The sequence below is a fragment of the Schistocerca gregaria genome, chromosome X (genome assembly GCF_023897955.1).
Source record: "Schistocerca gregaria isolate iqSchGreg1 chromosome X, iqSchGreg1.2, whole genome shotgun sequence".
NCBI classification, from domain to species: Eukaryota; Metazoa; Arthropoda; class Insecta; order Orthoptera; family Acrididae; genus Schistocerca; species Schistocerca gregaria.
In genome coordinates this window covers 735,859,733-735,931,821 of record NC_064931.1, presented here as the reverse complement: position 1 = coordinate 735,931,821, position 72,089 = coordinate 735,859,733, and the positions used below count along the sequence as shown (strand labels likewise).

At 41.2% G+C, this 72,089-nt stretch overlaps 1 protein-coding gene across 1 annotated transcript; it reads left to right on the top strand.

Annotated features, from left to right (window-relative positions):
- The first annotated feature begins 23,292 nt into the window (after positions 1 to 23,292).
- On the top strand, positions 23,293 to 71,746 carry LOC126299161 (uncharacterized). Its single transcript, XM_049990924.1, has 3 exons — positions 23,293 to 23,391; positions 33,504 to 33,676; positions 70,507 to 71,746. The coding sequence occupies exons 1-3, from the start codon at positions 23,325 to 23,327 to the stop codon at positions 71,290 to 71,292; spliced, it is 1,026 nt and encodes a 341-aa protein (XP_049846881.1). The 5' UTR covers positions 23,293 to 23,324; the 3' UTR covers positions 71,293 to 71,746.
- Positions 71,747 to 72,089: the final 343 nt, after the last annotated feature.

Sequence of the window (72,089 nt, the reverse complement as noted above, 5' to 3'; positions counted from 1 at the left end):
AGGTGAGTAAACATGAAAGAATTTCCAGTCATTGTAACTGCTCATTATTTTGGAAGATTACAGGTTCCCCCCCCCCCCCCCCCCCCCATGATTTTAGTTTAGTACCATTTGTTTATAAGACAGATCTGTTTTTATTAGCTCGAATTTTTGTCAGTCTTTATGTACTAGTATAAATGATAGTGCATTTGAATGTGACGTCGCTGCAGACGGTAACTGCAACCATGACTCAGAAATGACACTGCAGAACTAATTACTCCATCAAGGTGTCAAATCAAGCACAGGATGAGGGAATGGTACTGACTCACAACTGTCGCTCATGATAAAATTCCTTGAATAAATATTAAGTTCTGTGTCTACATTTCCCATCAGACTTTCTCCTTTCAGCGCTTCATCTCCTGTATCTCCCCTAGCCTCCCTTTTCTTTCCCAATCTCCATTCCTTCTTTTCTAATTACCTATTCTCTATACCTCCTTTCATATTTCTCTCTCCTTCCTTCTCCTCCCTCGTAATAATTAAAAAATCAAATCAATCAGTCACCCTTGGTCACCACTATTTCACTTCTTACAAAAATGACATTTTTAATTGTCAGCTGCATAAATGTTAAAGCTGAAATGTTTTCTGAATTACCGAAAATACTGACACATGGGATATAATATTATGCATGGGTTTGCCTCACGGTATATGGATATGCATATCTTTTGTAGTAAATACTTCATTTTTGTAACTCATGGACCTTCCGTGTTCGTAGTTCTGTAATCAATTATATTCTTTGTTTCCTATGTTATTCGTCTGAATTATCTTCCAAATTAAAGTTCACAAATGAGAAAGAAATTTTTTAATCCGAAGACGCAGCTGCTGGTTCCAGGAAAGACTATGTGCGTCTGTGTCATTGTACTACAAAATCGGCTTCCATTTGCAGCCGACTGAAATACGCTACTGCGCACTTCAAATCCCCTACTGTGAACGCAGTTCGTACCACACATCAGATTCTACGCGTGCTTCTTCCACATCATTCCGAAATTCTACCGGATATTCTATACACCCGTAAAGGCATCTATAAACTGAAGCTAAAAATCCCATAATTCAATGTTGAGGTTAATTTTCTATAGCATACGGAAGACCAGTTAGACATGAAACCAGTATCATGTGTTGTGAGTGCGGAGTCTAAAAGTAGAACATATAAACTGAGAGGATATAAAGCAGAAGGTTCATCATAGATGTAAATTGGATACCGCTCTAAACACTGTTTTCTTTAATTCTCGCTTAAGGAGACAAATCGTTGTCTTGCGGCTTTCCTTTCTCTTTTGCAAATCAAATACTTTGTGTTAGATAGAACACGCGCAGAATATGCTCATCGTCTCTTCTCAGCTGAGAGACAGGCTATGTTCTCGACCAAGTTTTGGGACGAACTGTAATTTCGGATAACATTATTCAGTTTTATGATTATTAAAAGAAAACGTCATCAGTGGAGTATCATTACGTTTATGAATCGCGTTTTATCTTCAGTAATAGCTGCCGAAATTTCTTGCAACACCAAGAATACTGTCTGTACTTCCCCACAGTTAAAGAAATTGCTTTTGTAAATTGAAAAATTTCGTAACAACAAAGGACAGAGCAGATCGACAGAATAATTTATAGTAAATCACACTTGTCTTAGTAATGGCTCTTTACTCAAAATTTTTCTGGATGTAGTTTGCGGGAAGACCGTTAAATGAAACTGAAATAACTTCACTGATACCACCCATGCCCGTATCGATTAAGCATCTAATTTTACAGAATGATTCATTACAAAAAATAAACTTCCTTACATTCCCTAAATACGAAATAGTCAAGAAAGTACAGTACCTAATTATTACATTCTATAAATCTGTATAATTTCCGACGGCCGATGTGCCCGAGCGGTTCTAGGCGCCTCAGTCTGGAACCTGGCGATCGCTAAGGTTGCAGGTTCGAATCCTGCCTCGGGCATGGATGCGTGTGATGAACTTAGGTTACTTAGGATAAAGTAGTTCTGAGTTCTAAGGGGACTGATGACCTCAGATGTTAAGTCCCAAGGTGCTCAGAGCCATTTTTTTTGCATAATTTCAGAACCTGAATTATTAGTTATTAGACAAGGGCTTCGAAGCAGCATCACGACCAAAACGGGTAGACATTGGTCTCCAGGGATATTACTCATCGTTTCACTAACTATAGTGCCGATTGAACATAAAATCAGGCAGAACTACAAACAAATGTTAAAAGAATTTTCATCCATTTATACCTATCTTGTTGAATGACATTTTTTACTATGCCTGTAGCTGAAAGTAATCTAGATTTAATAAAACCAGAAGTATTTTTAAAATTGTGATGAGGTACAGCAACAAGAATCAGATAAGTAGTTTTCATTCAGCAAGAAAAGCACAACACAGTTTCGTAACATTATTATCATGTCTTGAAAAACAGCTGTCTGTCAGAATGTGAAGCAATCAATACACGTGAATTCGGCAGTGCAAACCGTGCCTTTCTCTTTTAGTACCCGGTAATATACTCACACAGAGATCTCTGTAGATGATATGGCTATCTATTCGATATCGAATCGTCCGTTTCTTGTGCTTCATACTTCGTTCTAAGCCCCAAATTACGAAAAGTAATGCTTTAGATTTCAATTTACTAAGAAAAACATATTTTCTGTGGCAGCAAGAACGTCCAATAGACATTTTATAGCTGTCACGCAGGAAACTCTAGATATGTAACTCATTGACACGAACCCTATAAAAGTCTAAGATGTTTGCACACATAGTGCTAAACGCAGAATAATAAGCTGTGAAAGAATTCAGCGTTTTCAAGAACTGGCTCCACAATAAACAAAAGTTAAACATCCATTTATTCATAAGTGTTAATTATACCCGTTGTAGACTCTAACTATTTGGAAGCTTAAAACTCGCTAATGTTAACGGTCCTAGTGTTTCTTTCGTGCGACAATACTCTTTCTCATTTTGTGCCAGACGAGAAACATTTCCTCGGAGGCTGTGAAGTTGCGGAGATTACGCTGCAACTCCATTCTCCAAGCCGGGTACCAGAAAGTACTGCTCTCCGGGGAAACGTATCTCAAGCTGCTGAAGACAACTAAGGAAAAAGTGGCAATGCCAACTGCACTTTCACTTAGAGTACTTAGGTAGTCCTCGTAGAAAATATTTCCAAGAAAACATTAACTTCATCAGAGTCAGTGTATTAGAGTGAACTGGAATCAAACGTAACTATTATCTATAATTATTAGGCTAATACTAGTGTTAGCACTTTCTACAGTTTTAGAATAAATTTAGCAAAACCCCTTATAGTTCTTATTGTTAATACTGTATTGCCATGTATTTCCTGTAATTAATATTTCACAGTACAGATGTTTGTTAGTATGCCAATGGTCATCTAGTATGAAACAACTGACAGGATATCATTTTGTAACTACTGCCATTGATAACTCTATTACAAGACGTTGTGGGGTAACGGAAGGGCCATCAATGTATCGAAAAATTTTAGAATTTAATCCACCCCGCAGAACTGCACCTTAGGTGGAGTAAGTATGTTGTAGCGTAAAAGTTTAAATAATACGGGAGACGGAGCTTGTTAGCGGCGTCGTTTCGACGCGCCACACATTTCCCCAGACATCGACGCAATAATTATCAGTGTTTAATATGCATGCGCTGAGACACATCCAATCAATCAAGCTTCATCACAGCCCTGCATTATGCCGAATAACGAAGCTTGAGTAAATTAAAAATAAGCAAATTATCCTAAAAACTTCGTGCGTCTTATAATGCTCAAGGTGGAGCGTAAGGTTTGCCTAAGCTAGTAATTTATAACTAGACTTCGAGCTATGTGTTTATATGCTATCAAATGCATAAAATGGTTTAATGGATGAACAGATCTACGTCCCCGGGGCAGCAATTATAATCTTAGGAACGTGCAGGAACGGGTTGGGTTGTTTGGTTTTACAGGCGATCTCTCACGACCCTGGGAAGTGTTTCATCATACATCCCGATCAGGTAAATTTCGATGCAAATTTATTTCATCGGTATAATCAAAGTAGGAAGACCTTAAAATGAATATAATTTCGAAGTTTTCCTAAATCTTAAGCACACTACAAAGCTATTATCGGAATGACGTCAATTTCTGAAGTAATGTAGCTATGTGGCTACGACACCAGCCCTTAGATCACACTATTTTTGGGAAAATACAAGAAGAGAAATGCAGGTCTGGTGCCTTTTAGTCTAGGTATTGTATGAAGAAAGGAACACTCATTTTCAGATGTTCAGTCGTTGCTTATAACATGTGATGTTCTCTGCACTGTCACATGGGTGTCTGCATTACACACACACACACACACACACACACACTCACTCACTCATAGACGGACGGAATTACTAGGGATGCTTTACCCTTGTTTCCATTTTATGCTTACATTGCCTACTGAACCAAAAATCGTGAATGATGACTGTGTAGCATCTCCATTTTTCTTGTTTCTTTCTATTTCTATTTTCGAAAATACGCATTGGCTTTATGTCTGTTAAGAACTAACTAAATTATTACGACAAATTTTCGAGCGTTAAAAAGCTTAAAAAAGCAGAAAATTAAAAAATATCTGCAGCTTTTTGAAGGAGTTACAATTCAACATCTCTGTTTTGATAACCATACTAACGATGCATATGCGGAAGCACAGTAAATTATTAAAGCAACTGCTGTAAGGAAGAAGTTATAAAAGTAACATACCTCTTCACGTTATTACATTCTGAAGTAACCCTTGTTATGCCAAATTGTTTTGAGCACTGTATGTACGTATTCCTGTTTTCTCTACGCAATCATCCGTACATTATAGGTTTTAGTGACATATTTCATTCTGTTGAACCCGTGACAGGGCGTATATTTTACTGCGCCGTTAAATTACATTCTTTGATAAAATAGGTCACCAATTTTTCGTGTAAAACTACATGTGCACTTACAATAACGGCAAGAGATTGCTTATCACCAGATAATTTGAAACTTTCAAATTAACTCTTTAATATACAAAACCACTTTACAGAGAATAATGTTGCAATAAGAATCCACTGATTATGTGTGCCAGGTGCACTTGAAAAAAATCCCGCCTTGGGAAGAAGACATTGCTCCTGAACGGATAGAACTGTTTACAGAGAAATGAATTATGTGGCGGTAGAGATTCCCGCGCCTTTCTAACACCTCTTTAGTCAGCAACATTCTACACGCACTCATCGTAGTCAGGTACGGTGTAAGCTACGTTTGCGACAATATTTCTGCCTCGACAGGTGAGAAGGCCAAGTGCACTACTGGCCATTAAAATTGGTACACCAAAAAGAAATGCAGATGACAAACGGTTATTCATTGGACAAATATATTATACTAGAACTGACATGTGATTACATTTTCACGGAATTTGGGTGCATAGATCTTAAGAAATCAGTACTCAGAACAACCACCTCTGGCCGTAATAACAAACTTCATACGCCTGTCAACTCGACTGCTAGTGTTTCGAGGCCGTTGGGATCCAGCACGGCGTCCCGTATTTCCATCCTGAACCCACCTATTCCATATTCTGCTAACAGTCATTGGAACTCGACCAACGCGAGCAGCAATGTCGCGATACGATAAACCACAATCGCGATAGACTACATTCCGACCTTTATCAAAGTGTTAAACGTGATGGTACGCATTTCTCCTCCTTACACGAGGCATCACAACAACGTTTCACCAGGGAGCGCCGGTCAACTTCTGTTTGTGTATGAGAAATCGGTTGGAAACTTTCCTCATGTAAGCACGTTGTAAGTGTCGCCACCGGCGCCAGCCTTGTGTGAATGCTCTGAAAAGCTAATCCTTTGGATATAACAGCATCTTCTTCCTGTAGGTTATATTTCGCGTCTGTAGCACGTCGTCTTTGTGTTATAGCCATTTTAATGGTCACTAGTGTACATTGGCGAAGAGAGTCATGACAATAAAGCTGCAGGTCGGTGTTCTCCTGCATACAGGCCTCAACAAAGTATATGCGCATTAAAAATGCAATACGGCGAAGAATAGAAAATAATGTGTTTTTACGCATTGTGGGCCGGCCGGTGTTTATTAAAAACGCCTTGCACTGTCAAATTAACATTAATTTACCTCGGAGGTATGCTTTTCCCTGTTACAAGGAAGGAAAGCTTCGTCAGCGAAATTAAACTCTCAGTGAAAATTGTCCTTTTACCCTACTTTACCCAAATTATTTGGTAGCTCAGTTGTTATAGCACTAGAGCGTCGAATTTTATACGTGTTGTTCATACAACGCTGGCTCGAATCCACCTTGAAAGCATACTTTAACTTATATGTGAGAACCAAATCACAATTACAAAACTTCACAATGGCCCCCAACAGAATATTATTGTGCTTTCCTTGTTGTTTACATGTGCTTATATTTGCAATCACTGTTCACACGTCACGTTCATAAAGATATTTTCTAGTTAATGTCACCACACACTTTTTATTAGAAACAATGATTTTTCTTAAACCTTTGTTCTGTCCAGCTAGGATCCTTATCGTTTAAAATTTTGAAGTTTCATCATATAACATAAAGATGAAGTAACTCTGCTTCAGACACTGACATAATTTACACTCGCAAACATCATAGCCCTTACGGTTGTGTTACCCACATGCTGCGCATGCTTTATATTTCTCCGTATAAAAAATCCTCGTTGTACTGCGGGCCTATGGTAATATCTTCACCACTAGCAATGATTCCCAATAAAGTAAACTGTTGGTTGGCAAATTAAATAGATTTATCCTCTAATGTTCATTTCTCAGACTAAGATTAATACGAAGCTATATATAAAACATCCCACAACCCGCCGTGTAGCCGAGAGCGCTAAAGCGCTGCCCCTGGACTCAGGTAAGCGCGTCGGCACCGATTCGAATCCGCCTGGCGGTGTGACAATGAGAGTCGGTGTGCAAACCAGTCTGGATGTGGTTTTTAGGCGGTTTTCCCCATCCCATTAGGTGAATACCGGGCAGGTCCCCACTTTCCGCTTCAGTTACACAGCTCGCAAACATCTGAACACATTCACACTATTTCATGGATTCCATAGACATAGACAGTTGGGCTACACTAATTCTGTTCGGGGGGGGGGAGGGGGGGTGTATGGGGTGGCGGCATGAAGGGCACCCAGCCACCCCTTAAACTTAACATGCCAAATAATCCGATTAATCATGGCCGACCCTGCGTAACTGCGGGACAAGGCGCAAGCGATAGATAGATATATGACATCCCACCATCAAAACAACTGTTACCAAGAGTTCTTGATAACGATGTTTTCGTATTTCGTGTAAAACTTCTAAAAAACATATTACGCTTCGAACATGTGACCTCTTCATCCGGAGTAAGTTGCATTATCCGTTTCGCCGTCGACCGATTGCTCATATGTACATTTCTACTGAGTGTGTTCTACACTGGAAATACGCACGAAGGTTTGCCAAGAATAATTTTTGATAGCTGACGCTCCACTAATAATATACAGATCAATTTGCAAAAATTCTGTAGTTCCATATTTTCGAGCGAATTTAATGATATTTCACGAAGCAGGGAAAAGAATGTCCCTTGTAGCACACATCGGCGATCTAAATGAGTGGAGCATAAACGCATCAACTTTCGCAAAATTTCCGCTGCCAGTGTTCACAAAAATCCTTTTTATTGTTAGTTAAAAGTTATAATTGTGTTTTCCGTCACTAAATAGCTAAACTATTTGCAGAAAAAGTACATAAAAAGTCGTGACTTCGTCAGACATTCCTATAATACACCTACAGCTTCGTCTTACTCCTAGTTTGTGACGTCACCAGGGCTTCACCAAATAACAGAGCTTTTTCTATATCGTGACCAAATCTTGATTTTAATGATTTTTACATTTTACTTACATAAAAATAACAGATATTTTGTGAGCATATTGATCGAAATGCTATTTGAATGCTGTAATCAGTCAGAACAACAACAATCCGAACCATATTTTTAACTTAGGAAAGTAGCCCACTCACGGAGGTCCAGCGTGGACTATAGTTATCGTACAGCAGAGAAACTTCGTAGATATGCTAATGCGTTAACGGGGAACTGGTTTACGATGGGAAAAAGTTAGTTCCAATTTTGGTCACCAGGTGCAGATTAGTCGCTGTACAGCATCTCGACGACCTCGCCTGTGCTCACATTGAACAAATTGTGTAAGCATCCATTAATAATAAAATCAACATTACATCTTTCTCACTTGTTTGATGTTTTCTGCCCACATCCCGTTCCTAACGCATTACATAGTACGGGAACATTTCTACACGTCTTTCTTGCATTCACAGCATCATTTTTGCACCTGGTGGCCAAATGTAGAACTAAATTTTTCCCAGCGTAAATGAGTTCCGCATTAGCGCATTTGAATATCTACCAAGTTTCGCTGCCAGACTAACAGCCCACACTTGACTTTAAAGTATATTAATTTATTCGAAACCTTGGACCGGCCAGTGTGGCCGAGCGGTTCTAGGCGCTTCAGTCCGGAACCGCGCTGGTGCTACGGTCGCACGTTCAAATACTGCCTCAGGCATGGATGTGTGTGATGTCCTGTTAGGGTTCAAGTAATTCTAGGTTCTAGTCGCATCGTGCTCAGAGCCATTTGAACCATTAAAGGGATGTTATTGTCATATAAGCACTCCGTCACAGGCCGTGCATTATAACCAGGTGTTCGATTGTGTTAAAAGATGCAATCGCCATCCCCAAATTGCTCTTCAACAGTGAGAATCAAGAAGGAGCTTAAAACATCAATGTAGGACTGTGCTGTGATAGCGCCAAGCAAAACAGCAAGGGGGGCATACCCTGTCCATGAAAAATCACACTCCGCTGCAGAGTGAAAATCTCATTCTGGAAACATCCCCCAGGCTGTGGCTAAGCCGTGTCTCCGCAATATCCTTTCTTTCCGAAGTGCTACTTCTGCAGGTTCGCAGGAGAGCTTGTGTAAAGTTTGGAAGGTAGGAGACGAGGTACTGGCAGAAGTAAAGCTGTGAGGATGAAGCGTGAGTCGTGGTTCGGTAGCTCAGTTGGTAGAGCACTTGCCCGCCACAAGCAAAGGTCCCGAGTTCGAGTCTCGGTCGGGCACACAGTTTTAATCTGCCAGCAAGTTTCATATCAGCGCACAGTCCGCTGCAGAGTGAAAATCTCATTCTCAGTGAGACTTAATTCTTTTTCAGTTGGTCTTATCTCAGCAATGCGCTAGGAACAAGAACACCACCGATTTCGTAAACCTGGGAACATTCCACCTCAAACAGAACCTGCCCTATCCGAAGTCATATAAAACACATCTGCAGGTATTTTAAAAATTTAATCGAGGCTCTTTCGAGAAGCAAATGTTTGCCTACAGCTCACTCTCAATTTTCGTTTGCTCGAAATACGTAACCACTTCTATTGCGAGCCGTTGACGGTACATGTGTCGACATCTTATGTACACACCACCACGACATATTTTTAAATTGGACATGTTCTAAGAAAGCAGTAAATATTTCCGCTGGTTCATTAAACCCTCTTCCAGGTACTTTATTGTGAATAAGAGAGTAATCACGTAGATGTAGATGTAAAAAGAATATACAGCCTATTAATGACTACAAGTACGAAATACTGCTTCAGTGCCTGTAGAAACATATATATACTAAAAACTGAAATACCCAATACTTATGTTCCACATTATCGTTTATTCACCAGCAAATCAGGTTCCCGAAATTCATCCTGATGAACGGAGTGAGGATTCCTAATTATCCTTCGAAAATCCTCATTGCGCTCTTGTGGACCCAGTTGAGATTAATTACATCTTTTATATGTTTTCACCAACTAACATAGCGTTAAGTACTGACAGACAGACCTCCATATGTATACATTTCCTGTTTCTGACGTTTGATCTTTATTTCCCTTTCGTGTTGTACGTGCAACGCTTGGTGTTCTGTCTCAACGTATACAATGCAGAAGCACATTACGAGGAAAAGCTAAGTTGTAACACATATTTCTCAAGCAACAGTGCTATCAGACAAGTACCTAGTTCACTGTATAGAAATTTATTTTATTTTTTCTGCTGCTTCTTTTTCTTCTGCTTTTTCTTGTGCCTCTGGCATCTGTATTTACAAAGATGTCTACGTAATTCTGCAAAACTTTCACTGGACCGGTAACGAATGGGATCACTGAACTTAAAGCCGTTTCGTTACAGAAACATACTAGCTCCCACATCAGTCTAAATAAAAATTAAACAAGCGTTACCAACACAAACATATTACTAGCAGTTAAGGTATAATCGTTTTCTGGGAACTTCATTTCGATAAGTATAGCTAGAAACTTTTAGGAAATATTCAGTGGGTCGAAATCAGGTGGTTCACACAGCACTACTTCTGATTTTTAACCCTCCTTTAAATACGAGAGAATAATATTTCATTAAGTCAGACAATTCCACAATCAGTTTGCCTCACGTGAAAGTGTTTTATAATACATGATGAAATTAAAAAATGTACTAATTATTATCGCCGGCCGGTGTGGCCATGCGGTTTTAGGCGCTTCAGTCTGGAACCGGGTGACCGCTAAAGGTCGCAGGTTCGAATCCTGCCTCGGGCATGGATGTGTGTGATGTCCTTAGGTTAGTTAGGTTTAAGCAGTTCGAAGTTATAGGGGACTGATGACCTCAGATGTTAAGTCCCATAGTGCTCAGCGCCATTTGAACCAGCCAAGTAAGGAAAGTACAGCCCTACAAAACCTCGTAACCAACAACCCATGCGGGGTGCTGGAGATTTTCATAATCCTTTGCTATTATTAGTCCTAGAGCAAAAAATGAATAGGAAATTTTTATAAGAAAATCGATGTAGTTAATTTTTGTTCTGGGATTTGATTTCATAAGAGACCGCAGTTTCCGTGTTATTCAAGAGAAAAGGACAAAAGTGGCTCTCAGACACACCTCTAACAACTGCATGTAAGTGAAGAATTGGTGTTTAGGACCGACTAGCTCAGTATCTGAAGCTGTTAGAATTTTTCTCAGTCACATAATGTAAACGGAAAACAGTCATTTCTAGAACTAATGAATTTCTGTTGTATGTTCATAGCACGTAAATCAAATTTTGTACATACTTTGCCGAAGGTGCTGTGAACAGGAACCACAAATGATACATTGACAGAAATGATGTAAAAAAGCGATGCAGTAGCCTTGTACTGGGACCGCCAATGGCGAAATAGAGCGGCTCCAACACAGCCAGAGGTCTTCACCTGCCCAGGGACTTCCCACACGTCTGGCCTACACCAACTGGCAGAGATTCCCCTGTTGCGGGACCGGTTCTGCCAACAGGCGTGTGGTTTCTGCGCCAAGTGAGGGCGATCCATCAACGTACTGATCCCTGTGCTAGATACCGGAGTGCACCGATGAGACCGGCTAGCAAAGGAAGTGTTACATCTCGCCAGGATATGTGAACGTCCAAAGACAGTAAAAGTGTAAAGTAGAGGAAAAATCGTTATCCTAGGGTTTTTATTTGTTTTGTGTACTTCTTTTCCGTAGTGTTTTGTAAGTGGAACCCAAAAAGATTTGAATGGAGTCCATAGTAGCAGATCAGTCCCCAACGAAGGAACAGACGATGACGAAACAATCACAACACATTACCGATTTAGAGACATTGTCTGTCTGAACAACGAATTATTAAACAAGAGCCAGATTGGAAAGTTTAAGAACTTTGGAAAGGGCCAGACCCAGTCACGGAAGGGTTATAGCTATCCATCCTTAAGCTCTAATGGCATGTTTGGAAGGTTCTAATACCTGTCAGTGCTGTAATTCGTTTCAGGGGTGTAAAGTCACCTCGAGATATTCTTCGTGTAACTGCGCAAGAAGAAAACAAATGCTGACCGAGGACCAGACCACATGTACCTAAATCTAGCAACAGATAAACGCGAAGTCACCTTGTAGACTTAGACAAGAAGTAACCAACTTCAAGCCAACCTCTTATACCCCTACAGCTACCGCAGACTTTGGAATAATTTCGATGGCGAGACAACTGGAAGCCGGAGCACAGCCGCGGATTGGGAATGATAGGAAGTGAAACTGGCAGTGTCCTTCTCAAATCATCTCAGTAATTCCAAAGCGATTTTGAGAAACATTGAAAAAAATCGGGCCCTATGGCCGCACGAAGATTTGATCCACGGTCCTTCCAAATACGAGCCTACCAGAATTTCAATTGGGACATAAAGTGTACGGTCGTAACCAATTTTCATAATCACAGGGTATAGCAAGGGGCTAATTCAGTATGTGATTTTTTAAAATCCTAATGCTTATAACTAATTAGCCATACTCGACGCTGGTCTAATCGTTGCTACAATAGCGTGTTACACAAACACTGCAAAAATAATGCTCCAGAGAATACGTCCTTTGCTTCAAACACTGCTTCACATGGATGTTTCAGCAAGTTTAGGGTTGTTATATTGAAAGGTATCTGTTCGATTCCTTTCATGTTAATTTCTGAAATCTGTTGTCATTTACGGCATAAATTCCTCTTATAAATTTACTGTGGTATTTCTGACTATCTGGGAGGAGACTGAGCAGTGAAACGTGTTACTTTTACACATAAACAAGAACGATCTGTCACATTACTACACTTTAAAACATAGTTTATGTGTAATTCATGTCACACAGTCTCATACGGAACCTACATCAGCTTTCGTTTATATACTGTATATGATAAGATACTGTCATCCCCCTTCCCTTCTGTGTGAGAGGATGAATGAGCAAATGTATTTCTAGTTGCATGCTTGAGGGTAGCAGACAAGCCTGTCTGCTAGAGAACAGTAGGACCAACGTCGGAACAGGTAGCTACGCTTTCTAAAAGCAAAGAGGTTTCTATCCTTAGTATTGTCCTGTCCGTGCCTTGTCATGTTGGTATAGGAAGCTGCCTTTCTGGTCACTTCCGTTTTGTATACGGCAGCACCCTTGGTAGAAGCCCAGGTCAGTCTGTCCGTGGCGAGCGTCTGAAGTGGTAAGATCTCCAGCTAAGCGCGTGTCTGCTAAGTCCGTAGGACAATGGATTTCTTAAGTTCAGCCTAACTGAAAATTTAATCACCTTTATTTCAGGCTTAGCTCTAAAATATATAATGTTATCTTAAATTGCAACGAAGTGTGAATCGAGTGTACAGTTCAGAATATCCTCCGGCAGTTGCTTTGTCACTACTTTGTGAGTAAAGTGGAACCACGTGTTGATCAGTAACTCTAAGATCATCAATCTTAAATGTGAATGTGCGTGAGATTATAACGTCTCGTCTTGACAATATTTTTTTATATAGAAACTTATCTTTATGTTCAACCCACGTGGGGTGCGCTTTGTGAGACCAGTACCACGTGCTTATACAGTTGTTTCACCCATCAGGTTAATATTAAGACGATAGTAACCAGTTCGAGGTTTTTCTTTTGTAAATTGCTTTTCGATCTAATTTGTTTCCATCATCATCATCATCATCATCATCATCATCATTTAAGACTGATTATGCCTTTCAGCGTTCAGTCTGGAGCATAGCCCCCTTATAAAATTCCTCCATGTTCCCCTATTCAGTGCTAACATTGGTGCCTCTTCTGATGTTAAACCCATTACTTCAAAATCATTCTTAACCGAATCCAGGTACCTTCTCCTTGGTCTGCCCCGACTCCTCCTACCCTCTACTGCTGAACCCATGAGTCTCTTGGGTAACCTTGCTTCTCCCATGCGTGTAACATGACTCCACCATCTAAGCCTGTTCGCCCTGACTGCTACATCTATAGAGTTCATTCCCAGTTTTTCTTTGATTTCCTCATTGTGGACACCCTCCTGCCATTGTTCCCATCAACTACTACCTGCAGTCATCCTAGCTACTTTCATATCCGTAACCTCAACCTTGTTGATAAGGTAACCTGAATCCACCCAGCTTTCGCTCCCATACAACAAAGTTAGTCGAAAGATTGAACGGTGCACAGATGACTTTGTCTTGGTACTGACTTCCTTCTTGCAGAAGAGATTAGATCGTAGCTGAGCGCTCACTGCATTGGCTTTGCTACACCTTGCTTCCAGTTGTTTCACTATGTTGCCATCCTGTGAGAATATGCATCCTAAGTACTTGAAACCGTCCACCTGTTCTAACTTTGCTCCTCCTATTTGGTACTCAATCCGTTTCTTTCCCACTGACATTACTTTCGTTTTGGAGATGCTAATCTTCATACCATAGTCCTTACATTTCTGATCTAGCTCTGAAATATTACTTTGCAAACTTTCAATCGAATCTGCCATCACAACTTAGTCATCTGCATATGCAAGACTTCTTATTTTGTGTTCACATATCTTAATCTCACCCAGCCAGTCTATTGTTTTCAACATATGATCCATAAATAATATGAACAATAGTGGAGACAGGTTGCAGCCTTGTCTTACCCCTGAAACTACTCTGAACCATGAACTCAATTTACCGTCAACTCTAACTGCTGCCTGACTATCCATGCAAAGGCCTTAAATTGCTTGCAAAAGTTTGCCTCCTATTCCATAATCTCGTAGAACAGACAATAACTTCCTCCTAGGAACCCGGTCATATGCCTTTTCTAGATCTATAAAGCATATACAATTCCCTGTTCCACTCATAACACTTCTCCATTATTTGCCGTAAGCTAAAGATCTGGTCCTGACAACCTCTAAGACTCCTAAACCCACACTGATTTTCATCCAATTGGTCCTCAACTACTACTCGCACTTTCCGTTCAACAATACCTGAGAAGATTTTACCCACCACGCTGATTAAAGAGATACCTCTGTAGTTGTTACAATCTTTTCTGTTTCAATGTTTATAGATTGGTGTGATTACTGCTTTTGTCCAGTCTGATGGAACCTGTCCCGACTCCCAGGCCATTTCAGTTATCCTGTGTAGCCATTTAAGACCTGCCATTCCACTGTATTTGATGAGTTCTGACTTAATTTCATCCACCCCAGCTGCTTTATTGCACTGCAATCTATTGACCATTTTCTCCACTTCCTCAAATGTGATCCTATTTCCATCATCATTCCTATCCCATTCTACCTCGAAATCTGAAACATTACTGATCGTATTTTCACCTACAGTGAGCAACTCTTCAAAATATTCCCTCCATCTGCCCAAGGTATCCACAGGATTCACCAGCAGTTTTCCTGACCTTTGCAAAATACTTGTCATTTCTTTCTTACCTCCCTTTCGAAGACTGCTCATTACACTCCAGAATGGTTTTCCAGCAACTTGACCCATAGTCTTCAACCTGTTTCCAAAGTCTTCCCAAAATTTCTTCTTGGATGTTGCAATTATCTGTTTGGCTTTGTTTCTTTCTTCAACATAACTTTCTCTGTCTACCTGAGCTCTAGTATGTAGAAATTTTTGATACGCCTTCTTTTTCCGTTTACAGGCTTCCTTGACTGTGTCATTCCACCAAGCTGTTTGCTTCATCCTACTTTTACACACTACTGTTCCAAGACATTCTTTAGCCACCTCTAGTACTGTGTCCCTGTACGTTGTCCATTCCTTTTCCAATGCTTGTAATTGACTACATTCAACTAACTGGTACCTTTCTGAGATCGCTGTCACGTACTTGTGCCTAATTTCCTTATCCTAAAGTTTCTCCACTCTTATCCTCCTACATATGGACCTAATTTATTTTAATTATCAAAATTATTGTGGAGTTACATTCTTTGTGTAAACCAAGTTGACCACGTGAAGCATGTGGTGTAAGCATCAAAGTAGCTCTCAGCTATTCTTTTCGGGAAGGTTTCACATAGAGTTAGTATGAATTTAGTATACCAGTGTGTGGTAATTACACGACGGACAGGATTGCGCTACGAACTTTACTTCTTTGGGTGTAAATTGAATCGGTTGGTTGTGGTTAATTTCCTCTTCCATATGTTTCAACTTCCTTCGAGTGTTATTTCATGAATGCAGTGTTGTATGTAGTCTCCCAATCTTGGCTCGCTATTTGATGTGTTCTGTAAGATTACAAACTCACATTTTCACAATCCTAAATAACGCACCAGTTTAGTTATGAATCAAGTTTAATATGCTCAAATTTCAATGAATAATCTTAAAATAAATTTCCAAATGTAAACCGATTTATTTATTTTTATTATTCTCTTATATATATATATATATATATATATATATATATATATATATATATATATATATATATATATATATATATATATATATATATAACCGGTTGTCGTATGACGATTAAAAGATTATAATTAATGTTAGTCAGGTTTGGAATTTGGTAAGCTAGACTGGATACCTGGTGAAACAGTTCCTCAGTTATGCAAGGTTTATCCTACTTTTATGGTAATGAATATCAGCACCGCTTTCATAGCAAATTAAGGCAACAACATTACAATATTTAAACTTTCGCTACTTCATGCAGTGTAGACGGAAAACTATTTTTCTTATGGGGGACCCGACTTTAAACTGTGTTCTGCAGGATTAGCATTGCACACCATACACATACGAGACGCAGTGTGAACAAATTGGTTTATCAATAAAAATCACATCAGCCATTACCTGCAACTGTATGAAATGCAAGTTCAGCGAAATCAACTTTTTTGCAACGCCACAAAAACTGAGTATGGTTCTACATCCCAGATCATAAAATGTTTTGACTCTGGATGGGGCAAACAAGTCAATCCTGTTCGGCACAAAAAGATTTTATTTTGATCTCGACGAGTTAAGTTACGCAGCGATGGATATTTTATATTTTATGACTGACTACGGTTTGGTTAAGCAGGGTGAAATATCATTCTGTCTTGGTATCATCACATGAAAGATTTGTCCGCAGAACGTTTCTTTCATACAGCTGCGACTTAATCAGTGACGCGGCTATTACTGACTATTACTGATACCAGCTTGCTAAACCTGTGCCTCATTCGAGTATGATGTGCTGCGTAGATCAGTTTTGTTGTTGCTGCTATCAACAAATTTCTTATTTTCATAGCTTTATACACAAACGCATGTGACAGTGTGAGACTTATTATTGGTACATCCAGATTGTGTTCTACTGGCATTTAATATGTGGATGATATGAAGAGGGTTATTTCATGCTGCCGAAACTAGATAATCATTACATTTTAATTTTCTTATCCATATGTGATTTAGGCACTAAAGGATATCTCATGGTTCCTTTAAATTTTAACAAATATCATAAAGATCACTCTTTCCCTTCCTTTACAACGAAATTATCATTGTAATTCGTGTTCGGCTATTTACAAGTACAATCGAATGGCTAAATGAATTAAACGATGGACAAGCGAGTTGGTGTAGTACTTAGCACACTGGACTCGCAGTCGGGACGACGACGGTTTAAATCCCTTCCGGCCATGCAGAATTATGTCTTGCCTGACACTCATAAATTACTTAAGGCGAAGACACTGTCAATATCCTTCTCTATCCTTTCCAAATCCTATATTGTGCTCTGTCTCTAATGACCAAGTTATCGACCTGACGTTAAAAACTAATCTACCTTCCTCCTTATCCTCCTTACACAGCAATAGACAGTAAAGGATTTTTCCCTAAAAAGTAATAATATTATGGAGTTTCAAGGTACAGTAAGTGTCTAGAAGAACAAAATTTTGTCAGGAAAAAGAATTATTTTTCACTAACAAAGTTTGAGGATATTTAAAATATAATACGTAGTTTTTCTTTTTCCTGATGCACTGTTTGAAACAAAATTCATTTTACTAGAAAAAAATCTGGCACCTCAGAAGCGTTTTATACGTTTTTCAGTGTATTTGCAATTCTGGAGGATCGAAAATTGCAAAGCCTTTTAGTGTATTCCTACAAGAATCCCTGTTGGTAACCCCTTCCATCATCTTTATCACTAGTTTCTGAAATTTAAATTATTGCTTTGATAACAATACTTCTCCAGAATGTAACGCCATACTGTAACAGGTAATGCATAATTCCATAGGAAGCATAGAACAGTTTCATCGTTACACTAGTCCCTCATCAATACAGTATTTACTAAAACGTTTGCTCAGTAGTTCAACATGTTGTTCCCACCTTACGAAGAAATCTAATTAATCTCATAGAAACTTAATGTAAGTTATTTTTTGATGGTACTGGTCCCTTAATTCTGCGACAGTGGAGATCCTGGCTGAAGTGTTTACGTCTCTAAAGCTCACCTATACAATTTTTTCTCATGTACTACCACGTAATTGTCTCCAAACCGTATTTATGCTTTTCCTGTTGTCACAGAGATCTTCTGCTGTTAAAGAACTGAATTTTGTTCTTTAGTAATTAGTCTAGTATGCTTTTGGCAAATAGCATGATAAACCATTGAGGAAAATCAAGAAAAACATACTGCCTAAGAGAGAGCACAGTAGTGCTCCGATACTGTCTTCCCTGTATACTGAGAAGTAACTTTAATTTTTATGACAAATTTCTATCAGACATTACCTGCCAGGAAGATACAAACCAGTTGCAGGCAACTCCAAGGATCCTTACAATTTCCTAAGGGGGATATCACGATTGAACAGATTAAAAGCTTTAGATAGGCCTAGACACAGCCGAAAGTTGAATTCCACTTGGTCTACAGCATTATTGACTTTCTTTCCTCAGTAGACTTACTTTCCTGAAATCATTTTTACCGTTAATAACTATTTTATTTTTGTACTCAAAAAGTTAGCTATCCTTTCACGCATGACTCATTAAATTATTATTAGGAAAGGAAGGTAACAGTGGGACTGTTATATAGATGTCAGTGTCTTAGGTATCATTCTTTTTGTAAAGTGGCTGCACTAGTTTTTAAAAAAATTGTTTTGAATATTCATGTGATAAATGATACATTGATTATATGATTATGTGATTTGAGTTTTTATTAGCAAGCTGAAATGGAATAATATCAGGACCACAGGATGTTTTACTTTTCTTACTATATGAACGTGAGATTTTCATTCTGGAAATCTTTCGCACCATTATTTGTTTTACACTGGTTTTTTAATTACTTTTATTAACAGTCATTGCATAATGTTGATTAAATATATTAGCATTAAGTTACACTGACTTCTCAGATAACATGAGGTAAGAAATTACGAGAGATTTTTCAATATTTCTAAAAATTTTATTGAATTTCAGAACTAAGCTAACTTTTCCTTCTTATCTCATTTCAGTGCTCCGAATACAGCTTCTGTTCATTAAAAGACTTTCAGAGGATGTTCAAACTACAAGAATTGATGGAAGGTAAATATCTAAGTTCCTTTACTGTTGACTTTAGTGGACAAAAACGAAAATTTTTGCCGATGCACTGCATTCAGAGCTGATACCTTTCACCTAACATCTGACACTTGAGTGTGAAGGCACTGAACGAAGAAAGAGTAAAGAAAACAGCTCTTGTCACGTCGTTTTCCCTGCTACATTTAATCAAGTTGAACATCCAGCGATCGAGTCGTGAAGATATCGGTGAGCCTATTAGGCCCTTGGGAAGACAAGGCAGTCCTGGGTTTGCTACATCGGCATCATTAGGCTGCGTTGCGGGGCTGCGACCCGCGTGGTATCGGCGCGATAGATCTCCTCCGGGAGCATCAGCTTCATCCCTTCCTCGCTGAAGCACGACGCGTTTTTGCAGCCATAAATTTCTTTTAAGCGCCAGCGGTGCACTTTTTTAACCACTGTGGCTGAGTCTTAAGACAGCTTAGCGCTTTATGGCTGCTCTCGCACGGCTCTGACATCATATTGTTCGCAGCGTATTGTTGCCCAGATTAAGCAATACCTTACTTCTTTTCTGTGAGATTGATGTACAAACTCGCAACCTCGCTACCATATAACGACGCATGAAGTACCATGTCTTGAACGACAGCAAACATTCCTGTATTTCCACAAAGTTTCGAAACAATGCTGGAATAGAGTGTATTGTGTAGAAATAGAATTAAAGAAATGTGATAATGATACTTGAGATAATACAACCCAGTAGAATGATCGTATAAATAAGTACTTAGTTAAATCTCCGAATTTTCATTCATAAATAGTAAGTTATCGTATGTCTATAAAGAATGAAGCATAATTAGAATTTTCAGGAAACATTTCTTCGCCACTAACGTAATTATTAATAGACATTAAATCGTGAGATGTCCGTGAGCGTAAATTATAGGTTAGGTATTATTAATTAATATTACTCCGTCGTCAAATTTTATGTTACAATCACTGTTGAACGTGTTTCGGAGCTATAACTCCACTGTCATAGACTAACGCCCACGGCATCTATACAGTCCTTGAAAATGGTATTGTAGCTCCGACACGCGTTGGAATTTGTGACTAACGACGGACTATTATTAATTCACAACTGGTGTGTTGTCTGCGAAACACAAACGATCAAGAAGTTATTACACACAGTAAAAGGGGGAGTAGATGTTGCTGTTGAAGAGACTCTTCGCTCCACTCTTCAAGCAGCAGTTACGATTCAAAGAACTCGACATTTTCTTGTATTTCTAAGACGAATTTTGTTGTAACATACTACGTTTGTGGTTGGTGGTAGATACTGAAGCTGACCTCTAACCTCAACAGCAAAGAAAGTCTGACACTATAGAAAATATAGAAAATGAGGTATATTTACTGTCATTTTCATTAGACTGCCATCATTAAAACAAATGATGAAAGACAGGGTCATAAACTACAGAAAAAGATTTCAGAAGGACCCATAACGGTACTTTTATTTCTCCTCTTAACAGGTGTTCATCGTCGTTGTTGTTGCTTTTGTTGTTGTTGTTGCTGCTGCTGTTGTTTTAATTACAGTTTTCAGTCTGATGACTTGATGATTGCTGATCCCCATGTTAATCTTTCCTATTCAGGTCCCATAATCTCTGCAGTAACTACTGCAACCTACATCCGTCTGAAGATGCTTGCTGTACCGAAGCAATGGTATTCCTGTACAATCCTTACACCAAACGTATCCTACCATTTCCAAACCAAATGTTACATAGTGATCCAGCATGAACCATGTACGGATGCAAATCCCAATCTGCAAGTGGCTCTGTGTGTGATGTTTCTCTGTGAAGAGTAGTAGGCGTACAAGATCACTATTTAACCCCAGAAACTTCACCCTCCATTCACCTCCGGCAATGGAGGGTGAAGCTTTGACAATGCCAGCCACTCGTGCTGGCGAAACGTCAGCAAAATCATCACACGAACGTCGGCCGAAGAACCCGAGACAGAAGCAAATAAGCAGTTTGTCAACAAGTGGCCACGAAAGTCTTAACAATTTTCTAACCCCAGAAAGTTACAGTTCTGAGGATAGGTTAAGTATGTTCTAATATTTTCACTTAATATAAAGCTTTTAATTTTTATCAGTTTTTAAGGATAATCAGCTACACAAAAAACACACAGTTGCTCATCTTCACATTACTCATACGAGTTTCAGCGTATCCCATGCAGCGAGTGGTGCCTAAATATCTATTGCCGTCTGTAGAGTTGAATATCTCATCTCTTAGGAGATGACAGTTGAGTGTCGACGGTGCCCCAGACCCTATTGTTTAGATTCTCTGTCAGTCTGGAAATATTATTCTATATTATATGGTGAATTGCACGCTCACGAGATTCTGTTATCTGCTTTATGCTATGGTTAATCGCATGTGCCAGTGGCCAGAAGACTTGGAAATCTATATCTAGCTGCGGAGCACATCCCTTTACCACTTACAAGGAAAGACCACTGCTGTTTTAAAGGTAGGTAATATATTACAGCTCGCTGTTGGAACCACACAACGTTCAGTAACACACACCGTAAAGTCAGAGTAAAATGCTGTTTCTCTCATGACGAAAATTACCGCAACTGTGATTGTTTTACTGTCACATATAAAGATTCTACAGCGTCTAAACGTTTTTGATATTATTTTCGTCTCTTATATTAACTGAAAATGATTAGTTCAAATGATTCAAATGGCTCTGAGCTCTATGGGACTTAACATCTGTGGTCATCAGTCCCCTATAACTTGGAACTACTTACACCTAACCAACCTAAGGACATCACACAAATCCATGCCCGAGGCGGGATTCGAACCTGCGACCTTTAGCGGTCACGCGGTTCCAGACTGAAGCGCTTAGAACCGCATGGTCACACCGGCCGGCGATAATAATTAGTACATGTTTTAATTTCATCATGTATTATAAAACACTTTCACGTGAGGCAAACTGATTGTGGAATTGTCTGACTTAATGAAATATTATTCTCTCTTAGTTAAAGGATGGTTAAAAATCAGAAGTAGTGCTGTGTGAACCACCTGATTTCGACCCACTGAATATTTCCTAAAAGTTTCTAGCTATACTTATCGAAATGAAGTTCCCAGAAAACGATTATACCTTAACTGCTGGTAATTTGTTTCTGTTGGTAACGCTTGTTTAATTTTTATCTATACTGATGTGGGAGCTAGTATGTTTCTGTAATGAAACGGCTTTAAGTTCAGTGATCCCATTCGTTACCGGTCCAGTGAAAGTTTTGCAGAATTACGTAGACATCTTTGTAAATACGGATGCCAAAGCAGCCGTCCACCACAACACACTGTCTTCGTCCTTTTCAGCAATGTTTATGCCTACACTGGATGAGAGACAACGTCTTACAAGTGCCTTAGCACTCGTATTTAGAAAATCGGCTCACTAGATTTTCTTTAGTATCCTGATAGATAAAAACTGATAAATTTGTTAAAAATGGATCTTATCGTTTACCGAAAACTTGTAACAGTATCTTGAGCCACTTAGGAAACATTCTGGGTGTCCATGTTTTTGAAGAAAAACGTTACGTCTCCCGAAGAGGAGTTTCATAGAAGTATTTTCTATTTTAATGCAAGACACCAACGTGAGACATCCTTCCTTCATTTTCAAGTAGTCTGTTTATGGCAGCATTAACTTCAGGTAAGTCTTTAAATATTTGAACAAGTACAACATGATGAGACAATCAGCTGAAAGTATGTCGAGAATTTTGAAGTGAAGTAAATTGTTTATTTTTTAAAAAATAGATGCAATTCATTGTTTTTTTAATGTTGTCGAAAGTAAAGAAACCGATAATAAATGGAAGAAATTCTGTAGGAGCTTAAAAATGCTACGGGCTTCTCAAGACACAAAGCGTTCGAGGCTGAGGTTATTGCCCGGGACAGCGCCATTAACTCGCGCTATCTCTCACCACCCATGTGACGAAGACGGAGCAACCAATCACACAAATGATGCGATTACCCCACCATCCCTGTGTGTGTTTGTGTGTATGTATATATATACCTAATTGACATGGTGTCTCCTTTGTTTCCAGTTCAGCCGCATCAAAGACTTAGGAGCAATGGCACAGTTTTCAGTCTTGTCTGTGTTGTTTGTCGCTCTACCTATTTGTTTCTCAATGTACTATGGTAAGTTTACTCTACTCAACGGTGAATAACTAGCGCTGTCAAGATTTTCAGGAGGCGTGTATAACACCTTGTCTATCAAAGAAAGCTGCTTAAGTCTTTGATTTTCATTAATGATATTAAATTACGGTAAACAAGTGGAAAAATTATTCGTTTCGATAATATTTATTTCAAAAATAGAGAATTTCTTTTTATTCAGTCCTTTAATAGACGCCCGAAAGTAAAGTGAGGAAAAGTAATTTAATTTTTATGAAACTTCTGTATACATTCCGTATTTTTTTCGATATTATTTTTCTATACTTAACGTATTTCGGTAGTGTGTAAACAACACCAACGAAGTACTTGACATGTAACTTTCGACAAGTACTTTGCAAGCAACATACAGTAAATATAATAAACAATTAGTTTTTGACCTTAGGCTGATGTAGGATATTTCCATAAGCTATGTTACTTGTTAGTGTTAAATGTATCACTCGACTGTAATTTATTTACATAAATTAAAATTATTTTCTCAAATATTGTAGATCATTAGAAAGAGTTCTATAATACCTACTTGTATACCGAAACTCTATCCAAAGTCAGATCTATCTAACGTTAAATGGTCTCTTTACTGAGAATAGAGAGTAATAATATTTTTGATTTAAGGCATCAATGTAATTTCACTCTCTCTGTTCTGTACTGACACTGGAAATGCTATCATTACTCTGCGAGGAACAAGGTTACACTATGTTGTAATATGTATCAGCTGCTCTTAGAGTCTGTCATTGATTATGTTGCGAAGTGTCAGTCTCATTTCTACGCCTTCAAGCTTAATAATGTGTTATTCACTCCTTATACTTATAACAAAATATGACAAGTCGATCATTGTCATTGTCTACGTAATTGTCATTGTGTAATTTTACACTGCAGTTTCAGTTCCTTTTGACATGTTTTGTGCACACAGTGAATAATATACACTTTTCAACTCACAGTATTTACTTATTGACAAGTGTAATGGAATACTTACAGCCCGATAAAAGTAATATGAATGTAAAAAGTTGCTATAAAACAACCTTAAACGTTACACTGACATTCTACTGGTCAGGCTTGATCGCTGTATACATCACTTTATTAACAGCTATAAGAGATCAGTACTATTGTCACATGATAAATAATAACTGCAGGAACGGTTTCCTAAAATTCCAGAACTGCTTATATAAGAACTGGGTGGTTAGGATGTATTGGCTGTGTTATACTTGTTCCGTTTTTCGTATCTTTAACACGGAAGTAAATATTTTGACACACATTTCTCCAAGTAAAGTTTTAAATTATTGGATTCTAATTCCCACTAAATTTTGACCACGAGTGTTTTTGGCGTGTTCGGCTATCAGGTTGCAGCAGTACAAGGAACACATCCTGGCAGCTGAACAATAAAACCTCAGATACCGTGTATTTCTGTTTCGTAAAAGCGATTTGAAGTAAGTAAACAACAAGACCTTAAACCCGTTTCAAGCATTTTGTAAAAAGAATAAATTAATTTACGTTGTAATTCTCATACTGTGCTTTACAATGGGTCAGGCGGAAAGCGTAACTCAGACGGGAAAACGAGCAGGAATGAAACCTGGAGAAAATTGGGATATTTCATCTGCTTGTGGTATATGTGATGTATAAACGCGTTGTACAGATTTCACCGTCTAACAAAAATATTAAAGACATTGAAGGCCATAAAATTACTCAGCGAGTTGGTATTTTCTCAAATCATTTCTTACCTGAATTCGAGATATTCTGTACAGGAATGTAGCTGTCATCTGTTCCACTGATGAGGAACATCCGATTATACACTGGGACGTCTATGAATTCATGGCAGGAGCATAGACAAACAGTCTCGAGAAGTACCTTTGAACACGTTTCCTGAAAACATCCCGTACGCAATGGACATGGTTTAAACCTACCAGCTGCAAACAAGCCTGACTTTACCGACGGCGTCAGTATGGAGTCACGGATTAGTGACCATGACGTCTTTTTAGCGGCTATCGGTATTAAAGTTAATAAATCAACCAGGAAAGATGGGAGGGTATTTCTACTGGACAGAACAGATTAGCAGTTGTTAGCATCCCACTAGGACAAATAATGGACCTACAACTATTATGGGGAAATGTTAAACAGATTGTACATGATCCTTTGAGGAGGTAAGTATCGAGTAAGTATATAAAGGACGGGAAGGACCCATCGCGATTTAACTGCAAAATGCTGAGGAAGCAAAGGGTGATGCACTCTAGATTCAAAAGATACCGGACAAATCACAACAGGCAAAAATTATTGCAAATTCGTGCTGTTGTTAAAATATCTATGCGCGAAGCATACAACGACTACCACCCTCATAGTTCAGTAGAAGATACTACAGAGAATCCGAGAAAATTCTGGCCCTAAATAAAATCGCTTTGAGGGTCTAAGGCTTCCATTATGTCGTCCGTTGATGTTGACGTTGTGGAAGCACAAGATAGAAAAAGGAAATACCAAGTTTTAAATTTCACATTTATGAAATGGTTAACGCAGGAGAATCGTACAAACATTCCGTGGTTTGACCATCGCACAGGCTCCTGTATGGAGAACATAGTATTTAACATCCATGGTGTAGAAAAGCAACTGAAAAAACTGAAGAAAAATAAGTCGCATGTTCCGGATGAAATCCCAGTTCGATTTTACAAAGAGTACTCTGTGGCATTTGTGCAATGATATCAGAATCAAGTATCACGTATTCAAGCATTTCTCCCTGGTAGTGTACTGTTCATCATGTAACAACCATTAAAATACGTCCGGTTACAACTAGCCTCTGGTTGAACTCAGAACGGATAATATATACGGAAGGGTAAAAAGGCAGCATTTAAGCTGTGTAGCTCTAGACAAAACATAGCTCTGTTCTGCAGAGGGAGAAGAGTTCAAGAGATAAAAAAGACGTGGTTTCCACAGCACTTAGACTACTGTCTCCATATTACAGAATAGATACAATAATCGAAAATAACGAAACTACTCTCTATAACCGTAGTCGTGTGAAACAATCTTGGCGACCGGTTCCCCTGCTCTTGATCGAGCCTTCTGCACCGATTCCCAACCTCTCTGATGAATGATTGCTGGTTGGGTATACCTCTCACATATATCAATGAAACCATCAGCAGTTAAACTTTCGTGCTACTTTTTGCTCGAAAGTCAACTTGTGTTTCACGAATAAGAACCAAATCTTCCTCTTACTCAAATGTATGTTGATGATGCCGTTAACTCTGCCCTTGTTATCCTGAATTCCTCTAACAATAACCTTAGAGCCTAAAGTTCAAAATTTCTCTGTTATCTGTTGAATTCTTGTTTGTGGTCAACCTGAAAGTGGCGGTTCACGTGAGAGCTTTATTTCGAACTGGTTTTATAATTACTGATTTATTCTCTTGCCTTATGACTCAAAAAAAGTCTCCAACCCTCTATTCATCCGATTGATTTCAGCAGACAAATCTGCTTTAACTCTGTGTGCGGAGAAGTATGTGGTGCCTATCTTCAGGTGTCTCAATGTACATGCATTCAACCGTTTTAATGCACCCAAGTTCCGTGAACTCGGTCTGTTTCAAACACGCCTCGTGAATTTATGTTTTTAAATACATGCTTAACTTAAAATCCTGAAGTGTGGTCTTCATTGCAGCCTTCAGTCCTAATACCTATTTTGCGCAGCTCTCAACGTTAGTTTATCCTGTGAAAGAGTCTTCATCTTTGCATAGGAACTGAAAAATGGTTCAAATGGCTGGAAGCGCTATGGAACTTAACATATGTGGTCATCACTAATCTACGGACATGAGACACATCCATGTCCGAGGCAGGATTCGAACCTGCGACCATTGCATCAGCGCGGATCCGGACTAAAGCGCCTAGAACCGCTCGGTTACGACGGCCGGCTAGGAACTGAAACTTCCTTCCACTTATACATGTTTACTATACCGAAAACGCTCGTTTACGCCAATAGTGTTTACCACCGACACTCCCTTCTATGGCGTAAGCAAAATAAAACCCGCCTGGAAAATATTTATAAGACTGACGCGGAACTGACCCTTGTTGACGAATAGGAGAATTGCTCACCACAGAAAATGCTGTAAACCGTGATTTCAATGCACCATTAGGTTACTGTCATACGTCTGATCATGGGCATGTTATGCATGCGGTGTCCCTAGTACTTAGCTGTGTCATTACATTTGAATGAGTGAGGGGAACATGCGTGTTTGGTGAGCAGTTGAATACAGCACGAAATGATGCTAACGATAAAACAGTGTGCGTTGACTGTCGAGTGTTATGCTAGCCACAATTTGTTCAAATGGTTCAAATGGCTCTGAGCACTATGAGACGCAACATCTGAGGTCATCAGTCCCCTAGACTTAGAACTACTTAAACCTAATGACATCACACACACTCATGCCCGAGGCAGGATTCGAACCTGCGACTGTCGCAGGGGCATGGTCCCGGACGCACAATTCGTGGGCAATGTCTCCGGAATCTTTTGCGGAAATGTTTGAGCATGGAAGTGTTTTGGAAAACCCTCCGGCAAAGTCTGCAGTGCCAAACTTGGTGGAATAAGGGCACGACAAGGCTGTGTAACGAATAAGAAACCTAACTATCCAAAAAGTTGGAATACCAGAAATCATTGCTTGAGTTAAAGGAAGCCTGGAACAAAGTCCAACAAAATCTCAACGGGAATTTCTAAATCGTCGTGTGCAAAAACAATGAAAAGAAACTGACACCCATTACATTTGCTGCTGTCTATGAGACGAACTTTCGCGCGTTGGGTTCCTCTGGTTATTTCTGAGTGGAATGGAATCAGGACTTCTGGTTGCTCAGATTTCCATTCCTTTAGATGAGGCTTGGTTCCGTCTGTCAGAGTCCATGACCTCAAAGAACATGCGCCATTATGCACAAGAAAATCCTCATTAGTATTTTGAAGAGCTGTTGCATAGTCTCAAGAACGACTTTCATCAGGAATATCTTGTGTCCGCCTTGGAATGCAATTCTTTCAGCAAACTGCTAGCGCTAACCACTAGGTCCAAGAAACTACTTAATCCATATGCGTGTTTAATCGAAGAAAAAGAACGACTATATTGATATTTCAGCGAGAAGGAGCAACAGCACACATGGCCTTGATAACCTCATCACGAGCGCATGACGTGTTCGGTGAGGAAAGGACAATCAGAAGCAGCAGTGCTGTCTCCCGGTCACCTATCGAGTCAGCGTTAGTTCACCAATTCTGCATTTAGTCCAGTCGAATTGGGCTCAGAAAGGCCAAGCAGCGGAACGTTTCGTAGAAGTTTTTCGACAAGCTTTCTATATGTTTAGAGGGTGCTGAATCCGAATTATCAAAACCCACCGAAATTTCGTGCTAGCAGTGAGCCAAAAATTCAAGCAACAGAAAAAGGAGCTATTGTTGGTTTTTCGCTTATAGATCGGAAACAATGCAATTTTCGTCAAAGCTGGATATCTTTCAAAGTAAAGAGGATAAATTTTCAAATAAAACAGGTCAGACAGACATTTTCTTCTGCCCACCCACATGACTTGTAGCGCGTGTTGAACTTAGTGTCATTTCAAAGCTGAGGAGAGGGCCATCTCAGGACCTACCACACTTCACCCTTACCGTATTTTGTTGCACATCCATTGCCGACTTCCCTCGACCAGTAGTGTCTCGATGTTATTAGATTGGTTGGTACTTAACGCTTGCCGTGGTGGAGGTGTAAGCTGTTTGTAAGATGGCACTGACCTCCCCGTCATTACGGAGAAGACTGTTCTATATACTGCTCTCCTGCACCAGCAGTCGTGTACGAGCTGGCCCTCGTATGGCTGCTTAGAACATTTATTCTGCCCGTAAAGTCAGTGTAAATACATAAAATAGTTATGAATAATGATTCCACTGATAAGCGTGTTCTGTGTGATGGTGTACTGAACGATAGCAGAAAAGTGTTACTTAGGCCAAAGTGGGCTTGAAGAATCTCTTGAAGCAAGTAAGAAACGGAAGGATGGGATAGCTGCTCTTTTGAGGGGCAAAACTGTGGTTGAGGTTTATGAACCATGTCGAAAAAGTACACTAACGAAAGACTGAGGATAACGAGCCAGCGAGAAGGTCCCACAAACACAGTTCTATAGAAACAATCTTCAAAGAAACAATGATAACACAGGTCGCTCAGGAAAACTTGCTCTCTATTTCGAAGAACAATGACCTCAGTTCTAAAGGACAAACAGCTGTGGTAGATATTGTTACATTGACTATCAACGCCGCACTACACATTCCACCGTCGTAGTTGTTGTTACAGACATGGAACTAACCTCTCGTCGTTCGTCGTTCTGACTGGCCTCAATCAACAATGAACACTGATCAGCCAGAACACTGTGATCACTTACCTAATAGCCGGTATGTCTTCTTGGCATGGAAGCAATTAGGCCTTGGTAGTCGCTGGAGGGAGGTGGCACCACATCTGTTCACCTAATTCCCGTAAATCCGGGGAGAGGGGCGATTAGCTTTGACGCCATATTCAGTTACATCCCAGAAGTGTTCGATCGGGTTCAGAACTGACGAGATGGTGAGCCACCACATCAATTGGAAGTCGCCACTGTGTTCCTCGAACCACTCCATCATACCCCTGGCCTTGTGATATGGTGCATTATGTTTTTGAAAAATGGCAGTGCCGGCGGAAAACATGATCTTCATAAAGGGGTGTACATGTTCTGTAACCTGTGTCCAATACTGATTGGCCGTCGTGGTTCCTTGCCCGAGCTCCACTGGACCAATGGATGCCCTCGTGGATGTTCCCCAAAGCATAATGGAGCCGCCGCCAGCATTTCTCCATCCCGCAGTACGGGTGTGAAAAAGATGTTCCCCTGGAGGACTTCGGATTCACGTCCTCCCATCTGCATGATAAAGAAGCTATCGTGATTCATCAGACCATACAGCGCTGAGCCACTACGCCAACGTCGACTGATAATGGTTGTGGGCCCATTTCAGTTGCAGCAGCCGATGTTGTGGTATTAAAATTGACGTATGCATGGGTCATCGGCAACGGATGTCCATCGTTAAGAGTGTTCAGACACATTTGTAGTCTGTCCAGCATTAAAGCCTGACGTTAAATCCGCCACAGTTCACCGCCTGTCCTGTTTTACCAGTCTGCCAAGCCTACGTGTCCGACATCTGTAATGCCGGGTGGAAGCCCAATCTCACGACGTCTGGACGTGCTTGAATACACTCACCACAGCGCTCCTGGAACACCCGACAAGTCGTGAAGTTTCCGAAATTCTCATACCCACCATCCAGGCCATCAGAATTTTACCCCTTTTAAGCTCAGATAGATCGTGTGCCTTTCCCATTCTACGCACGGAGATCACGCTCACTGATACCACATGCACCATTCGTGTGTCTGTCTTGATCAGTGTAATGTAATGTTGACGAAACGAGACAGAGGGAAGATCCTACAGCAGTTTTGCTCTCCTCAGGATATTGGCTATCTCGTTCGAAAGAATATCCTGGTGTTCCATGCAATCAGTGCTTATGACATTACTTCTGGTCTTTACAGTCAGGGCCAAGTGAAATTCATGACTACACTGAAGAAAAACCCTGAATTTAAGCAGAACATAACAAATATTTAAATACCCAAATGGAGACAAGAAGCCATTAGCGGAGTGTAATAAACAATTCCTCATTAAGTTGTATGGTGATGTGTGTGGAGAGTCTCTGATTGACACCCGGTAAAGAAACTACCTCAAATCGGCATTCAGAACAACTACCATCATCGCTTCTCTGCGACCAACTGAAGATGCTGCTGCCCAGGATTTTCTCCGGAAGACTCACCTAGGACAACAACGACTGGACAAAAAAAAATCCCGAGGAATGTGGTTGCACCGGGTCCAAGGATCACCTGGTTCCAGCAACTATGCTGCAGCCGCCAGCAGCTGGTATTATCCTGACTTAGATCGCATGGAAATTCAAAACTGGGTGTCGTGCCTACTTTTGTAGCTGCCGAAAGACAGGCCTCTGCTGCTCGAAGCTCTGCATGAACTACGATACAATTTGTGAGAATATCGGCCACTTCGATTCGCAAGACTTAGAAGAAACCGTGTTGGAAACAGAGGAGGAACAGAAGAATGAAACGAAGATTGCTACAGAAGAAGTTAAGCCGTATTTCACATTGCTGTTATTATAATTTACTGTTGACAAGCGTCATGACCTTATTACTGTAGCAAATACTGTACAATTTTTTTAACTCTAATTTATTACAGTTATAATAGGTAAATAATTATTTACCTGTTATCTGTATTGGACTCAAATTAGTCATCATATTATCTTAGCTGTAACATATATATATTCTCATTTTGCAGAAGTATCAAGAAAAGACAAGGGCAAGGGGCACGAAGCAAGAAGAGGACTGTGAAAGCTATCTATGCCATAAACATCACAGCATAATGAAGGATGATGAGTTCGGTTTTGGTGGTGTCGCCCGAAATTACGCTAATTTCAACACGCACTACATGCCATACGATTCTTTGACGAAACGTTTCACGCAGACCTATTTTGTGGAATATTTTTTGTTCTTTATTTTCATAAATAACCAAATTGGCCGAAAATAGTGTCATTTCCGAGCTACAAGCGAAAAACCTTAAACGGCAATTTTTTTCGTATTTTTTTTCCATTTTTTATCCATTTCTGACCAAAAAGTTTGGTCGGAATTAGAACATCCGGATTCAGCACCCTCTAAAACATATAGAAGGCTTGTCAAAGAAATTTCTACAAAACTTTCCATTAAGAATCATCATTTCAGTGGACTGGTTACCATATTAAGATTCGTTAATATCTCAGGATGTGTCCTCTCAAACTGTTTTTGCCAAGTTTCCTCGTTGTGGTCTGCGTACTGTAAAACCTTCAGTACACACATCATCAGATTATTTGACTTGTCGCTCTCACGATGTAGGCGAGTGTCAGCAATATGTCTCGTGGTCTTATCGTGACATGTTTATCTTCTGCCGATAGGTCAGACGATAGAAATGCCACTTGCACGCTTAGAGTAGCAGATTGACGGTGACCAACTTTAAACAGAACTTGATTAATTTTCACACACATTTATTAAAATAATAACAAGCACAAAAATTACTAAACTTGGTTCTGGATGCTATTTACAATTGACAATCTGAAGTTCCTTTGGTATGGGTACTTTAATCTTATTCTCACATATACCTCTGATATTTGACAAAAGTGTCTATACATTTATCTTAATGGCTATGTAGAGGAATATGGTAATCTTATTGGGTGCAATTTGAAACTTGACTATAGACTGGTACAGACAAATGTAGACTGGTACAGACTGGTGCAGAAAATGGTTCAAATGGCTCTGAGCACTATGGGACTTCACATCTTAGGTCATCAGTCCCCTAGAACTTAGAACTACTTAAACCTAACTAACCTAAGGACATAACACACTTCCACGCCCGTGGCAGGATTCGAACCTGCGACCGTAGCAGTCCCGCGGTTCCGGACTGCAGCGCCTAGTACCGCAAGACCACCGTGGCCGGCAGACTGGTGCAGACAAATGCAGACTGACTAATGGGAGGTCTGTACACTCGTTATAATAATGTATCACTGCGCGGGTGTGATCCGCGAGGATAAAAGTTCCTACGTTAGCAGCAATCTCATTGGCTGCGTTGTGTTTAGCGGGGCGCGCTCTAATGGGAAAGTTGTGTACGCGCTGACTACGCGGGACTATGTACACAACACCCGTAAATTACTTTTCTGCTCTATTCGATTCTGTATTCTACTATCACACTACACTTCCGTATCTTCTGTTATGTCCTTTTGTCAACACTGCTTGTCGTCAACTCGTCACCTTCCACCTCAGACGAATATTTCCATGCAGAACACCTAAATTTACATTCTATGCTAACACACTTTCATTTTTCAGGAATGTGGTCTTACTGTTGTTTGTCTGCATCTGTTATACTCGTAATTTTTAGCACTGTCCGACATTTTACTAGTAATGTAGCACATGAAGCATTCAGTTTTCGATAAAGTAAGTAGGTAAAGGAATGAAAAAGGTACGCTGTTTAGTTATAAACTGAACGTATTTGATTATTTTCAGACGGAGAGGAATTTCTCGAAAGGGACCCCAAGGACCTAAGAGGCTCGGAATACGACCGACCAGTATACGCTATCTTCACTTCAGCCGAAGAATATGATAAATATACATCTTTACTGGAAGATGGAGGTATTCGTGCACTAGATTCTGAAGAAGTATCTGCACCAGAGCTGAAGGTAAAATAATGTACTACTTTTTATATGTGATTTCTTTTTACCCTCTCTTTTCTCTTGGTCTTCAACTTTGTGATTTTTATTCTTTTGTTAAACGGAAACATCTACGTTTACAATTTTTCTCATAAACGAATACAGATATTTCCCTTTCACCCCACAGAAAACAGTAAAAAATCTGCCTCTCCTTTCAGACTCTCCCCCTCCACCACAAATAAGTACAAAAGTAATCACTGTAGAAACAGCGGAATACTAAACTTCATACACACACTACAACACAAAGAAAAGACTGTCCTCTGATGAACAAAATACGAGCGTATGAAATATCGAACCAACTGTGTGATGGGTTTGAAGATTTTCTAGAAAACCGAACATGGCATGTCATTCGCAATGGAGAGATGTCTTGAGACGTAAGACTGACTTCCGGTGTACCCCAGGGGAATGTTATAGGTCCACTATTTTACACAGTGTATATAAATGATACAGTAGACTAAATCTGAAGTTCCATCAGGATTTTCACGCTGTTGTTTACAGAGAAGTTGCAACCCTAGAAAATTTTAACGAAATCCGGGGAAGACCTACAGAAGATCAACTCTTGGCACAGCACGCAGCAGTTGACTCTGAACGTAACGTGCCGTGTACACATTGATAGAAAGAGCCATGACTACATAATTACATGACTGCAGAAAAATTGCTGGAAGCACTAACTTCGATGAAATATCTAAACATATGCTTACGAAGCGATATAAAATTTGGAAATTTGTGGTAAGGTTTTATGGGACCAAACTGCTGATGTCATCAGTCCCTAAGCCTAAACACTACTTAATCTAACTTAAACTAACCTAAGCTGTGGATAATACACACACACACACACACACACACACACACACACACACATTCCCGAGGGTGGACTGGAACCTCCGATGGCGGGGGTCGCACTGACCGTAACAAGGCTCCAAAGACCCGTGGCTACCCTGCAAAGCAAAGCGATTTAAAGTGGAGCGACAGCATTAAATTAATCCCAGCAAACGCGGATGTCAGACTGAGATTCACAGGAAGAATCCTCAGGAAATGTAATCCATCTACAAAGGAGATTGCTTACATCATCCTCGTTCTACCAGTACCTCAACACTGCTCATCAGTGTTGGATATATATCACACAAGATTTATGGGTGAAACAGAAAAGATTCATTACAGGTTGATCTAGTGAGGATGAATGTATCAGGGAGATGAAGGCAGATGCTGCAAGAGTTTTGCATCACGCCGAGGTTTACTGTAGAAAACTCTGAGAATGGAAGTTCCTTGAATCAGGAAACATATTGTTTCTTCCTACGTAGATCTCACGAAAAGACCATGAAGATAAAATAAGAGCGAATGGAACCCACATGGAGGCCTACCAGCAACTGTTCTACCCTCGAACCATTCGTGGCTACAACAGGAAAAAAAGGAAGTTATAATGATACAACGTGGCTTTCGGAGTATAGACATAGATGTAGATGTAGAAAAACGACAGGAGCAGATACTACGGCACTTAGCAGTTCTACTGTTAGCCAACACAGAGAGAAAATATTCGGTCTGAAAAACACTCAGATGATAGCATGAAGTGGATACTGGAAAATGCTCACTACAAGCCCATATCAGTATTTTTCGGACTGTTCAGATAATTAAATTCATTCCCATTTCGGCATAGATATGAACAGAGGACCACATAAATAGTCAATATAAGAAAATCTTAAGATTTCCTGTAAATTCTCTTGCAATTATGTGTTTTAAACCTACGATTAGGAGGGTAAAGTACAAAGCTGCATTGTACAATAATATTTTAAATTATTTTAAGATGCAACTAGTACGAGGGTCGTTCAATAAGAAATGCCCCAAATTTTTTTACAAAGCTATTAATATACGAGGGTCGTTCAATAAGTAGTGCCCCAAATTTTTTCTCCAAACATATTTATTGTTAAGAGTCATAATTTGGTGACAATATACATCAACATGTGTAGTCCATATACAATTTTTCTATGCACTCTCCATCACGTTCTATGGCCGTACACCAGTGTTCTAGAAGAACATGTAATCCCTGTTGGGAAAAGCTCTTGTCCTATAGCCGTAGCTGTGTTTTCACTCTATGACAGACGCTCTCGTCGTCTTCAAATTGTGTTCCCAGTAGAGAATATTTACGCGTCCCATGGACTAACTTTTTGCTCCGGCGCAAAGTGGTGCATTCAGCTTTCGTCCCCCGTAGCGACCGGTAACAGAAAGGCCTCTCCGTCGGTCTCAAAATTCTCCAACAATTCAGATGAAATGGCCTTTCTTTCAATCTTGTGGTCCGCTGCGAGTATTCGTGGAACACATCGCAAACACTTCATTGAATATCCGGAGTCTCGATCATTGAGACGTACTTCCAATGCAGACTGACATCTGTAGAGCCAACTGTAGAGTTGTGATGCGCCGGTCGGCACGAATAATGGCATCGACACGATTCAGCATGTCTGGAGCAGTCGCTGTGATACGACATCCCGAGCGTGGCTGATCATGGAGCTCTGTTTCTGCATTTTCTTGACGCATCGCCCAGCTGTACTCCTATCAACTGGAGCATCGCCATACATTGCACGCAAACATTTATGGGTGTTCATTACGGTTTCGTTTTCTGCACACAAGAATTCAGTAACAGCACACTGCTTGTAACGAGAGTCGTGCGTAGACGCCAGTTTGAAGCTGTACTACATCTCTGCCATCTGCCAGAACGGTTCAAAACTTCACCGGCTCACAGAACAAACATCAAATGTGAAGCACCAACAATGACGTTTGTCTATGTATATTAATAGATTTTTTTAAAAAAATGAGGGCAATTACTTATTGTACGACCCTTGTAAAATCACCTGTAAACTATACCAGGAAGACACGAAAACTTGAGGCTAACTCCCGAATCGTTCCATCAATTAGACAGTTTCATCATCCTTTTCAGAAGAGAGTCGTTTTGGACACGTTGGTAAATAGGGCAAAAACTGTTTCTGACGACGACCACTAGAAGTCCAAAATTAACCATTTGAAGTACGTGTTCCGGAAGAGTGGCTATGGTGCACGCGATATAAAGGCAGCGTTCTCAAAGGAAAGGAAACGTGAAAATGCTGCACACTCACAGGATGAACCACCGATTACGGTTCTTCTTTTCTGTGGCGCTATAGCCAGTAAAACAGGAAGAGTCCTGGTAAGAAGGGGTAAACAACCGATTTTTCGTCCCCCTAAAAAAATTAAGGAGATGATGCGCCCTGTTAAGGACAGACTCAGCCTTAGGATCCCTGGAATTTATAATATCCCCTGTGAGTGTGGAAGAAATTACATAGGTCAGACCATTCGTACTGTTTCCTACCGTTGTGCAGAACACCAACGGCGTATTCAAAATAGAGAACTAGAGAAATCGGCAATTCTGGAGCACAGTCTCACTAACAAACATAAAATACTGTTTGATGAAACAATAATTTTGTGCCATGCCTCCACATATTGGGATTCTGTTATTAAGAAGGCTGTTGAAATAATAATGATTGCGAAGTACTTTAACTGTGATAGCGGATATTATCTGAGCAATGCATGGAAACGAGCGCTCGATGCGTAGAAGCAGCAGAAACATTCATTGCAGTGTTTACGTTCCCATCGAAGCGGTGGCGTCAGCAACGCTGACATTGAAACCGTCTGCGACAGCAGTAAGTAATCGCCAACCAATCACAAGCCGACCAATCAGAAACCGTCCACAGCCTATATAAGGCTACCACATCCACAGTGAAGACAGGCAGTAGCTCCTGACGACGCCGATGGAGACTATCGTCGAAAGCTGGAGCTCTTATCCCGAACTGACGTGGCAGGAAAACCGAGAATGTTTTACACGTATAAGTACTCTCATTTTCCATACTTTTCCACTTTTTTGTATATTTCTTTTCTTTTTCTATATTTTAAAAAAATTTCATTTTTTTGTATTTTTACTCATATGCACCGTTTTCGTATTTTCATATACTCCATACTTTACTATGGTCCGTATGTCCATGTAAGACAGTATACGTGCTCTTACTGTAACAAATTATTTAACAACAATTACGCCGTTGCAGGAACTTTAAACGTTAAACAAATACCAAAGAACGTTTTATAAACAAATTACGATTTAATCAAATTATCATAGCATTTTATAACAACAAATGTACCGTTGCAGATACCTTAAAGATATACTCTGTTCTTTACACTGCATACGTATGTAAACCATTTAGCCAGCGAAGTAGTACCATAACAACAACATATGCAAATTGAATGCCGAAGAAAAATAATACACATAGCTAACAGATCAAGAATCTCCGTTATCTCCTCTCGATTTCCGACGTACCCACGATAGAAAAAAAACACTCGCAACCAAGATGGTGGGTTCTCCACCATAGACACTTCTATCTGAAAAAGACAAGAGTTCAGTGTCTCGCACACATGTTAACAGTCTACCACGGAGAAACAGTGACACATCCATATATGCAACCGACAGTTTTCACACTGCAGAAACTACGCTCTCATTGGCTGCTAGTAACAGCCAGGCAACGAGCGAATGGTAACTCGCAGAAGCCTGCCCCTCCAAGTTCTGTCAGTTGCCTAGGGCACGTCAAGCGGTTGAAGATGCCTGTAACGTCCACACTTACATATTATCACTCCGATGTGAGGATGCAGTGAGGGGACACCGACGAAGGCGTACTGCAGCAGCACTGTGTTGAAGACAGTCTAATAGTCTTTATTACGTGTCTCCTTAATTCTCGGAGAGCTCCGTTAAGCTGGGGGCAAGCTCGGGGCCCCATTTTGAAAGTAACCGTAAAGAAGGAGGCGGAGGAATAACACCTCGTTAAAAAGGCCCCATTCCGGGTTTACGGTAAAGATATTAACGGCAGTGACTGAGGAGAACGAATGTTTGGGAGTGGTGAAGCTGGCCGAAGAGGCACCTTTTTCTCTTCGTGTGGATAAAGAGGACAAGTAGCGACTGTACCTAAGAGGGATGGGTACATACAGAGTCTGGGTCATTGTGAGCAGCTGTTTTTAGGTTGGACACCCTAATACCTAATTGGAAAGTAATGGGATGCTACCACTTTAATTTCCTAAGCAGTACCTGATTTGCCTTTCCATGTGAAGTGTCTGGTGTTAAAACTTCCCCTCACTCGGATTTCTGGGAAGGGAACACAAGGAGAGAAAAGAGGTAGGAAAGATAAGGATTGGAATATGGATTGTGCTCACACTGCGGCAAGCGGTAAAACTAAAAAAGCAAGGAAGAAGATGAAAAGGAACAGATGGACGCACTTGGTATGTATGAAGTGGGATGGGTATGGATCAGAGAGGTAGAAAGTGGAGACTATAAGCTCATGGGTAATCAACAATGATGAAAACAGAGTAGGAAAACATTTAGGACAGAAATAGAAAAACAAGGTAATAAATGTGCAATATATTGATGGAATATTGATGATGGAACGACTTTAAGGTAGTTTGAAAGATATGCTACTAATACAGATATACATGCCGACAAGCCAGCATAGAGATGAGGAGGTGGCAGAATATTATGAGCAAATTCAAGAACTTCTCGAGATAGAAAGTAGAAACAGCAATATTAACATTATGGGGGACTGAAATGCAGCGAAGGTGTTAGGAAGAGACGAAGATCCAGTGGGAAAGTTTGGATTATAGATAAGAAACGAGAAAGAGGAGCGGTTTATTAGCTTCTGCAAAGAAAACTTACTGGTAGTGGTTAACACACTATTTGAAAATCGCAGAATGAGACGTTATACATGGCTCTCAAGTTTGACTAGAGAAAGGTATCAGTTGGTTGACGTCCTGATACAAAAAAGGTTTAGGAACTGTCTGAAGACTGCCAGAGTCCACCAAGAAGCAGACATAAATTCAGGCCCCAACCTCCTAGCGGGAGATATACAAGAGAAGTTGAAGAAAATGTGGAGAGGCAAAGCAAAGTAAAGATTAAACTTGAAGATACTCAAGGAGGTAGGTAAGGCTTCAGAACTGGAAGACAGGTTTATGGAAAAACGGAAAACAGGTAGAAACGAAGACTGTGTAAATGACAAATGGATAAAAATGAGGAAAGGGCTCCTGGACTCTGCCAAATCAGTACTAGGCACTAAAGTGGCCGAAAGTAATAGGAAAGACCGGATAACGGAAAACATGCTGAAATTGATGGAAGAAACGAGAAAGTGGGAAAGCATGAAAGATGAAGAAGGTAAAAAGAGATAGAACGAACTGAATATTGAATTAAGGAGAGAAACTGAAGAAGCAAGAGAAAGATTTATGAAAGAGAAATGCGAGGGAATGGGCAAAAAGGAGAGAGATGGATATGGAGTGCTGCACAGATTGGCTAGGGAGATAGATTTTGAAAGTAAAAGAAGGTAGGTTAACACAGAAAAAGTGAAAAATCACAAGAGGTTTTGAGCAGGTGACAAGAACATAGAATGTCTGTACTAGGTGGATCAAATACCAAGTGAAACCAAGCATGAGGAGGAGGAATGTGTGCCAGAAGATGGAAAGGTGTACAGCATCGTGGAAGCGGAAGCAGGAAAACGCATAAGGAGATGAAGAATCGGAACTGATGTGGAATCGATATCCTTCCTGCAGAAGTGTTAAAGAGTTTTGGAAACAGGGGAAAGTAGAAAATAATAATATTCGAAAAAGAGAAATGGTCAGATGACATTCTTGTAACGGTAATGATACCAAATGCGGAAAAAAGGAATACCAAAAAATGTGAAGAGCATAGGACTATCAGGTTAATATCTCATGTAGTATTACTGACAGAACTGAATACAAGACTATATGACATTTTGGATAGGTGGATTGAGGAGGAACAGTTCGGATTTGGAAGAGGAAAAGAAACAAGAGATGCTAGTTGCCTATTAAGAATCATAGAGGAAAGATATACTGAGAAAGATAGACATTTCTGCTGCTTTAATTGATTTGGAAAAATGCTTTCGACGGAGGACAATGGAACATGCTGACATTTTTAAGAGGAAAGGAGCAGATTGGATGGTGAGACGATTGGTACAGAACTTACACTTACAACAGAAAGTAAGGCTAAGAACTGGGAAGGCAATATTGCGAAAGGCTTAGATGAAAAAGGAGAAGTGTGTATTGCTGAAAAGAGACTAGATTATATACAGTTTGCTGATGACATGGCATAACGGGCAAAAAGCGAAGAAATTAAAATAAAATGTTAAAAATTTTGAATGCTGCTTGTATGGAATACGTGATGAGAATCAACACAGCAAGTATAAAGAGCACTGTGATCGGCAGAGGTAGGAGACTGGCACATATTAAGATAGGAAAAGATAGTATCAGCCAAGGAATAGCATTTAGATATCTTGGAAGTACGATTACTGAAGAGAGGAGAAATTAAGGCTCGTACAGAGGCATATAGACAGTGATTTCTGTCCATCAATCTACGTTTGCCAGAGCTACAAGATGCCCTCCACAACACATAATACAGTGGAATACGGAGTATGTGTGTTCTAAAAACTGCAGAAGAGATGTCATAATTACATGATCAACTTTTAATGATACAGCGAAGGGGTTTGGACTACTTTAATTAAGGCAAAAATCTGTGAGATGTGTGAGCGAGTACTCATCTGATAGTGGTTCGGATATAGACCTATGTAAACAATGAACTGGATGCCCATGCTCACAACAAAATAGACTTCCATCAAAGAATAACGACACCGATCGTGACAATTACAATCCACAGATATTAACACAACCTCACAACCTGGTATGTGTGTCAGCCATTCGAACGAATCCCGTTTTTCTTTTTCTTTTTTTTCGCAACACGCCTAGAAAATCCGAAACGTTTTAAGTAACAGATAAATAATTTTACTTTAGGTCCGACATAATGGGTAACCGTGGGTATTTTATAAGTGCTTACTGACATTAGCGTTACGTATTGTCCAGGCTGTCGATCCACGGCCGGCCAGAGCGACCGAGCGGTTCTAGCCGCTACAGTCTGGAACCGCGCGACCGCTACGGTCGCAGGTTCGAATCCTGCCTCGGGCGTGGATGTGTGTGATGTCCTTAGCTTAGTTAGGTTTAAGTAGTTCTAAGTTCTAGGGGACTGATGACAACAGCAGTCCAATAGTGCTCAGAGCCATTTGAACCATTTTTGTCGATCCGTTTTAACCATAGCCAGCACTACATTGTGCCGCGCGAGATTAGCCGAGCGGTCTCAGGCACTGCAGTCATGGACTGTGCGGCCGGTCCCGGAGAAGGTTCGTCCTCCCTCGGGCATGAGTGTGTGTGTTTGTCCTTAGGATAATTAAGGTTAATTAGTGTGTAAGCTTAGGGAATGATGACCTTAGCAGTTAAGTCCCGTAAGATTTCACACTCACTCACACACACACACACACACACACACACACACACACACACACACACACACACTACATTGTACTAAAAACATACATTTGCATGATTACATAATATAACAATGCATTTACAAGCCATACTAATTTAAAAATGTAATTTGGTTATGACGAATAGATACCCATCCAGTAGAGCAACATATAAATCGATACTACTACTGTCAGGAACCCTGTTTGAGTGTTCGTGTAACCTATTGCTGGTCTTGATTGCCTGGAATGCCTGTACTTCTACACAATACAGCCGAGAGGACGCGCAGCAGCAGCAGCAGCAGTAGCACTTGTCTGATAAACAGTACAATATGTTCTGCAAAGAAGTGAACTATACGTGTGTATTTTACTGTGTAGACTATTGGTAAGAAAATTAATTGTAGTTTTTGTTTTTGGGTACGCCTTGTGAATATCCTTGTGTAGGCGGCTTCCTAGTGTAAATTTTCCCGTAGCCAGAAACTCCGTCACGCCACTGTTTTAATTTTGTGCTAGTAGACAGCATACACTTTAGATCAGTGCATTCCAGTTTCAATGTTTATCTCGTGCAGTAACTTTTCGGCAAACAGGATTTCTAGTAACAGGTAACTGTAAATACATCAACTTCTGTAGAGAAATTTATTCCTGTTTAATAGCTTCTGGTCTCAGAGTACAGTGAGAAATCTTCACAGAAACGTTTAGTGACACTTTATTCTCTTGTGCTGTATTTTGTATACTTTTCAAACTTAGTAGCGCCATTTGAGACCTTATATCTGTTTTGTACACGGTAAGATATGGCTAGGGACTGTGCTTGTTGTGAGGGACACAAAGAGAGTTGGCAGCTGTCCTTAGGCAGCTGGTAGCTGCGTTGACTACCGTCGACAAGCTTCTAGCTAATGCTCAAAGTTGCGGTGAGGTCGGGGCGCGTGTACCGAACTCTGCGACCCTTTGGTGCCACTGGTATCCCGTGGTGACCCGGACGTCGCTACGGCTTCTGATACGCAACACCTGACCAGACCGTCCTCGCTCCAGAGTGGGTGGCAGACACTGGTGGGTTCGCGTGTCGCTGGGTGGAGGGCGCAAGAGGGAACAGGCCGTGCGGCTGGCTCCCTACGTCTTAGCAACAGGTACGAGGTGCTACCCAGTGTTGATGATAACTCTGAGCCAGCACGAGATTCCTCTCCTGTTGGGCCAGCGGTAGAGTTTCCTGCCCAGTTCGGACAAGTACAGAGGGTGGGTATGCCTGTGAATGCGAGCGCCAACGTTAGGCGAGTTGTGGAGCCCTCAGGGAGATAACAGGCAAAGCGGGAAAGAACGCCATTGTGCATTCGGTATGTTTGCCGTCGGGCGCACTGGGTGCTACCAGCTCCATGCAGTGGCACGTATCGGCACGAATGACGCCTTGTGTTCTGAGGACATCCTCGGATCCTCTAGCGGTTACCTGGTTTGGTGAAGGCCACTAGCAACGCACTTTGGGTGCAGGCTAAGCTGTCTATCTGTAGCATCGTACCGAAGGTTGATCGCGGTCCTCTGGTTTGGAGCAGAGTGGAAGATGTGATCCTGAGGCTCAGACGACTCTGCGATGATATCGGATGCGAAATTCTCGATCTCTGCTATTGGGTGCAGAATTGTAGGGTTCCCCTTAATAGGTCAGGAGTGCGCTACACGCAGGAAGCGGCTAGTAGGGTAGTGGAGTACGTGTGGCGTGCACATGGGGCTTTTTTAGATTTGAGAACCTCTCCCTTGGGATCAAAGTCGATTTGCCTGTTAAATCAGGCACAGTGACATCAGAGAATTTTGGTCCTCGTAGATCAGAGATACAAAAGATTAATATGATTAGTAAACTGCAGGACCATGCAAGGAAAGGTCCCAGAATAAGTATCGCTTACTGAAGGTTATAATACATAGATAGTATTAGGAACAGAAAGCTGGTTGAAACCAGACGTCAATGAGAACGAAATCCTAAGTGCTGAGTGGAATGTTTATCGTAAGGATAATTTAGTCCCCAGTAGTGGCGGCGTGTTTATTGCAGTAAACATTTCGATAGAATCTAGCGAGGTTATCAAAAATGGCTCTGAGCACTATGGGACTCAACTGCTGTGGTCATTAGTCCCCTAGAACTTAGAACTACTTAAACCTAACTAACCTAAGGACATCACACACATCCATGCCCGAGGCAGGATTCGAACCTGCGACTGTAGCAGTCGCGTGGTTCAGGACTGGAGCGTCTAGAACCGCTCGGCCACAGTGGCCGGAGAATGTTAAGAAAGGTAGGAAGATATAGTTGCTCAGCAAGGGTGACTGGATACAAATTTCAGAATATCTCAGCAGTCAGCATTAAATATTCGGTGATGAGAACGAAGGAGTGGAGAACAAATGGATAAAAATTGAAGGCATCGTTCAATATGCCCTACACAACTATGTTCTGATTAAGGTTATAAGGGATGTGAAAGATCCATTATGGTTTAATAGCAGTGTTATAAAAGCGCTAAGTAAACAAAGAGCGCTTCATCTCGGATTCACGAGAAGTAAAAAACTAGCTGACAAACAAAAGTTGAACGAAGCGAAAACAAGCGTAAGGAGAGCAATGAGAGAAGTGTTCAGTGATTCTGAAAGTAAGACGTTGTCAGCCGCGCTGAGTAGAAACCCTAACAGATTTTGATCGTATGTAAGATCAGTAAGTGATCAAAATCCTCAATTCATTCATTTAGTAATCACACCGGTACCGAAACGGAAGATAACAGAGAGAAGGCCGAAAACTGAATTCGGCCTTTCGAAGTTGTTTCACGCGGAAGACCGTAACACTGCACGCCCTTTCAATCGTACTACGAACTTCGGAATGGCAGCTATTGAGATAACCGATCGCGGAATTGTAAAGCAGCTGCAATTGCTTAGTAGTGGAAAGGCGTCAGGACTAGATGATATACCTGTAAGATTCTACAGAGATTATGCGAAAGAACATGCTCCCCTTCTAGCAGTAATTTATCGTAGATCGTTTGAGCAACGAAAGCTACCTGACTACCGGAAAGAAGATCAGGTCATTCCCGTTTTTAAGAGAGACCGTAAGACAGATAAACTTAATTACAGACCCATTCCGTTGACGTCTGTCTGTTGTAGAATTATGACACTTTTTTATGCTCAAGAATTATGACGTTTTTTGAAAATGAATAGCTCGTCTATAAAAATCAACATGGATTCCACAAACAGAGATCCTGCGAAACCCAACTCGCTCTCTTCCTCCATAAAGCAGTGGAAAACGGCGCTCAGGTTGATGCCGTGTTCCTTGATTTCTGCAAGTCATTTGACACCCTCCCGTATTGCCATTTAATGTAAAACATACGAGCTTACGGAGTATCGGAGCAGACTTCCGATTGTGTTCAAGACTTTCTTGTAGACAGACCTCAACAGGTCGCACTTAACAGAACAAAATAGACAGATGTAAAGGTAATATCCGGAGTATTACAGGGAAGTGTGATAAGACTGTTCTTGTTTACAATATATACACTCCTGGAAATTGAAATAAGAACACCGTGAATTCATTGTCCCAGGAAGGGGAAACTTTATTGACACATTCCTGGGGTCAGATACATCACATGATCACACTGACAGAACCACAGGCACATACAGCCAACAGAGCATGCACAATGTCGGCACTAGTACAGTGTATATCCACCTTTCGCAGCAATGCAGGCTGCTATTCGCCCATGGAGACGATCGTAGAGCTGCTGGATGTAGTCCTGTGGAACGGCTTGCCATGCCATTTCGACTTGGCGCCTCAGTTGGACCAGCGTTCGTGCTGGACGTGCAGACCGCGTGAGACGACGCTTCATCCAGTCCCAAACATGCTCAATGGGGGACAAATCCGGAGATCTTTCTGGCCAGGGTAGTTGACTTACACCTTCTAGAGCACGTTGGGTCCCCTCGACGATCACCAGAGGTGTACGGCCAGTGTAGGAGATCGCTCCCCACACCATGATGCCGGGTGTTGGCCCTGTGTGCCTCGGTCGTATGCAGTCCTGATTGTGGCGCTCACCTGCACGGCGCCAAACACGCATACGACCATCATTGGCAGAAGCGACTCTCATCGCTGAAGACGACACGTCTCCATTCGTCCCTCCATTCACGCCTGTCGCGACACCACTGGAGGCGGGCTGCACGATGTTGGGGCGTGAGCGGAAGACGGCCTAACGGTGTGCGGGACCGTAGCCCAACTTCATGGAGACGGTTGCGAATGGTCCTCGCCGATACCACAGGAGCAACAGTGTCCCTAATTTGCTGGGAAGTGGCGGTGCGGTCCCCTACGGCACTGCGTAGGATCCTACGGTCTTGGCGTGCATCCGTGCGTCGCTGCGGTCCGGTCCCAGGTCGACGGGCACGTGCACCTTCCGCCGACCACTGGCGACAACATCGATGTACTGTGGAGACCTCACGCCCCACGTGTGGAGCAATTCGGCGGTACCTCCACCCGGCCTCCCGCATGCCCACTATACGCCCTCGCTCAAAGTCCGTCAACTGCACATACGGTTCACGTCCACGCTGTCGCGGCATTCTACCAGTGTTAAAGACTGCGATGGAGCTCCGTATGCCACGGCAAACTAGCTGACACTGACCGCGGCGGTGCACAAATGCTGCGCAGCTAGCGCCATTCGACGGCCAACACCGCGGTTCCTGGTGTCTCCGCTGTGCCTTGCGTGTGATCATTGCTTGTACAGCCCTCTCGCAGTGTCCGGAGCAAGTATGGTGGGTCTGACACACTGGTGTCAATGTGTTCTCTTTTCCATTTCCAGGAGTGTATAAATGATCTAGTAGAAAGCGTCGGAATCTTTTTAGGGCCATTCGCAGATGAGGCAGTTGTCTATACCAAAGGAGCAACGCCAGAAGATAGTAAGAATTTACAGAACGACCTGCATGGAATTGATGAATAGTGCAGACTCTGGCAGTTGATCCTGAACGTAAATAAATGCAACATACTGCGCATACATAGGAAAAGAAATCCACTACTGTATAGTTACACGACTGATGACAAACAGCCGGTGACAGCTGGGCGTAACTATCCAGAGTGACCTCAAGTGAAATGACCACAAGGAAGAGTTGTTGTTGTTGTGGTCTTCAGTCCTGAAACTGGTTTGATGCATCTCTCCATGCTACTCTATCCTGTGCAAGCTTCTTCATCTCCCAGTACCTACTGCAACCTACGTCCTTCTGAATCTGCTTAGTGTAGTCATCTCTTGGTCTCCCTCTACGATTTTTACCTTCCACGCTGCCCTCCAATACTAAATTGGTGATCCCTTGATGCCTCAAAACATGTCCTACCAACCGATCCGTTCTTCTGGTAAAGTTGTGCCACAAACTTCTCTTCTCCCCAATCCGATTCAATACTTCCTCATTAGTTATGTGATCTACCCATCTAATCTTCAGCATTCTTCTGTAGCACCACATTTCGAAAGCTTCTATTCTATTCTTGTCCAAACTATTTATCGTCCATGATTCACTTCCATACATGGCTACACTCCATACAAATACTTTCAGAAATGACTTCCTGACACTTAAATCTATACTCGATGTTAACAAACTTCTCTTCTTCAGAAACACTTTTCTTGCCATTGCCAGTCTACATTTTATATCCTCTCTACTTCGACCATCATTAGTTATTTTGTTCCCCAAATAGCAAAACTCCTTTACTACTTTAAGTGTCTCACTTCCTAATCTAATTCCCTCAGCATCACCCGACTTAATTCGACTACATTCCATTATCCTCGTTTTGCTTTTGTTGATGGTCATCTTATATCCTCCTTTCAAGACACTATCCGTTCCGTTCAACTGCTCTTCCAAGTCCTTTGCTGTCTCTGACAGAATTACGATGTCATCGGCGAACCTCAAAGTTTTTATTTCTACTCCATGGATTTTAATACCTACTCCGAATTTTTCTTTTGTTTCCTTTACTGCTTGCTCAATATACAGATAGAATAACATCGGGGATAGGCTACAACCCTGTCTTACTCCCTTCCCCACCACTGCTTCCCTTTCATGTCCCTCGACTCTTATAACTGCCATCCGGTTTCTGTACAAATTGTAAATAGCCTTTCGCTCCCTGTATTTTACCCCTGCCACCTTCAGAATTTGAAAGAGAGTATTCCAGTCAACATTGTCAAAAGCTTTCTCTAAGTCTACAAATGATAGAAACGTAGGTTTGCCTTTTGTTAATCTAGCTTCTAAGATAAGCCGTAGGGTCAGTATTGCCTCACGTGTTCCAACATTTCTACGGAATCCAAACTGATCTTCCCCGAGGTCGGCTTCTACCAATTTTTCCATTCGTCTGTAAAGAAGTCGCGTTAGTATTTTACAGCTGTGACTTATTAAACTGATAGTTCGGTAATTTTCACATCTGTCAACACCTGCTTTCTTTGGGATTGGAATTATTACATTCTTCCTGAAGTCTGAGGGTATTTCGCCTGTCTCATACATCTTGCTCACCAGATGGTAGAGTTTTGTCAGGACTGGCTCTCCCAAGGCCGTCAGTAGTTCCAATGGAATGTTGTCGACTCCGGGGGCCTTGTTTCGACTCAGGTCTTTCAGTGCTCTGTCAAACTCTTCACGCAGTATCGTATCTCCCATTTCATCTTCATCTACATCCTCTTCCATTTCCATAATATTGTCCTCAAGTACATCGCCCTTGTAGAGACCCTCTATATACTCCTTCCACCTTTCTGCTTTCCCTTCTTTGGTTAGAACTGGGTTTCCATCTGAGCTCTTAATATTCATACAAGTGGTCGTCTTTTCTCCAAAGATCTCTTTAATTTTCCTGTAGGCAGTATCTATCTTACCTCTAGTGAGATAAGCCTCTACATCCTTACATTTGTCCTCTAGCCATCCCTGTTTAGCCATTTTGCACTTCCTGTCTATCTCATTTTTGAGACGTTTGTATTCCTTTTTGCCTGCATCATTTACTGCATTTTTATATTTCCTCCTTTCATCAATTAAATTCAATATTTCTTCTGTTACCCAAGGATTTCTACTAGCCCTAGTCTTTTTACCTACTTGATCCTCTGCTGCCTTCACTACTTCATCCCTCAAAGCTACCCATTCTTCTTCTATTGTATTTCTTTCCCCCATTCCTGTCAATTGCTCTCTTATGCTCTCCTTGAAACTCCGTACAACCTCTGGTTCTTTTAGTTTATCCAGGTCCCATCTCCTTAAATTCCCACCTTTTTGCGGTTTATTCAGTTTTAATCTACAGGTCATAACCAATAGATTGTGGTCAGAGTCCACATCTGCCCCTGGAAATGTCTTACAATTTAAAACCTGGTTCCTAAATCTCTGTCGTACCATTATATAATCTATCTGAAACCTGTCAGTATCTCCAGGCTTCTTCCATGTATACAGCCTTCTTTTATGATTCTTGAACCAAGTGTTACCTATGATTAAGTTGTGCTCTGTGCAAAATTCTACCAGGCGGCTTCGTCTTTCATTTCTTTGCCCCAGTCCATATTGACCTACTACGTTTCCTTCTCTCCCTTTTCCTACTACCGAATTCCAGTCACCCATGACTATTAAATTTTCGTCACCCTTCACTATCTGAATAATTTCTTTTATTTGATCATACATTTCTTCAATTTCTTCGTCATCTGCAGAGCTAGTTGGCATACAAACTTTTACTACTGTACTAGGTGTGGGCTTCGTATCTATCTTGGCCACAATAATGCGTTCATTATGCTGTTTGTAGTAGCTTACCCGCATTCCTATTTTCCTATTCATTATTAAACCTACTCCTGCATTACCCCTATTTGATTTTGTGTTTATAACCCTGTAGTCACCTGACCAGAAGTCTTGTTCCTCTTGCCACCGAACTTCACTAATTCCCACTATATCTAACTTTAACCTATCCATTTCCCTTTTTAAATTTTCTAACCTACCTGCCCGATTAAGGGATCTGACATTCCACGCTCCGACCCGTAGAACGCCAGTTTTCTTTCTGCTGATAAAGACATCCTCTTGAGTAGTCCCCGCCCGGAGATCCGAATGGGGGACTATTTTACCTCCGGAATATTTTACCCAAGAGGATGCCATCATCATTTAATCATACAGTAAAGCTGCATGCCCTCGGGAAAAATTACGGCTGTAGTTTCCCCTTGCTTTTAGCCGTTCGCAGTACCAGCACATCAAGGCCGTTTTGGTTAGAGTTACAGGGCCAGATCAGTCAATCATCCAGACTGTTGCCCCTGCAACTGCTGAAAAGGCTGCTGCCCCTCTTCAGGAACCACACGTTTGTCTGGTCTCTCAACAGATACCACTCCGTTGTGGTTGCACCTACGGTACGGCTATCTGTATCGCTGAGGCACGCAAGCCTCCCCTCCACGGCAAGGTCCATGGTTCATGGGGGAGGGGGGGGGACAAGAAAGAGATAGTGGGAAAATTAAATACTAGGCTCAGATTCGTCGGAAGAATCTTAAGGAAATGTAACTCATTCACGAAATAAGTGGCTTATATGGCGCTTGTTCGCCCTCTTCTTGAGTATTGTTCAGCTATCTGTGATCCCTATAATGTAGCACTGATAGAAGAGGTAGAGAAGATCCAACGCAGACCGGCGCGTTCGTTACGGGGTAGTTAAACTGGCGAGAGAGCGTTACGGAGATGCCAAACAAACTCCAATGGCACAAATTACCAGAGAGGCATTGTGCATCACGGACAGATCTACTACTTAAATATCGGGACTTCAGGAGGAGTCCTACAGCGTATTAGCTCTCCTCATAAACACCTCGCGTGTTGACCACGAGGAGAAAATTAGAGAAATTAGAGCCAATACAGAGGCTTACCGACAATCATTCTTCCCACGCACTATTCGCGAATGTTGATTCGTTAATGATGCCCATTATCGCCTTTCTTTCCTCTCTCTCTCTCTCTCTCTCTCTCTCTCTATATATATATATATATATATATATATATATATATATATATATATATATATAGGGTGTTTCAAAAATGACCGGAATATTTGAAACGGCAATAAAAACTAAACGAGCAGCGATAGAAATACACCGTTTGTTGCAATATGCTTGGGACAACAGTACATTTTCAGGCGGACAAACTTTCGAAATTACAGTAGTTACAATTTTCAACAACAGATGGCGCTGCAAGTGATATGAAAGATATAGAAGTCAACGCAGTCTGTGGGTGCGCCATTCTGTACGTCGTCTTTCTGCTGTAAGCGCGTGCTGTTCTCAACGTGCAAGTGTGCTGTGGACAACATGGTTTGTTCCTTAGAACAGAGGATTTTTCTGGTGTTGGAATTCCACCGCCTAGAACACAGTGTTGTTGCAACAAGACGAAGTTTTCAACGAAGGTTTATTTAATGTAACCAAAGGACCGAAAAGCGATACAATAAAGGATCTGTTTGAAAAATTTCAACGGACTGGGAACGTGACGGATGAACGTGCTGGAAAGGTAGGGCGACCGCGTACGGCAACCACACATGGCAACGCGCAGCTAGTGCAGCAGGTGATCCAAGAGCGGCCTCGGGTTTCCGTTCGCCGTGTTGCAGCTGCGGTCCAAATGACGCCAACGTCCACGTATCGTCTCATGCGCCAGATTTTACACCTCTATCCATACAAAATTCAAACGCGGCAACCCGTCAGCGCCGCTACCATTGCTGCACGAGAGACATTCGCTAACGATATAGTGCACAGGATTGATGACGGCGATATGCATGTGGGCAGCATTTGGTTTACTGACGAAGCTTATATTTACCTGGACGGCTTCGTCAATAAACAGAACTGGCGCATATGGGGAACCGAAAAGCCCCATGTTGCAGTCCCATCGTCCCTGCATCTTCAAAAAGTACTGGTCTGGGCCGCCATTTCTTCCAAAGGAATCATTGGCCCATTTTTCAGATCCGAAACGATTACTGTATCACGCTATCTGGACATTCTTCGTGAATTTGTGGCGGTACAAACTGCCTTAGACGACACTGCGAACACCTCGTGGTTTATGCAAGATGGTGCCCCTCCACATCGCACGGCCGACGTCTTTAATTTTCTGAATGAATATTTCGATGATCGTGTGATTGCTTTGGGCTATCCGAAACATACAGGAGGCGGCGTGGATTGGCCTTCCTAATCGCCAGACATGAACCCCTGCGACTTCTTTCTGTGGGGACACTTGAAAGACCAGGTGTACCGCCAGAATCCAGAAACAATTGAACAGCTGAAGCAGTACATCTCATCTGCATGTGCAGCCATTCTGCCAGACACGTTGTCAAAGGTTTCGGGTAATTTCATTCAGAGACTACGCCATATTATTGCTACGCATGGTGGATATGTGGAAAATATCGTACTATAGAGTTTCCCAGACCGCAGCGCCATCTGTTGTTGACAATTGTAACTAGTGTAATTTCGAAAGTTTGTCTGCCTGAAAATGTACTGTTGTCCCAAGCATATTGCAACAAACGGTGTATTTCTATCGCTGCTCGTTTAGTTTGTATTGCCGTTTCAAATATACCGGTCATTTTTGAAACACCCTATATATATATATATATATATATATATATATATATATATATATATATAGTGACCGGGCTAAATATCTCACGAAATAAACGTCAAACGAAAAAACTACAAAAAATAAAACTTGTTTAGCTTCAAGGGGAAAACCAGATGGCACTATGGTTGGCCCGCTAGTGGTGCTGCCATACGTCAAACGGATATCAACTGGTTTTTTAAAAATAGGAACCCCCATTTTTTATTACATATTCGTGTAGTGCGTAAATAGTGCGCTGTAATAGTCACACACATATGGCTCACAATATTAGACGAACAGTTGGTAACAGGTAGGTTTTGTAAATTAAAATACAGAACGTAGGTACGTTTGAACATTTTATTTCTGTTGTTCCAATGTGATATATGAACCTTTGTGAACTTATCGTTTCTGAGAACGCATGCTGTTGCAGCGTGTTTACCTGTAAATACCACATTAATGCAATAAATGCTCAAAATGATGTCCGTCAACCTCACTGCGTTTGGCAATACGTGTAAAGACGTTCCTCTCAACAGTAAGTAGTTCGCGTTCCGTAATGTTCGCACATGCTTACATAATATGCTGACACATGTTGTCAGGCGTCGTCGGTGGATCACGATAGTAAATATCCTTCAACTTTCCCCACAGAAAGAAATCCAGGGACGTCAGATTCGGTGAACATGCGGGCCACGGTATGGTGCTTCGACGACCAATCCACCTGTGATGAAATATGCTATTCAATACCGCTTCAAGAGCACGCGAGCTATGTGCCGGACATCCATCATGTTGGAAGTACATCGCCATTCTGTCATGCACTGAAACATCTTGTAGTAACGTCGGTAGAACATTACGTAGGAAATCATCATACATTGAACCATTCAGATTGCCATCGATAAAATGGGGGCCAATTATCCTTCCTCCCACAATGCCGCACTATACATTAACCCGCTAAGGTCGCTGATGTTACACTTGTCGCAGCCATCGTGGATTTTCCGTTGCCAAATAGTGCATATTATGCCGGTTTACGTTACCGCTGTTGGTGAATGACACTTCGTCGCTGAATAGAACGCGTGCAAAAAATCTGTCATCGTCTCGTAATTTCTCTTGTGCCCAGTGATAGAAATGTTCACGACGTTCAAAGTCGTCTCCATGCATCTCCTGGTGCATAGAAATATGGTACGGGTGCAATCGATGTTGATGTAGCATTCTCAACACCGACGTTTTTTAGATTGCCGATTCTCGCGCAGTTTGTCTGCTACTGATGTGCGGATTAGCCGCGACAGCAGCTAAAACACCTACTGGGGCATCATCATTTGTTGTAGGTCGTGGTTGACGCTTTACATGTGCCTGAACGCTTCCAGTTTCCTTAAATATCGTAACTATCCGGCGAACGGTCCGGACACTTGGATGATGTCGTCCAGGACACCGAGCAGCTTACATATCACACGCCCGTTGTGCATTTTGATCACAATAGCCATACATCAACACGATATCGACCTTTTCCGCAATTGGCAAACGGTCCATTTTAACACGGGTAATGTATCACGAAGCAAATACCATCCGCACTGGCGGAATGTTATGTGATACAAGGTTCGTTTGTGACTATTACAGCACCATCTATCACAAAGCGAAAAAAGTGGTCCAACTAAAACATTCATATTTCTTTACGTACTACACGAATATGTAATAAAAATGGGGGTTCTTACATAAAAGAAACGCAGTTGATATCCGTTTGACCTATGGCAGCGCCATCTAGGGGGCTAACCATAGCGCCATCTGGTTTCCCCCTTCAAGCTAGACGAGTATCGTTCTTTGTAGTTTTTTCGTTTGATGCTTATTTCGTGAGATATTTGGCCCGATCACCATCAATTGACAACCTGTATGCGTGTGCGTGTGTTTGTGTGTGTGTGTGTGTGTGTGTGTGTGTGTGTGTGTGTGTGTGTGTGCAACACCGATTTTCGTCAGATCACCGAAGTTAAGCGCTGTCAGGCTGGGTTAGAACTTGAATGGGTGACCATCCGGCCTGCCGAGCACTGTTGGCAAGCGTGGTGCACTCAGCTCTTGTGAGGCCAATTGAGGAGCATTAGATCCCCACCTCTCAAATACACTTTAGTCTTATTCAGTAATTGGTTTCAGAATTGAGAAGCCTGTGTTGTAGACGGAACCTAAACTTTGTTTCTGAGCAAGCTACTATCTGTCTGTCCATAGTTTTAACTATTATTTAAAGTGGATTCGACTACAAAATCTCGCGCTGTTGCGGTACACGGTGGGAAAAATCACCATGCACATATCTATCGTTATCAATAAAAAGTATCAGGGTTGGAGGGATGAGACAATGGTATCGAAAGTACCCTAAACCACACACCATTAGTTGGCTTGTGAAGTATGATGTAGATGTAGATATCTACTTTAATTCTAGGGAAGGCCCCGATCGATTCCACGTTAGGCTGTCACCGTATTCGTGTATGCGTAGGACAAATGCAGAAACGCATCTTATCACAGCTCTATGATCAGAAAGCCTCCCAGTAGATACGAGTATAACCTTCCGAACAACAGCGATATGATAAGAATGCTATTAGCGATGACAGCAACTGAAACTACTAGAGAGGAGAATGGAAAAAAATGATAAAAAATGATCAAAGGCTTAATATGTCAGAGAAGTGTTAGGTAGCTGTAGCAATGTATGATTCAATAAATGCTCTCTAGCATGGAAACCATACATTTCCGAACATGAGTTCATTATATGCTTTTTCTTATGTGACCTCATTGACCAATCCCTAGAGTTTGTATATTCAGAGAAAGTAATGTATTCCAAAACGTGTACTGCTACAGAGGATGTATACACGTATGTATTATATAAGGATTGAGGGACAAAGTTAGATTTTCTGTATTATTTTGTCAGAATACACGTCTTAGTCATACTTGAAAGGAAATCAATGTCATCCATTTATTATGATTACTCTCCACGCTAGGGTAACTTCCAACATTGACTTTACCTCTTTCTTTCTTGAAGTTGCCGGGATTTGTCTATATAGTTCAAAAGCCATTTTTGTGAAATCAGCATCGAGGCTGACACTTTGGTAAACACAAACCACTAAATATCCTCCCTTAGTATGTGTTCAGCTGTGCAGAGTAACACTATGCATACAATCAAAATACATCCATGTTGCTAGCGATGCTGGTTCCATTCACACAACTTACCCTAGCCACGGGGTATCCACGTCGCAGCACACATACGAAACATTGTGCGAGTAATTGCAGTTGGAGTTTACAATTGAATTTAAAGTACAATCAAATTTAGATAGCACGACCAGAAGATCACGTCTTCAGAAGTGCTGTCATCGTCGCCTTTACCAGAAAGTTTTTGCTACTGTTGTGAATAACTGTCATCAGTAAAAAGCATTTACTATTGGCAGTCTCTCTAATCATATTGCTGCGATAATACAGATTCCAACATTTGTCCTAACATACACGAATACTTAGACGGGACTGACGTGGAATCGAAACGAAGCCTTCCGTAGAATTAAAGTAGATATCATTGTACTGTACAGATGTACACTCTTTCTCCTTCTCTCTCTCTCCCTCTCTCTTCAGATAGTCAAGACAGATAATGTGTTACACAAACCATCAACCAGAGATACTGACAGTAGTATTATGGAATTCTATGTTGCTCTGCACATGGTTGTCTGTTCATCGAAAGCAAAGTACATTTCTGCATAAGTGTGGGATATAGGTGCATTACAAGAATTCAGTTATAACAGAGCACATATTCTTGACAGATATGAGGGACTGGCTGTTCGTCTAATCAGTTCGTCAGCCACGTTACGTGAGGCAGATACTTCCTATAGAACCAAAACTGGAATATATCTTTTCGTTATTTACGGTTGCTATGTCTGGCGAAAACATCACCTTCTCACATGCTTTTCTGAGGCGCAGCTGTGCATCATGTGTGTGTCCACACACTCCGGCGATTACGTCACGCTGACTGTTTTAAATACCATTTATACAAAACGAAACAAAAGATTTATACTTTCACTAGAGGGACATATATATGATAAGTATCTAAAGGTCCTTGGTTTAAGGCGCCATAGTTTAAAACATCCACAAAGTTCACTTGTACCATTATGTCACTTGTGTCACTATGCCTTTAAAAATAAACTCTTCCTCTTACTCGCCTTCTTTCACTTCATCGCTATCACGGTTGTCAGAGTAGCATTCTTAATCACCTACCTGGCTGCTCAGTGTACTGTGGAAAGTGTGGAGGGTGATACTGACCTCTGCCACCACCACGAGGCCGACCACAAGGGTGACCAAGACGTCCTGCTTGGTTTTCTGGTGAGCTCTGAATCAGTGCTAGACTCTTATACAAGTTGTGGTACACTGGAGGAAAAAACTGTAATAACGACGTCAAGTCATCAATTTTTGCTTGCTTAAAACATACTGGTCCACGTCGAAGTAATGGGAGTTATTCAGTTATTGTTCCACACCTACATGGACGTGCAAAAATTACTTTTCGAAATTGTATGTCTTCATTCAATGTCTACTTGAAGAAGAAAGCTTTTGGTTCAGCTTTTCTGTATTGCATCCAACTCAGTGTCAACGAGTTAACCTTTTGCTTCTCAGTGTCTATTTTTCTGTTGATGAGAAGTTTTGCAATTGGTTCTGTAGATAGGAAATCATCTTCCCTCATTTCTTTCACATGAAATGGTACCTGTCATTTTCTGCAAGCTTCATCCAAGCCTATGGCACAAATATAAATCGTGTTTGCTTTTTCTTCCTTTCAATATGAGAAAAATCAGCATCAGTTTGAAGGTAACTATGTTCAGGCACGAGGAAGTTATGATTAACAATTTCAATAGAAGTGTGAGCAACAATATAGAGCCAAGATCGGGCCATTATTTGATTTCTGTTTTTCCCACCGCAACAATCACTGTAAGCAATAAAATATTTAATATCATGTGGCAATCATTTTATATACTTCAGTAAGCAAGAACTAATTTCTGTAGGTCCATGTGAGGCAGTATTTTCAGACCAGATATACATGAAAGCATTATCTGTTCTACAGTCATGTATTCTAAGATTAAATGTCCAAAGGTGTCTATTGTAGCAAATAGTATTGGTTGTTAGCATTGCAGTTGGCAATGTTTTTTCAAGTTAGAAAGTGAGTACATGTGTTGAGCCTTCTATTGCCTTGTGTATGTCTCCTTTATTACTGGCTCTTGCTTGCTCAACTTTACTTAGGTGAAGCTCTTTCTCCAGCTTTAGTTTGTGAATTTTACTGGTCTCTACCTCCGCTTTGATTAAATTTTCTGATTGGTCACAGGTATTGCAGGAGTCACTCCTTAGCTTATAAAATGATAGATTAAATTCTGAACTGAATACTTTACGGTAAATGCAAGCCTTCACTGGCAAATTGTTTTCTTCCTACGCTTTTTAGTATAAAGCATACACATTTTTGAGACAGATAACTCGGACATGAGGTATTTCCTGTGAGGATTATGTTTACGAGAATAGCGACTTGTGTAATGATGAAAGCTTTTTACGTGGTCCCTTACAGTAGTGAGGCGATCTTCTGGTACTTTATTTCCAGGAACATGTTTACCCCGTTGATCAACCGGAGATAGGCCTTCCACTTTTGGTTTGTATAACGCAGATGTGATAAGCCGACGATTGTTTACAGTAATGCCTTCAGGAAGAACTCTTTACACACTCGATTACCATCCAGGATAATGACAGTACTTTGCGTTTTTCTTCTGTAAAAGTCCTGCATTCATATCAGCAGGTATGTTGAAATGGCTGGATGACCCTTGCATGCATAATTTTTCCGGTTGTAGATATAAATTCTCATCCCAGGTTTCTTAGCCATTTGTTCTAATCACTTTCCATGATTCCACATTCATTTTTCTCTTTCTTGAAACAATTTTTTCTTGAGTTTCTTCATGAGGGACTTACATACACGACTTTTCAACTGTGTTATGGTTTTTTTTATTGTTAGGGTTTTTTCTGGCTTGCTATGATCTTCGTTTTCATTGGAAGATAATGCATTTGGATACAAAAGGAAATATACCATTAAAACATCGATATAAGGCAAATATCTATATAAAAATCAGTTTCATACTTAAAACTCCCAAAATAATCTCGTCGTTTTGGTGAATATAATTGTATGAAAGAAATGCTAACGGACCTCAAAGATTTTAAGCATTTCAATGACATACCAGTATAAGTGACAATATTTTTCACGTGGAACATAATTTTTATCGACAGTAAGCAGATGTTGTGATGCTAGTTTCATGTGTGCTTATATATTAAAAAATAGTTTAAGACATTTCTAATGGCCCCAAAAGTCACTGAAAATTTCAACACAAAACCTTACGTAGTCACTAAAATGTTACACAAAGTGCTTGAACTTTAGTTACCTTGAACAGGAACATAATCTTCGTCTGCGACTGAACCATCATCTGATAAGTCTTCATCAGTTGTTTATAAATAGCACTGAATATCCTGAAAGGAAGAACTATTTGTTGCTGATCGACATTTCGTCAGTAATTGAGAGCCTAAATCGAGATTCTTTGAAGCGTCCGCCATGTTGTTGCTTGTACCGTCTTGACACCGCCTATCGATTATGATTCGATAAATGTAGTTATTCTACATGCCGATAGACTTTAACAGTAGGTACCTGGATCTTTATGGTACTGACAAGTATCCCTTGTTTCGTACTCCAAAGTGCACTTAACTCAGTTTTGAAAAAATGTCACTTATACCGTTTTGGTTTTCACCCGTTCATATTGTGGCGAGCAAGAGGGATAGCAATGCTGCTGGCAGCTGGTTCTCTACAGCAAAGCTGGGGATGTGTGCAGAAACAATTATAAGTGGTTCTTACTGTTTTTAAATAAAGTGCATTTATCTCTACCGTTTCTTGTTCTGTGCCATTTGTGGGGCTACTTGCTTACAGTGTACTTCGTAGCAAGGAAGGCAGAATTAAATAAACTGTGTGTGTTGTCGCAATGCATTATTTAATCATGAAAAATATCTTTTTGCTGCAATGTAGAACTTGCTGCCTTTAAAATAGAGTGACTGCCAGGAAAAACACGTAGAGCTAACGTCAATATGCGGCTGTGAAATAGCCGCAATTAATCATCATGTTCGATCTAATCTATATTATATATCACTTACGGAGCACACTTTGAATTTTTATAGTGTGTTGCAAAAGAAAAATGCGGGATTTTGCCAAACATTTTAAGCACTTATCAGGTTGTATTAATAGATGATGTCTATAATTATTGCGAGAGCTATGTTGGCATTCTTCTATGGAAGCCTGTTTTGTTGTGGGGATGAGAAGCCAGTCCTGAGTTCGCATATAATTTCCGAACTAATATCGGACAAATGCTAGCACACACATGCCACCGATTCATGTGTTATTTAATGTTGATCCAAAATCTAGGAAGCTGTATGCTTAACAGTTGGTCAGGTGATAATAACGTCTCTTCAAATATTTTTAAGACACACATAATCCCTATATCACCGTATGGTGCGTGGTGAAGGGCACCTTGTGCCACTCACAAAAACAGCTCCGTGGATGAAAGCCACTTCCCATGTGCATCTGTATGGGACCTAATTTCTGTTGTCTTATTCTAAATGTACGCAGTCAGCTGTGACGGTCAGTTCTATAAATTTTTGTGGTAAGTATGAACTCTTCACTTCTGGGACTACGGAGCATCTCCGTAATATACTGGAGTTGATGGTTTCTGCCGGTAGCAAATCTAGTATTAACTGACTGATTTACAGAAATCCATCTGCACTGTAATCCAATACTTTCTAAGGAACGTGTTACAGTGTTTTCGCGTTTTCGCATGCAACAAAATATGTTTACTACTATTCAAAGTACAACCAGCAACCTTAAAAACCGCAAAGTAACATAAAGGTTAAATCCAGCGAAATAAACACAGATAATAAGCGTTTCCTGTCTCATTTGAGTGGTATGCTTTGGCCTTGTCGCCTTATCATGTCCTCACTTACTGCCTGTTAGTGAGAATAAATGAGCCTGGTTGTTACAGGCATCTCCAAACGCTTGAGGTGTTGTAGAGAGCACACTGAACGTGAAGGGGAAGACCTCCGCGTGTTACTACTCCCTCGCTGGCCCATCATTAATGACCGCCAATGAGCGCGAGGTATAGAACGTTACCATATACGCGAGAAACTGAGAATTTAGCCGTCTCAGATATAAGCGACTGTGGCCGAGATCGCATCTTCGCGGCTGCGGGCGCATCTTTTCTCGTGGCTACGTTGCAAATCGAGATGAGATGTCGGTGATTCTTTATTCATCAAGTGTGTGTAGATCTTTTATCCGACAGTAAATATGCATGTGTTTTCCGTATTGGGGGACTACGACAGCTAAATGGTTTGTCCATGTATTGTAAAGAGTCAATTGTTTCTCCGATAACGGTCGCATTTAACATATAGCGACAAGCTCGGCAGAGGTGCCGTGACCTCGGGGAGTGAATGACGTGGCACGCAGAAATACAGTGACATAAAAAAGAATCACAACACCAAGAAGGAGTTGAGGGACATGAAATAAAGTTGGTGGGCGTGTATCTACATCTGAAGGATGATGTCTAGACTAATCTAGCATTAGTCGCATAAGAGTGGCGCTAGTAACGCGTGTATGAGGATGCAAATCAGGTTTACTTTACATACACGCTGTGACGGTCATGAGCGTTGTTACCTTTGAGATTGGACATGGTGATTAGATTTTAGTCAAGAATGTCACTGACTTTGAACGCGGTCGTGTAATAGGGCTACTGGAAGCTGGATGTTCCTTCTGTGATATTACAGAAAGACTCGACAGATATGTAGCCCCTGCACATTATTTCTGGCAATGTTGGTCACAAGAATGTACAGTTACAAGAAGACCGGGCTACGGACAGCCACGAGGCGCTACCGAGAGGGAAGACAATCGTGTCTGACGTATGGCTCTGATGCATCGTACTGCACCTGCACCAGGAATTTGAACAGCTGTTTGGACCACAGTAATGCAATGAAATATTACAGATTGATTATTTCAAGGACAGCTCCGAGCTAGACGCTCTGTAGCGTGCATTCCACTGGCCCCAAACAATTGCCATTTGAAACTTCAGTGGTGTGAAGTGAGAGCTCATTGGAGGGCACAGCGGAGGTTTGTTGCGTTTTGCGATGAACGCCAGTTCTGCCTCTGTGCCTGTGATGAACCTGTGTTCATTAGATGGAGGCCAGATGAGAGCCGACAACCAACCTGTCTATGTGCTAGACACATCGGATCTACGCGTAGAGTTACGGTGTGGGGTGCGAATTCGTATGGCAGCAGGAGCACTCACATGGTTGTCCCATGCACCCTGGAAAGTTGTACGTCAGTCTGATGATTCGGCCTGTTGTACTGCAGTTCTTGAACAGGATTCCAGGGTGTATTTTCGAACAGGATAAGCTCGCCCACATACCAACCACTTAAGTCCCCAACACTTCGACTTAGTCCTGAAGTTGAAAAACTTATGCTTGGATGTCGTTACCTTTCTCTGAAAGTTCCTTCTACCACCGTTACCCGAACCACTCGAGAGATGAGCAGAAGGGGCTTTCGAAACGTTGGGATTGAGTCAGAGAGAAGCAGGGAAATTGTACCAAAGGACTGTAAAGACATATTGAAAAAAAAAAAAAAAATACAAAAAGAAACGTCTAAGTAAAAAATCAGTGCGCATTATTTGCGAAATGTCCCTCGGATCTTGAACATACAAAACTATCCCACTGACGTTGTTTTTACTTTCATGGTAGCCGTTTGGCCCTATTATATTAGCTACACGGCTTGTGCTCGTCTGGTGTGTGGAATATCAGTTGGATTTATACCACCGCACATATCTGGTTTGAGCCCCTCCCCATGTCCTTCACACCTCCAAAACCTTTATCCGACCCTTCCTCCCCTCTACAATTGTACGTGGATATTCACGCCACCTGAGTGTTATCTGTCCCTCCAGATACTGGAGTCATGAAATGTGCCTAACCTTCCGCATCTGTTTATCTTCCAAAAACATGGATCCTTCACCATCACATCGAACTCCCTAACCATCGATCAATTAGATTCCAATTATTATGTTGTTTGCTGATTAATTTCCGAACCTAGCATGCTGTCTATAACGACACGCCTCACGAACCCTCCATCTGTACACTCTTCACATCTTCTCGCAGCGGAATGTTAACTTTATGCCTCTTCCAGACTATGAACTCCGCTCACAAATTTGCCCCTCCCACCAACCTTAAATCCATCCTGCCCATTCCATCTCATCCGGGAGACCTTTTCCTTCACTCCCCATCTGAGCATACCCCTCCACGTTCTTTTCCTACCGACTTTGCAGTTCAAATTATGGCCCTACCAACACCCCAACTACCCCTTCCTTCCTGTCGACCAGCATCCACTTCCTGTCCATCGAAACTACCCATCAGTCATCCATTGTTATAGCCCAACTGTCATATCCTCCATATCTCACTCAACAACAGACTTTCCAGGGCAGCTTCTTGAAGCGTTAGTGACAGTCAAGTCTTTCATTTTAATATAAGTGTTTTACATAGTGTGTTAAATGATTTAAATATATTCTTATTGTTTCAAGTTTATCTTTTTATTATACCTGCTTCAAATAAAGGAAATCAAGTGCACTTTATATAAAACCCTCCATTAATTTCACCTTTACAAATTTTTAATTTCTGTGGTCAATATTTCATCTTTTAATTTAGTATTTATCGTTCATCTTACTTTTACTTGTCTCTTTGCCGAAAACCTGGTTGAATATGTCGATTTCAAACCACACTACGCCAACCAGTATGGAGTGACGAGGATAAAATTCCTATAAGAAAAATAAGAAAAAGAGATGGTGTCAAATTGCTGATAACTACTTTCCATCATGTCACAAATAAATGTTGTATAGTGGGTTCCAAAATCCCATGTACTTATCCTTTTATTCTGAGTTTAAAACGTTTGCTACTTAATTTTTTAGCCATAGCGTATTTTATTTTGTGACCCATTTGAGAATACACGAAAATGATTGTGTATAATCGCAGTCACAATAAATAATACACTTAACAACCAAATGCTGGATGAATTCACTCAAAAACTTACCGTTCACGGCAGCTCCAAGACATGCAGTTACCACAACAAGTATTCTGTGGAGACACCTAGCTAAGTGGATCCATAGACCCATACGGTATGCTGTAAAACTGCACAGGCCTGTACATTGAGTATGATATCAGCAACTGTTCGTCAGATATGCAAACCTTCTTCTATATATCAACTATGAAAAGGAAGGGCTCATAGCAAAATTACTTTTCTTTGCTTGCTAATTAGAATGTTACCCAAGTAATGCAGTAGGTGACTGCTAATCAACACCATTCAATGACTGTTCGTAGACAATATGGTGTCTGGTTGGCCATATTTGTGACAGTTCGTCAGGTACTCAACAGAGCTGCAGCTCAGCTGTGAAACTTACACAGTTGTCCACTATTGTGAAGCAATTCTGTTTTTAAATAGCCATTTGCACGCCCATGGCTTTTCTTGAAGCACATTTACATTTTTGGCCAACCAACATGTTCCACCGTTTCTTAACCACTGACAGATCGATATGTTATACCTCAACTGGCGAGAGTATACTAATCTTCCATGTGCATCCACAGTATTCTCTGTGAACTTACCGAAGACTTGTCTAGAACCCATACAACGACACGTTACGAAAACCATTTCGTAATGTGGCGTAACGGTGTCGACATATCACAACTAAGTACTGTTCAAAAATCAGGTACAGAAAAACCATCCTGTCTACCAAAAAATGCGATTGACATGCACTATAAAAATGTTTTATTTATTTTTTTAGCTAGCCACAGAACTGACTTTTAGTCGTGATTGGTTTCGGCTATACATTCGCCATTGTTTGATGAATATGATGGCACTTTGTCCATCATAAGCTGCTTTGGACTCATAGTACCTCAAGATGATCAATTATGGCCTGACCGGTTAAGATCAAAGGCATCTTCTGTAAGTGTTTCTTGAAATAAAAAATAATATTTTTATAGTCGCTGGAATCGTAGTTTGATCAGTCAGCTGTCACCTGCGGCAGGAACCCACTGCTGTGGTTCATCTTACCAATTACTGCACAGTATCTTGAGCAGTTAACGTATTCCTAGAACATGTGCCAAAAGTAAAATTCAGTCTTAATATTCTCTTTTTCAAAAGAAATGTTTGAGACTAGCTGCAATAAGTTTAATATTCTTTATTAAGAAAACTATTTCGACTTTCTTACAATTTTCAAGTAGCCTATCAGTACAACACTGATGAAATTATCTACGTATAAGGTGGTAGTCGATGTGAGTAATGATAAGTTGTAATAGTACATTGGTACATACGTCTAGGTTAATTTGACGTCCATATTGAGCCTATAGTAAACTGTCATTGTGTAACTCGCAGAGAATACGTGACGTGTAGTAACTATAAGCGAATACAATATGTTTTGTTGCTTATTTGATAGTTCGTTTAACTAGGGTCTTTATTTTAACTGAAGACATTGAAATATCTCGAAAACTAAATACATGATCAGAAAAATTTTAATTCCAATTTGTTGGTCTCACAGGGGGACATCCATTGATACAACACTCGACCTGTCATCCCACCTTGTGCGTGGGTGACTAGGGACTACTTTGAAGTCTTCCATGAGAACCCCATTTTTTATTGTAGATCACGATTCTACGGCAGAATCTACGTACGTTTTGTCTGAAGCATTTACATCGTTTCGCCAAAGATGGCGCTGTAATCGGAGGGATAGAAATGGGTTCAAGTCGTAATTTATGATTTGTTACTTCCAATGGCCCTGGAATATCCAATGGCATGTGGGACCCCACCTCCATGCTTTGAGGGTAGGACAGGCCAGTACTCTAAAATTTCTAATTGGAAACTAAATTCGCAACGTTGTATTCCTCCGACATATCGAACAGGAGACCACGCGACGTACCGCCATGGCTGTGTCGCGAACTACAACGTATCCTAGCAGGCAGTATACTGCGATCGGAGCTTATGTATCGTGCAGACGTAGACCAGATATCGGGTCTAAACATTACAATACTTGAGCAGTATTTGTTGCCTACACACCAACCTATCATTTGGAGAACCGTCGTGCAAGTGGACGATGAATGTTGAACTACAGAAGAAAACATTGAAATGATCCTGATCTACAGAGAAGGTAGGAGAAATGTTGAGGCTGTTGTATGACGAGATGACGAGCATTTTCCAGTGAAAGTTCACTCTCGTTCGTTCTTTTACAAGGCTGTCAACGCCTTCACGTCGGATAGCAGCTTACGGACCGAGAAAAGGAAACGAAGCAACGTATCACAGGAAAAGCTAACGAAATAGTTGTACTAGTGGCAGTGCACCACAACCCACAGGTAAGCAACCGAAAAACACACTGAGATTCTGATATGTCCGTAGCTAGCACTATCACGAAACTGCATCATCGCAAGTATCATCCATACCACGCGTCACTGCATCAAGAACTTTATGGAGATGTTGAGAATGTGTACATTACATGAGATTTTTTTTCGAAATAGTTGCAATGAAGAGAGAACAAAATTATAGTAGCGCCTTAACTTCTAGAAGACCAACTCACTGTTAAAGGCAGCGCTCAGTTAAAGCAAGGATACGAAGAAAATTATCTGTATCCTTTTCAAAGACCCTCAACGATCTATTAAACGACAGAAAACGTAAATCTCAGCTAACATAAGGGTATCGGAAATGACTGTTATATACACCCCTGGAAATTGAAATAAGAACACCGTGAATTCATTGTCCCAGGAAGGGGAAACTTTATTGACACATTCCTGGGGTCAGATACATCACATGATCACACTGACAGAACCACAGGCACATAGACACAGGCAACAGAGCATGCACAATGTCGGCACTAGTACAGTGTATATCCACATTTCGCAACAATGCAGGCTGCTATTCTCCCATGGAGACGATCGTAGAGATGCTGGATGTAGTCCTGTGGAACGGCTTGCCATGCCATTTCCACCTGGCGCCTCAGTTGGACCAGCGTTCGTGCTGGACGTGCAGTCCGCGTGAGACGACGCTTCATCCAGTCCCAAACATGCTCAATGGGGGACAGATCCGGAGATCTTGCTGGCCAGGGTAGTTGACTTACACCTTCTGGAGCACGTTGGGTGGCACGGGATACATGCGGACGTGCATTGTCCTGTTGGAACAGCAAGTTCCCTTGCCGGTCTAGGAATGGTAGAACGATGGGTTCGATGACGGTTTGGATGTACCGTGCACTATTCAGTGTCCCCTCGACGATCACCAGAGGTGTACGGCCAGTGTAGGAGATCGCTCCCAACACCATGATGCCGGGTGTTGGCCCTGTGTGCCTCGGTCGTATGCAGTCCTGATTGTGGCGCTCACTTGCACGGCGCCAAACACGCATACGACCATCATTGGCACCAAGGCAGAAGCGACTCTCATCGCTGAAGACGACACGACTCCATTCGTCCCTCCATTCACGCCTGTCGGGACACCACTGGAGGCGGGCTGCACGAAGTTGGGGCGTGAGCGGAAGACGGCCTAACGGTGTGCGGGACCTTAGCCCAGCTTCATGGAGACTGTTGCGAATAGTCGTCGCCGATACCCCAGGAGCAACAGTGTCCCTAATTTGCTGGGAAGTGGTGGTGCGGTCCCCTACGGCACTGCGTAGGATCCTACGGTCTTGGCGTGCATCCGTGCTTCGCTGCGGTCCGGTCCCAGGTCGACGGGCACGTGCACCTTCCGCCGACCACTGGCGACAACATCGATGTACTGTGGAGACCTCACGCCCCACGTGTTGAGCAATTCGGCGGTACGTCCACCCGGCCTCCGGCATGCCCACTATACGCCCTCGCTCAAAGTCCGTCAACTGCACATACGGTTCACGTCCACCCTGTCGCGGCATGCTACCAGTGTTAAAGACTGCGATGGAGCTCCGTATGCCACGGCAAACTGGCTGACACTGACGGCGGCGGTGCACAAATGCTGCGCAGCTAGCGCCATTCGACGGCCAACACCGCGGTTCCTGGTGTGTCCGCTGTGCCGTGCGTGTGATCATTGCTTGTACAGCCCTCTCGCAGTGTCCGGAGCAAGTATGGTGGGTCTGACACACCGGTGTCAATGTGTTCTTTTTTCCATTTCCAGGAGTGTAGATGTACTATAATGGATTTAAGAGAAGATTGAAAGAAATAGTGTGCAAATGTTTGACGCAGAAATGAAAAAATTATTGGCTTTAGCCTAGGCGAAAGTCGAACTCTTACAGAAATAAGCCACGAGACGGTTTAATAGATGAAGGAACTGTACATAGATATAACGAATAAGTACTTTATGCTTTCAGTTATTATTTTAGAGAGTAACTGTACATTGAAACCATAGGAATTATGGAGTGTAGTAAAATTAAATTAGGTTAGGCTGCAAAATGATCGAAGGTGATACCAATTTCAGCCGTGGAGGCAGCATACGAGGCATTCTTTTACTTGGTCAGTATTACATGTGTGAATTAGTGAATTATAAAAATCTCTTATTCTACACTAAATCCGTAGCTAAGGCGAACAGACACTTCTAACAACCATGGAAGTTACCTAAAAACTAAGACAACGTTAAAGAATACAATATTCTAGATAGTTCCATAAATTAATAATTTAATATTAGGTAGTTCTGAGCTCTATCAGAATCACTACACACAAGAATGTATCCAACAAATTTTAAGTTACTGAAATGCACTGGTGCTTCATGTTGAGTGAAATTGTTCAGTAAATGGAATTAACCACAGTGGATTAATTGCGTTTTTACTCTATTAACTTCCGCTCTTTCCACAGTGGCCCTTTCATCAACTAAGAAAAGGCAGAACTTCAGTGTCAGATAAGAAATGATGCAAATCTATTTCCCAGATTCCCTCTAGCAGGAAGAAGCGTACCATTCGCAGTTGTCTCTTGGATATGTACGCCGACACATTAGTCTGCCGTAAAATGGTGTTTACAATTGTTTTTAATTCCCAGTGAACCCTAACCATTGGCGATGTAACTCTCAGTGTTAGTACGTTATTAATAGAATGGTTAATGTCGATTAAGACTTCTTCATAAAGCTGCCTCTTATCTGAACGTTCTCCTGAAAGATGATATCTTTGTACGAGGGTCAGTCAAAAAGTAATGCCTCCTATTTTTTTTCTACATTTAATTGTCAGGAAATTTAAATGCAATTACATAGGTTGAAAACCACAACATTGAGGATCATTTTGTCATTTTTCAATGTAATCTCCGCCCATCTCTACAGTTTTGGTCCATCTTTGAACAAGGGCATGTATCCCAGCACGGTAAAAATCACAGCTCTGCTTCCTAAGCCATTGACGCACGGATGTTTTGACGGCCTCCTCATCTTCAAAATGAATCCCACGATGAGCTTCTTTTAGTGGCCCGAACAGATGGAAGTCTGATGGTGCCAGGTCAGGGCTGTATGGGGGATGAGGCAAAACTTCCCATCCAATTTTGACAATCTCGTCAGAGGTGTGATGACTGGTGTGTGGTCTTGCATTGTCATGCAAAAGAAGAACATCTGCCATTGATTTTGTTGGGCGAACTCGCTGAAGACGTGCTTTAAGTTTTTTGAGGGTTGTGACGTATTGAACAGAATTTATTGTGCATCCCTGCTCCAAAAAATCAACCAGAATCACACCCTCTGTATCCCAGAAAACTGTTGCTATAACTTTCCCTGCCGATCGCACAGTTTTGAATTTTTTCTTCCTCGGCGAGCTTGTGTGACTGCCTCTTTGATTCGGGTTCAAAAAAATGCACCCATGTTTCGTCCCCGGTCACAATTTTTTTCAGAAACTCATCTCCCTCCAAACGGAAGCGCTGCAAGTGTTGGGAGGCTATTGTTTTCCTTGCCTCTGTATTCTGATCGGTTAACATTCTTGGAACCCACCGTGCACAAACTTTTGAGTACCCCAATTGTTTAATAATCGTGATCACACTGCCTTTACTAAGAGAAATAATGCGACACACTTCATCTGCAGTCACCCGATGGTCACCACGAATGATGTCATCAACTTGCTGAATGTTGTGTGGAGTCACTGCACTCACCGGCCTGCCGCTCCGCTTTTCGTCAGTCAACGGTGTTTGCCCTTCAGCTTCCTTACAACGACGAACCCATCGTCTAACAGTGCTGACATCCACTGTCACAACACCATACACCTTCTTCAGTCTTTCATGAATGCGTATGGGCGTTTCACCTTCTGCATTCAAGAATTCAATCACACAACGCTGTCTCAAACGAACATCGATGTCGGCCATCTTACAAACTTCTGCTATGCTGCCACCTGTTGACACAGAAAGTTACTACTGCAGTGGATTGCAGAAGAAGGTTTGAGGAATGGCGCCAAATTCAAATTTTTCACTTAACTTAATTTTTTTAAGTAGAAAAAAAATGGGAGGCATTACTTTTTGACCGACCCTCGTATGTTGATTGATTGCAGAGTCACATCTCGATTTATCACTGCAGTGGGAAATAGGGTTGTCGTCTTACACTGTGTTATCAAGTAAATAAATTTGTCTGCTATTGCAGGTGAGACTTTAAATTCAAGATATTTTTCAGGTCAGTTGTTTCCCGACACGAAAGTATTTCCATTCGATTAAGGTTATTACCGATGATACTAAATAATTTGCAGTAAACTAGGAACAAAATTTGTTTCCCACACACAGACATTACTGTTTTGGTAAACATCTTGAAACTAGACATTTGCCAACTATAGCTACTGAGAAATGAACTGTATTGCATGTATGTCCTGTAATATCTGTATTTACTTCTGGCCCTACAGTGCAATCTGACATGATGAATGCCATTCTGAAGTCATTTTCTCTACCTATCAGGTGATTATATCCGATGGGGACCTGCACCAGGGGCTGCGCGTCGCTGGATTCCTTAGTAACATCTATCCATCACTGGCGGCAATGGTAACTATGTTTGTGACGTCCGCGCTGAAGATCCCGTGGATGCTGCTTGGTGGAGGATCTAACAGCACTACAACCACCACCGCGGCGCCGGCAACCAAACAGGAAAAAGCACGAGTAGCCCGATACATCCCCTACACTGACGTTGGTGACTACAGTGAGGAAAGCGAAGTCCGCAGCCTACCCATAGACCCCCTGCCCTTGCCAAGCACCTCCAATACGAATCACTTTAACACACTCGTAGATGTTCTTCTAGGTGACTACCCCCACAGAACACACACAAAAATGCCCTTACCAAGCACCTCGGATAAGAACCACCATACCTCACTCCTAGATGTCGTTCTAGGCGACCACCCCTCCAGAACACGCACAAAAATATACCATCTTCCAGCAGCAGACGGTGACTTCCATTTTGTTACAAAAGTGGAACCACAATCATCATATAATACATATGACGCACCTGCTCGTCAACCAGTAAGTGTCGCTGTACCAGTATTGTTTCTTGTACCTTACCCATTTCCATACCCCGTTGTCGTTCACTTACACTCAGAGCCCGGAAAGGATATGAGTCAACAAATAGATAATAACTTCCCTGTGAGAGTAGCTATTGTTACAGAAAAAAATGAAACTACGCCAGCTGACAGTGATTCCAAGAAGGAAAACGTAGCTCTTAACGTAACTACTCCAGCTCACAAAGCAAGCTAGGATGACCGCTCTGTAATTTAGTTAGCATCTACTTCTTATACATGAAATAGTTAAAATATTTTATTAATTGACATATTTCAATTCTGTTTATGAGGATTAGGTATGTCAAAGGTTGTATTAAAGTGGGCTCTGTTGGATAATAGTAATGAAACGAAATATGAGCTAGAGAAAATAAATAAAGAAATGGTTCTGAAATAATGAAACATTTTATAGAAAGTATCGTACAACTAACATTATGCCCCAGTAAATGTTTTAAGGGTGTTGTTGTTATGAAATTTCCTTTATGCTACACAATTACCGTAGAGAACTTACGTTAACATCTGAGTTACTAATTGAAGTGCTTCGTTCATTATAAGAATGTTTTCAGAGTGAATACAACAGTCTCTACTTGCATTTCTATTGCAATATTCGTATGTAATTGTTGACTGAATAAATAAAAATATAGATTTTTAAATATATTTTTATTACACTTTTAACTGTGCTTGCTCCTTGCTTTATTTGGGAAACAGTAGGTGTCTGGGAGGACAGCTATTAACTACTCCTTTGTGAGCATTAAGGGAACCAGTCAGGATAGATCCTTAGGGTCAGTCCAAATGTTCACACCCTGTGGCTGCTGTTACCAGTATGGTGAAACTTTTGACGCAGTACTCTATTGGATACAGATATGTATCCCGCAGTTGCCAACCAGCTCTGCAGGCAGCGTTGTGGGAAAAGTCTGCTACCATCTCTACAAAATGACATACGTGTGGCACAAAGACTGATTGACCACTAAATGACATGACTGGCATGATGTTCTA

Coding starts and splice junctions, on each gene's coding strand:
- LOC126299161 (XM_049990924.1), top strand. CDS start 23,325: ATGGCACAGTTTTCAGTCTTGTCTGTGTTGTTTGTCGCTCTACCTATT. Junction 23,392..33,503: donor TTGTTTCTCAATGTACTATG/GTAAGTTTACTC, acceptor GATTATTTTCAG/ACGGAGAGGAATTTCTCGAA. Junction 33,677..70,506: donor TATCTGCACCAGAGCTGAAG/GTAAAATAATGT, acceptor TCTACCTATCAG/GTGATTATATCCGATGGGGA.